This window comes from Pongo abelii, chromosome 22, assembly GCF_028885655.2.
Source record: "Pongo abelii isolate AG06213 chromosome 22, NHGRI_mPonAbe1-v2.0_pri, whole genome shotgun sequence".
NCBI lineage: Eukaryota > Metazoa > Chordata > Mammalia > Primates > Hominidae > Pongo > Pongo abelii.
This window is the reverse complement of record NC_072007.2, coordinates 24,601,708-24,673,796: the sequence shown is the minus strand read 5'-3', so window position 1 is coordinate 24,673,796 and position 72,089 is coordinate 24,601,708. Positions and strand designations below refer to the sequence as shown.

Here is a 72,089-nt window from a genome sequence, read left to right as displayed (position 1 = left end):
TACAAATATAAATATATAACACGTATTTATTTTATTTATAAAATATAAATATATAACACGTATTTATTTTATTTATAAAATATAAATATATAACACGTATTTTATTTATGAAAATAAAATGTACAACACGTATTTTATTTATAAAAATAAAATGTACAACACGTATTTATAAAAATAAAATGTACAACACGTATTTTATAAAAATAAAATGTACAACACGTATTTTATTTATAAAAATAAAATGTACAACACGTATTTTATTTATAAAAATAAAATGTATAATATGTATTTTATTTATATTTATTTATTTTATTTATAAAAATATAAATATATATTTATTTATCTTATTTATAAAAATATAAATATATTTATATATAATATAATAATAAAAGTATAATTATTATATATTTTATGTGTAAAATATATAAAAATATATTTGTATTTCTCCAAGTTCCCTCACTTGAAAATTATCAGGGTTCCAGCAGCAACACTAATTTACCCCCAAGGTAGTAAATGAATAGACTTTAATGTGCTGTGTAAACATGCTTTTGGTTAGTGATGGCCCGCTTATATGACAGTAGTTGCATAAGTTAAAATGGAGCTAAAAAATTCCTATTGTCTAGTGACATCTTGATAATCCTGACCCTGTGTAGACCTAGGCTAATGTGTATGTTTTTGTCTTAGTTTTTAACAAAAAAGTTTAAAAATTAAAAAAAAATTAAAAATAGAAAATGGCTCATAGAATAAGGATATAAAGAAAAAATTTTTGTACAATTGCACAATGTGTTTATGTTTTAAGCTAAGTATTCCTACAAAATAGCCAAAAAGTTAAAAACAAAGCTTATAAATAAAAAGGTTACAGTAAGTGAAGATTAATTTATTGTTGAAGAAAGAATTAAAAAAATAAATTGAGTGTAGCTTGGTGTACAGTGTTGATAAAGTCTACAGTAGTATACAGTAACATCCTCAGCCTTCACATTCAGTCAGTACTCACTCACTGAATCACCCAAAGTAACTTCTCATTCTGTAAGCTCCATTCATGGTAAATGCCCTTTACAGGCGTACAATTTTTTTTGTCTTTTAATATCACATTTTTACTGTAGCTTTTCTAGGCTTAGATACACAGATTCTTACCATCGTGTTACAATTGCCTACGGTATTCCATACAGTAACATGCTGTACGGGTCTGTAGCCTGGAAGCAATAAGCTATACCATATAGCCCAGGGGTGTAGCAGGCTATACCATTTATGTTTGTGTAAGTATACCGTATGATGTTCACACAATGATGAAATTGCCTTAGGATGCATTTCTCGGAATGTGTCTCTGTTAAGCAAGGTATGCCTATGGATGGAGAGAGACTTCTTTCAGTATGCAGTTGTGGAGGCTGGTAAGTCCAAAATCTATAGGATCGGGGCAGGCCAGCAGGCTGAAAATTCTTAGGCAGGAGCTGATGTTGCAATCTTGAGGCAGAATCTCTTCCTCAGGGAAACTTATTTTTGCCCTTAAACCTTTCAACTGATTGAATGAGGCTCATCTACATTGTTGAGGATAATGTCCTTTACTTAAAGTCAACAGATTATAGATTTTTTAAAAGGTTAGTCCATGATTATAGATACTAAACTCACCTACAAAATATCTCTATGGCCATACCTAGATTTGTGTTTGAATAACTAGTTACTACAGGTTAGCCAATTTGACACACAAAATTAACCATCACACCACATAGTAAGGACAGCTGTTGCTTAAAGAAACCGAGAGGAAAAGTAAGCTCTTTGAGGAGCAAGAGGCAGTTGTAGACTGGGAAGGAACCAGACTTGGGTGATGAGAAAGAGAGATCCTGTATAGCCAATGTTATAATACATAAAATGCAGAATGATTCTTTTCTAAATAACTATCTGTCCAGATATAATTTGGGTAGGACAAAACTTCATATTTTTCCCAGTGTGGCTTTGTGGCATTCAAGGCTGTGGTCAGTGCTTTACCAGGGAGGAAAGCTAACAGGAAAGCTCCCTTCCTGCAAGTTCCCTGGTGGCAGGAGGAGTGACGGGGACTGTAGGCACCCTGCTGTTGAAGCTGTATTGTACCCTACTCTCAAAAGGCTTTTAATTTTGCAAAGGTGACCCGTCATAGTTCACAAAAGATGAGAGAACAAGGTTACGGTGTGTGCACTCCATTTCTGTTCAGTACCTTTTGTTTCCTCTCTGGAGTTTTTCATGGGTCCAGCATCATCTGGCATCCCTCCAAGCCTGTGGTTTTATTTTTTTACTCGTTCTTGTCATAGGGGTTATATGTTGTAATTTGGACTTTGGTATGCAGTTCATAGTACAGCATGTGTTGTAAATACAGTCAACAAGCCTTTATTGAACAGAAAGTACTTTGAGCATTGTGTGAAGAGCCCTGAACTAAGTATTTTGGTTGGGAAAGATCATTGATTAATAGCATAGCTCTAATCTTTATGGGCTACAGATTGTCCTCCCTGTCAGCACCATGTTGGGTGGCAGGAGGTTGTGGACCAAAGCCTAGGAGAGTTTCAGACTACACTTAAGCCAAAGCTTTAGACCCACATGAGTCTAAAATCCCAGGTGGGTACCACAGATGAAGGCCCTAGGAACACAGATTGAACCACAGGAATCAGGAAACAAACAAACAAAAAGCAGTTATAATTAGCAAGGCACAGAAGCAAGGCAAGGAAGTGGGTTTAAGGACCAGGAAATAGGAAAAAGTGAGAAGAACTCTGTAGTCTCAGAGCTGGTGATTCTGACAGAGTCTGAAACCAATGTTAGCATGACTATTTTTAGGTTTAGGAGAAAATAAGTGTCCCTGGCTGGCTCAGGGATTGAGGGGCAGAGAATAGATTGTATCCTCAAGTTTCCTTTACAACTCTCTTGGCCCCCATTCAGTTTTAAATGGAAGCCACATTTTCGTCAGAATATTTTAGATAAGCTTTCTTTGGAACTCATCTGAACTGTGACCCTGGCTGATAATCTGCCCTACACCTTAGAGCATTTTCTTTCTGAAATAGCAGATGTTTCTGAAGTAGTTTATAGCATCACTCACAGACTGAGAATAATTGAGATAATGGATATCAAACACTAAACAGTGTGCCTGCCACGTAGTAAGCATTCAATAAATGCTAGTGATGATTATCATAGGATCAGGTGCTCACCATTTCTTTTTCACTGCTTGCTCCCACAGAGTGTCAATCATGTGAGAGTCAATTGCTTGTGACTCACACATACTCTCTAATTATTTTAAAAATGCAGGTGAAATTACATTTCATTCCAACACCAGATTCCAGGCATGCTATAGCTAATCTCTTCTCTTTGGCCTAAGCATACACTATACATGATTCTAATTTCTCTAGTTAGTTTCAGATCCAAGAAAGCATTTGTTTCTTCATTTTCAAACTTTTTAAAAGGGCAAGTGCATGGTGTATCTCTGTATTACTTATTATCAATTTTAAGCTTGGAGAGGCAAAAATCTCTATTCCTGCAGAGTTGATGGGGGCCTGTCAAGTTTCAATTCTCAGATTCTACTTGGCACCATCGTCGGACTTTTTTCCCCCAACCAGTATCCGAGCACCAAGACAAAGTTCATTTGTCTGAATTCTTGAGATTTCTCTTGGTTTCCTTTAAAAAAAACCAAACAAACAAACGAACAAAAACCATAGATGCTGTGTTAAAAATTGGACAATCCTCAGGAACAGCTGTTATTTTAATGGTCATAGTGTATGTCCTCATCAGTCTCTGCTGTTTCACACCTTATTTTCTCCAGAATACTTAGATAAATTCCATCTGGCCTGAGGGCTTTATTGCACTTTGCTTTCTTTGATTGCAGCAATATTTTCTTCACTGGAAGCTCTAATCTCTGTCATCCTTGTGAAAAACATTCTCAGAAATTAGAATTTCCCCATCACTTCCTAGAGTTAAGTGCTGCCAAAGAACTAAACAAAAACCCTCTCTGGGCTTTGGTTCCTTTAACCTTGTCGTTCTTTCCTTACCTCCTACACTAGCTTCCAGCAGTTTATATGCTAGTGAGTCTATTATCTGGCCAAGCTGGACTTCCACTTTAGAAGTCTGCCTTTTGTGGCCAGGCGCATGCTCACGCCTGTAATCCCAGCACTTTGGGAAGCTGAGGCGGGCGGATCACGAGGTCAGGAGTTTGAGACCAGCCTGACCAACATGGTGAAACCCCGTCTCTACTAAAAATACAAAAACTAGCCGGGCGTGGTGGGGGGTGCCTGTAATCCCAGCAGGAGAATCGCTTGAACCTGGGGGACGGAGTTGTAGTGAGCCAATATGGCAACTCCTTCTAAAGAAGTCTGCCCTTTATTCATAAATGCCTTAACGTTCTCTCTCCTCCTTCTAAAAGTGGCTCTGTTCAGAGTTTGTTTGTCCATTTGGACTATTTGTTTTGAAATACTCAGTTCTCCTTTTTCCTGGCTGTCTACTTTTAATAAGTAACCAGTTAATTTCTTGGATTGATATTTTGGGCAAGAAAAACTAGAGGATATTGAAGTTCCTTTTGGCCTTAGGAGTCTGTGATTCTGTAACTGTGTTCAGTTCATATCCTTTTATTACTTCTTTCCAAATAGTCTCTGTTAAGTGAGAATAGCACCACTGGTATATTTTGCATCATAATGCTGGATCATCTCTGGATTTCGATGTTGGACCTGCTAGTGGCATGCCGCTGGCGGAGTTGTTTAATTTCAGTTTCCTTGTTCATAGAATGGAAATAAAGAAATTGTCTATTCCTTGATGTTATGAAAATTAACATATATTATACACTGAATTATAAAACAAAACAGGCTTAGAAGGTGCCTGGCACATTATAAGTGTATAATAACTGTTAATATTGTATTATTACCCTTTGTACAGTAGATGTTAGGTTAGTCACAATATCAAATGCCACCTATCACAAAGCTGATGTCTTCAAAGCGGGTAGAACAATGTCATGGAGAGATAGGAAAGGCACTTTATACAAATGTTAATAGGAGATTAGATGTATCTCACAATATTACCAAACATAAGCCATGATCTAAGGAAATGTGGGAGAAGCTTTTAGACTTAGAAGACATGAGAGCAAAAATAATGCTTGGGAAAGCCATTAATAGGCAGCAAATTTTTCTAAGACAGCTCACTTCATACAACGTCTTAATAATTTCATCATTAAAACCCTCAGTGAAAATGTATAGACTTATATAATTATTTGGATAATATGAGAACAATTCTCTCCTCCTGGGGTATATCACCTTACTGAGTAATTTTTTCTAATAAGACAAATAGAACATTTTGGCACCAAATCAAGAATTTTGTCCCTTGGAGGCCTGGAAGCGCATGGAAAGAAGTCATACATATCCACCTGTGTCTATTTTTGCCTACTCTCCCTTGGCATGGGATCTCTGATTACATGGAGCCATGTGTCCTGAATCTTGAAGTTGGTCTTATTCCAGCATGGGTAGAGTGAAAGAATAGGGTGTTGAGAGTTTTTAGCTGCCCCAAATGGATTAATCTGAATCTTAAAACTTATTCCCTGGAGGGACAATCATTATGGGGAGAATCCATGGATTCTGATTTCATAAAATGTACGTAGTCAAATATACATAATTAAGTTCTATAATATAATATAAGAAAATATACTTAATTATGTATATTTGACTGTCTATATCATCAAAAATATAAAATTGAGGCTATCAGTCTGGACTACAGGTCTAGGCTAATCCCAAAATTGGCTTGGATGTGTGACTAGGTTCTTAGCATACTGTGAGCTTTCTTAGGAAATCAGATTGGAGGTGACCTGAACTGAGGTGGGGCTGTCTAATCTTGCCCCAAAGCTGAGCTAATAATTTATCTTCCCTGTGGTTGGGACTACGAGACCAATAAGTTTTGGGGCACTTTCTCTACCTCTTTCCATATAGAGCTTCTTTATCTGATATGAAGACCCATAATTTGCTCAGAGAGTGAATTAGAATACATCTATTTGCAATTAAAATGTAACTTAAACAATTGCTCTTTCAAATTGCCATCTATATAAAGCATAAAGTTTCCCTGCCTTGAGTTGGTTTTTCTTTCTTCAGTTAATAGAAGGTTTAGATGCTAAGGATGACTATATTAGTCAGCTCACACTGCTATAACAAAATACATAGACTGTTTGGCTTTAACAATGGACATTAATTTCTCATAGTTCTGGAGGCTATGAAGTGCTAGGTCAAGGTGCCAACAGATTTGGTTCTTGATGAGGGCCCTCTTCCTGGTTTGCAGAAGGCTGTCTTCTTGTTGCATTTTTATATGGCATAGAGAGGAAACTCTGACGTCTCCTTCTCTTCTTATAAGGTCATTCTTCCCATCATAGTAGCTCTGCCCTCACCTCCTAATGCCATGAAATTGGGAGTTACGGTTTCAACCTATGAATTTTGGAGGGATACAAGCATTCAGTTCATAACAGTGACCATGAATGTTTAATATTTGTCTGTGTTAGAAACTTTGAAGTTTTTTCCAATACCAACTTTGAGGCTTCTGTATTGGGGATGAAAGGGTGTTTGCTTTCCCAGCTGCTTTGTGTGCATATGACCAGTATTAATATTTTAATTAAATATTGTCTTTGGGGGTTGCATTGATGTCTAAACAAAACTTTCTCTTTGCAGTGTTTAGAAACGACACCACCTGGTATTTAGGCTATAGGGTGAACACAGATGTCTAAATATAGTTGCTGAAACAGTCCAGACCTATCAGAGTTGCTGGGTGGATAATTACAAAGTTATTTTGGCTTGGGGTTCTTTTCATCATCTTGCTCTGCTCAGTTCTGGGGTATTGCTCTCATCTGCATGGTTGAAGGTGGGAAGGATTGTCTTCGGCCGACCATGTGTCTAGCTAGAACTCTATTACTGGAAAGGCAAGAGCTCCTTTGGGGGAAATCAAGCTACCAAAACGTGTATTTGTTTTTTTCCTGTAATGAAAAGTGGCAATTACATCTGCCATTATTTCAGAAGGACAGATGGACTTTGCTAGTAAAGCAGCTGGGATGTGCTAGCTGACCCTCTAATGGAGTTAAAAATGGCTTTGTAAGGAACTGTTTGTACCAATTTGTACCCAAACTGTCTTGTGAAGAAATGGAGAAAAAAAGAAGTTTTATATACAGGTATCTGGAAATGGGGGTAGGAAACAAAGAGGTTGGGGAGGCATTGATTTCTTCCAGCTGGCCTGAGTTACTCCCATTGAGAACAATTGAGAGCAGGGTTAGGAGCAGAAGCTGGAGGAGCTATGTCAATGAACAATTAAACTGGTAGTGATGAGAACAATGGAGACGAAAATAATAATATCCATATCATTTGTTGAGTGCTTACTAACTTCTGGCACTCTGCTCAGTCACTGGTATAACAATACAGTATTCCACTTAATTCTAACAATAATTTTATGAGGACAGAATTATCATTTCCATTATATTAAAGAAAGGAAAAAGTAAAAATTCAAGTTCAGAAAGGTTTTCTATATTGCTAAAAATCAAAAAGATGCTAAGTAGCAGGGACAAATTTGAAATCTGGACCTAATTTTAGAGCCAAATTTGAAAACACCAAGTTATGTCTGGCCCACCAATAACAAAGTGCTGCTTGAAAGCTAGAGGAAGATTGTTTTCTTCCTATGCTTTTCAATACCTTTCCTTCTCCACCTCCCTTCCCTTCCTCCCACTCCCTTATCTCTTCCACCTCCTGTAGGAGGACTAGTGTCCTCAGCCTTGGAGCTCTAGAGCTGACCACAGAGGATAGTGGTACTCAGGGTGGACTATTCTCAGAGAGGGACCCAGACCAGGGACTTGGTGAGGGGGTCTTTGAGGAAGAGGCCAGGGACAAAGAGGCCAGGGCTTATTTCTGAGCACACATGAGCTTTCCTCTTGAGACTTCCTGGAAGTACAGAAGACCTTAAGAAGGGCCAAATTCCTGGAAGATTTGGGTGCTAAGGTTGATGTGATTTCATTGGCCTTCCCATGCTGATGTGGCCCAGAACCATCTAGCTACACTGGTAATTGCCATAGACTATGCATTTGCCAAACTTTTCCCAAGTGCTTCTAGATCTCTAAGACATAGGGATGGGATGAGATGGTGCCTAAAATTCCTTTTAGCACGAACAAACCTATGAACCCATAATTTTTTTTCAAATTCCAGCTGGAACTCACATGGAGAGAGGAGGAGCAAATTGCAAATTCTTCTTCTTTTCTTTTCTTTGAGATGGAGTTTTGATCTTGTTGCCAGTCTGGAGTATAATGGTCTGGTCTTGGCTCACTGCAACCTCTGCCTCCCAGGTTCAAGTGATTCTCCTGCCTCAGCCTCCCTAGTAGCTGGGATTACAGGTGCCCACCACCACGCCCAGCTAATTTTTGTACTTTTTTTAGTAGAGATGAGGTTTCACCATGTCAGTCAGGCTGGTCTTGAACTCCTGACCTCAGGCAATCTGCCCACCTCGGACTCCCAAAGTGCTGGGATTACAGGCGTAAGCCACCGCGCCCAGCCGGAGTAAATTCTTTTATGCTGATTATGATTCTCTGAAGAAGACCTCAAGGCCAATATGACGAAGGGGAGGGAAGAGCAAAAGGAGATTTGGCTCAGGGCTAAGCAATCATCTAGAAAGTTAGCATTTTGAGACACAACTTGACTAGAGTGTTTTGCTTCTATTTATTTATCTAGAAAATCTTAACACGACCAAGGAAATCATGATTGTCACTGTTTTTCCTGGGCACCCTCCCTCCCCTGGCCTGGAGTCCCTAATTATGTGTCATTGGCTCAGGCTCCTGGGCCTTATAACTTCTTAAAGATGCATAAGAGGAAGTCATTCTTTTTCCTCAATGATGAGTATAGTGAGAATCCCCGTAAGTGATAAATAGATGAAGGAATTAATTTACATAATCCTCTTTCTGTCCCTCTATCCATCCTTCCATCCATTTACTCAATAGTTGTTCATTTAGCACCTCCCATGTATCAAATACAGTATGCATACTAGAATTAGCATGTCCAGAAAAAGACATTTTCTGCCCTTGGGAATTTCAAAAAAATTCAAGGGAAGTGCTATGGCTTGAATATTTGTGTTTTCTCAAAATTCACTCACATGTTGAAATCCTAATACCCAAGGTGATGATATTAGGAGGTAGGGCCTTTGGGATGTGATTAAGTCATGAGGGTGGAGTCTTCATGAATGGAACTAGTGCCCTTATAAAAGAGCCCTGAGAAAGACCTCTTGGCCCTTCCACCATGTGAGTATACAGAGAGAAGGTACGATCCATGGATCAGGAAACCAGCCTTCTCTAGACATGGACTCTGCTGGCACCTTGATTTTGAACTTCCCAGACTCCAGAACTGTGAGAAATAAATTTCTGTTATTTATGAGCTACACAGTTTATGGTATTTTGTTACAGCAGCCTAAACAGAACAAGACAGTAAGTGGCAAAGAGATAGCAATGTGTTAACTGCTTTGATTGAAATTGAATGGTAAACCAAGTTGTATGCATCACAGAACAGGAGTAAAAAGACAAGCCTAAGTTGGGTCTTTGCTTTCTTCCTTTTTTTTTAAGAGTCAGAGTCTTGCTCTGTTGCCCAGGTTGGAGTGCAGTAATACCGTCATGGCTGACTTGCATCTCAAACTTCTGAGCTCAAGTGATCCTCCTGCCTCAGCTTCTCAAGTAGCTGGAACTACAACTGCAAGCCACTATGCTCAGTTGTTTTTTATTTTTTTATTTTTATATTTATTTATTTATTTATTTTTGAGACAGAGTTTTGCTCTGTTACCCAGGCTGGAGTGCAGTGGCACGATCTCGGCTCACTGCAAGCTCTGCCTCCCAGGTTCATGCCATTCTCCCGCCTCAGCCTCCCGAGTAGCTGAGACTACAGGTGCCCACCACCACGCCCAGCTAATGATTTTGTATTTTTAGTAGAGATAGGGTGTTTTTTATTTTTTAGAGACTGGATCTTGCTATGTTTATCAGGCTGGTCTCAAACTCCAAGCCTCAAGTGATCTTCCTGAGTCAGTGCCATTATCGGCATGAGCTACTATGTCTGGCTACAGGTCTTAAAGTGTGAGTATGAATTCCTGGAGGATTAAGAGGAAAGGAATTCCTGGAAGCAGATATATAGGATGGTATGGGGAAAGGTTTGCATGACACACTTAGGCAATAGGAAGCAGTTTTACATGATTCAGCACACAAGATATTAATGAGGATAAAGAAAAAGATGGGTTGATTTTACAGACACGTTGGTGTAATATGCTAAGAAATCTGATATTATCATGAGGATAATAGAACTGCTGAAACAGTTCAGGTGGAAGAAAACTTATTCCTCAAGAGAATGATGAAAAATAAGGTGTTCTTAAATTGGCAATCCATTTGTGACCCCTAGTGCCAATAGTGACTTCTAACATCTATTCCCATTTCACAGTGTCTTGCTGTGCATTGATTCTCATCCTTAAGTTCTCATCATCCCCAGTATCACCTGGGAACAGTTAAAAACGTTAGTGACCCAACTCTACTCCATTCCAGTGAATTCAAAATTTCTAGAACTGAGACCTAGACATCAAAAATATCTTGAAGCTTCCAGGTTATACCAAGTATAGCCAAAGTTGAGAACTGCTAACCTAGTGGTGTGCTGGCAAGAAGAGCACGAGACCACTCTAGCATATACCCTGCTAAGTCTCAGCTCTCCTATGCCATCCTTTAGGATATACACTGAATCCCTTTTCTGTCAGGTTTCAGTCTATATTTCTAAAGAAGGACTTCCTTGAGAATGGTATGGGAGTTCACTTCCTCAAATAGATCAGAATTTATTGTTGGAGGCAGGAAAATTAGCTAAGCATTACAATACTGTAAGATAGTTACTCTGGTGTTAGTCTTTGCACAGATTGCTGTGGAAGACACACTTACATTCAGAGAGGCAAGGGGAGGTGAAGTGTGTAGGAAGTGAAGCACTGAGGCAGAGCACAGGGTCCCAGGGATGAAGGACAAGAGGATTATTTTAGGTGGCAGGATCGGAATGTGTAAGGCACAAAGGCATCAAAGAACATAGCAAAGACTCAGGGTTCTCCTGGCGCTTTGTTCATAGTATTTGTAGTATAGTCCCCACATTGTTGTGTACAGTTCATTGTATACAGATTTGGTACTATTTCCATCCTATGAGGACTTTGAGGGTATATATGCCCAGAACACAGCATGGTCCTTGCTATATAATAGCCTCTCATGAGTTAATGTGTTTTGCAGGGGGGAAACAAAGAAAGATTTAATGGAGAATTCAGTCAGACAGAAGGTTGGAAATAACTAGCTTGAATATCATGAAGTGACTTAAAGATTAAAAAAAAGGAACATAAATATTCATGGGGAAAAGATGAATTGAAACCAGAAGTTTCTCATGAATGTCATACCAGGTTAAATGTCTGAGTAGTGTCCAAATGAAATGCAGTGACTTCCTTTTGGTCAACATCCTAGTCAATAAGATCAGGTCTCTCAAATTGTATCCCATACTTTGAAGTCACACTTTGATTCATAGGGAATTTCCATTCTTCCTTACAGCTGTTGAGAGGGGAGTTCTAACAAGAGGAAGTAGCTCTGTGCACCTTCCTCACGTCCTTCCTGGCTGTGTCATTCCTGGGTCTGGGTCATCAGCTGCATCCAGGAGTCCCAGAGGGTATTGTGAATGTTACTCACAGTGTAAATGGATCTAGAACACAACTTACTTAGAGCCGTATCTTCTAGTTTTGATTTGTGTTAGAAGTGATCACAAAGTCATTTAAACTTCATTTAAACTTAAATGACACTGTCGAAACTGACAGGAGTGAAAAGTATTTATTATAAACATGTTCATTGTATATCTTAATTTCAAGGCTCTTACCGTTTTCTGTGCTTAAATATTCTCTAATGAGAATCTTTACAAAAATTATTAAGGTGGGAAGCAAGTGATATTATTCTCATTTAGATAGATAAATGGTGACAAAGATGCTTTCTTAAAAAGTTTTTAAACAAATATTGAGTCACAGGTAGGACTTGTTTAAACAAGTGAAAGCATTTCCAATAAGTACACATTGAAAAAAATGGACACATGTCATTTGTTTTTTTTAGAAGAGGACATTTTGGGGTTGCATGAAATAACAGCTTCATGTGATCATCTCAGGGAGTTTTCCTAAGCATGCTGATTGGATTGGGTTAGTATTCGGTCAATGGCTCTTCCATACTTTTAAAGTTTGCCATCATTACTTCAAGAAAGTGAGTCTTGTGACTATTATTAAATACTTATTTGGAGCTCTGTAGTTATTTATTTCACTTCTTGTTTGAGCTTTAACACTATGAAGATCTCAGATATTTTCCATTCATTATTCATATGAGGTTCATTGGATACATTCATCCATTTCTTTATTTTCTCTGCATCTGATATGGTTTGGTTGTGTCCCCACCCAAATCTCATCTTAAATTCCCACGTGTTGTGGTGGGTCAGGGGGACCTGGTGGGAGGTAACTGAATTATGGGGGTAGGTCTTTCCCATGCTGTTCTCATGATAGTAAGTAAGTCTCACGAGATCTGATGGTTTTATAAGAGGAAGTTTCCCTGCCCAAGCATTTTTTTTTTTTTTTGCCTGTGCCATCCATATGAGACATGCCTATCACCTTCCACCATGATTGTGAGGCTTCCCCAGCCAAGTGGAACTGTAAGTCCACTAAACCTCTTTCTTTTGTAAATTGCCCAGTCTCAGATATGTCTTTATCAGCAGCAAAACGGACTAATACAGCATCCTCTACCATTTTCAGCAAACTCCTCTTAATTCTGTAGTACTTTACATCTCTGATTTAAATCACGTTTGCTGTTCTTGAATTCCTGTTTGAGCAAAACAAATAAACAAACATAAATGGCGTAGAATTAGTTGAAGAAATTGCCTTAAGGTAAGGCTCCAAATCTGACTATTTTAAAATATCTTAGGTTTATCTCTTTTAGGTATGCCAATCTCAGGGCAGAGGTAGGTGAGGAAAGAGCTTATATGACTGCCCCTTCTCTGAGATTCAAAAAACGAGAAAATAAATTCTGTTGTTCAATTCTAAGACAAGTGGAAAAGATCAAAGACTTTATTACAGTTTTTTTATTTTTATTGAGCAGATTCACTTGGAACTTTGGCTTGCATGTGGAATGTTTACCTTTTAATAAGTGATCTGTTTAAATGTGGATCAGAGAACAAGGGTTTCTGTTTTACAGTTCAACTTTTGACCTTGGGGGATGAATGGGTGGAGGCTAAGAGGAAAAGTCCACTGTGTTTCTGCTGAACTTTTTACCCTTAAGAAAAAAATGAGCAAGTTTAAAGTTCACACAGTGCACAAGAGGTCTCCGCTGGGGATTTCTGGTATTATTAACTTCCTGACCTCAGATAATTAAAAAGGAAGAGCAGAGCCACCTCAGACTGTGACTCAACTTTGAACTTTTAACCTCCCAAGTAAAGTATTTAAATTGTAAATGGTAGACCCTGGAAGCTTTCTTATTGCTATTAACTTCCTTCATCCTTGGTCACAAAGTTATAATCTAGGCCAAAAGCATAGCCTGATCTTTCCTTTTTATTTACTTAACCTCTTTTAACAGAAAGGACTGAGAACACTATTTACCTAGAAATGACAGGTATTCTGGTGAAAGAAGTTAAGCTTAAAGGGTCATTGAATTTTGGAGCTAGAAGCAACCATAGATTATCTGTCCAGTTCCCTCAGTGTGGAAAGAGAATACTGAGAACCAATTGGTTGAGTGACTTCCTTAAGGTCAGATAGTTAACAGGAGAACAAAAGAGCATCTCTAATTCATTAGCTGTATTTGTTTCAGTAGAAGAAGGATTAAAGCATGATTGGGGTTAAGGAATATTTCCCTATATTGCGTAAGGGTCTAGAGGATCTGTGGCTTCTTTTTTTTTTTTTTTACATTAAAATTTATAAAGTAAAAAAAAAAATCACTAGATAGGGATCAGGAGATGTGGGTCCTAAGTGGCCCCTTCGCCCTTATTTATCGTGGAACCTTAGCAACTCATTTAACTTTTCCAAGCTGTGATTTGCTTTGTTGTAAAATGAAATACAGTTGGGAGGAGGTAATAAGCATCTGAGACCCCTTTCTGTTATAACGTGTTTTGGTTCAATGGTATTCTTGCCTTAAGAATTCTCACTGCAATTTATGTTTAAACCTGAGCAGATATACAATTATAGGCAACATCTGTTTTTTTTCTCTTTTCTTTTTTTTAATGCAAGATAAGGCTAGATGGCTGTGGTTTTAGGGTAATTGGTTATATCATGCTGAGCTTGACATCCATGGTAAGGTTCTCCCTATGTTAAAACAAAAATCCCAAAAGAAGCTGGGAATATAATGTAAGGAGGAGTGAGGGACAGAAAAAGGAAGAACAAAAGAAGCCAGACAAAGACGAAGGAAGAAGAAGGGATGATCAGGAGAAAAGGCATCAGAAAGGAGGGTGACGGGGATGGTGGCTCCCTCAGTTGGATAGGGACTCAGTCAAAGCTTGTCATACTGACAAAGCCAATGAGGACATTGTGAATCTGCCAGAGTCACATGCTGTTAATACCAGGGTTTGGATAGGCAGCTCCCACTGGCACTGGTACAACACACAGCATGCGGGACAGCCAGTGATCGGTGGGGCCCACTCTTCCCTCCTGCTATTTGCTAACACCTTTATTGCCTCCAGTTAGTTACTCACACCACTCTCATTCCCATCTGTTGAGGAGCGTTCCCTTCCAACATTCTGTCCTCCTTCTCATATACGAGAAAAGACCCTCCCAGTGTGACTGCAAACTGCGGAATGATACTGAGCTCTGAAATCAGGCAAGTTTGGAGTGGGGTTAGCAGTGATTTTCTTGTTTCCTAGTCCTAAGGAGTAAGCAGGTTGGAACTACAGGATGCTACTCAGGACCCTTCTGCAGACACAGCTGGAGAAGGAGAGCGAGATGGCTGTCTGGCTGGAGGCCTGTTTGCACTGCCCTGGAGGCAGGACATCCCATTCATGGTCACTGCCTTTTGAAAGTGCCAAACAGCTGTATTCAGCTTCCAACACATCACAGATGTGAACCCACCCATGTGCTCAACCACTCTCAGTGATTTTCAACTACTTTGCTTCTGCTTTACAATCTCCTCTGCCTGCTCTTCCTTGTCTGAGAGTCAGTCAAGACAAAGGATTACTATTTGAGCAAGGGACTTCACTGATATGAATGTCTGATTAGGCAACTGAAGTTGCAGACCAGTGGGCTGTAAATAACTGGTAATTGGGGTTTTTGGTGGACAAAATTACCTAGTTATTTTCTCTGCCCGCTAAGTTCTATTCATTCACTAAATTCCTCCCACATTCTCTACTCTTGAGTACATTCTTTCCGGTGTAGATGTACAAAAATGTTAATCTCCAGAGCCCCTGAAGAGGGAGGTCAGAGGTCACCAAGCAAAGCATGACCGTCATCACGAAACAAGTCATACTGTCCCAATGCCACTTACGTGCATCAACATCTACGAAGGAAATAAAGCGCTCAGTTTTGTCTGCCAGTGAGCCCTGCAATGAAAAACATCACAATGCAAATATGTTGCACTTATGAAATTAAAAAAAATCATAAGGTTTATGTTGCTCTTCTCAGTGATGAACTAAAACAAATTCCAGGTGGCTCAATTCAGGGCAATGATGATGAATCTATTTTTTTTATTTACTTATTTTTCTTTTTAAAAATAATTTGTACCTCAAGGCAATGAAAGAACAGAAAGTTAAGCACAACTCAGAGAGCCAGTGCCAAATAATTCAGTATGTGAATTGTCTGCAGTGAGGGCTTTCATTAAGTCAGGGCCAATAATCCCCACGAAGGTGGGAGGATCAGAGTGCTGGGAAGGGACAGCCTAGTACCTCGCCCTGTTTCTGAACTGGCCCAGCCCCACCCAAGATAAGTGGAGGAGCAGTGTGCAGTAAGTAGCCTTTGCTGACTCTAACTAACTATACCCCCAAAGTGGGATAAGGCCATAACCCCAACTCCGCTGTGAAGCCAAGACCTCGCCTCCAGAAGCAGCCAACGCTGATGAATTCTCTGCAGTTGACTGTTTTCCCTGGCAATATTACCTCTTGTGGCATGAACATTTGAATTGATGGTAAAACTGAAAAAAAAATTAGCAAAAATTACACCAGCAAAAAGCCCGTTTTCTCTGTTTCCATCTTCTATATATTTATAAAGTAGATCTCTATATATTTGTCTGGTATTGTTCCTTTGGTTTGATGCACCCAGCTGGCAAGAATAAGTCATCTTTGGGGCTTAAATTTAGTAGAGTATCCCTGCAAATGCCAGGAGCTCTAGAGCTCTTAATGGAGCTTTGGCAGCCAAAATAGCAATAATTGTACAGTAGGTAGAATGGGAGTGGGAGGCCGGTTGTGCAAGGAGCTGTAGTCTTCTCCCTTCCTTGTCCCCAGCAGTCCTGAAAGTGAACTAGTGTCTCAAAGAGGTGTTATTTTAGGTTACAACTTGTCACACCTAATGGAAATGACACTAACCAGCAGGCAGATGCCAGTTGGAAATTTGTTGGTATCTAGGGATGGCAATTGTTGGCTCATTTATTCAATCAGTCATTCAAATAACATGTATCATGCCCATCAAAAAGATGTGCCAGTCTCTGGAAACAAGAAACTCTTGGTGATCCCTGAGATATAAAAAGATGAGTTAGGAATTATTGCTGCTAAATACCTGTTTATCCAGTACTGCTAGGCAGAAGGCATGCCCTTAAAAAGCTCTAATAATTTGTGAAATATTGCTTCATACTCTGAAGCTTTCATTTGAAAACCAGACTTGATTCTCCTTTGGGAGGTCCAAAGAGACTGGCCCACCTTATTCCTAAGGGGAAAATTTGTATACCCTATACATTTATAGTAGCTGTATATATGGGCCTCCCTTTTATTTCCCCTTCACCACATCAAGTTGAGGGAAGTACAGCTGGGCCCAAATTTTACTAACTTGTGTATGAATGTCTACCACATGCAAGATATCATACAGAATAAAAGATAAACACAGCCTTCCTTGACTGAAAGAGAGAAAAACCTTTTCATCTGTAATTGTAATATCAGGGTAATTCTGGTAAGGACTATAGGAGAAAACAGACAGTTTATGGTAAATTATAAGACTCTGAGAAAGAAAGATTATTCATGTACAAAAAAGATAGATATAAACCTACACTGAAAATTACATAGACAAAAAACACACATGTGCATTATAAATGCTGAAATCCAGCTGAAACAAGAATATTAAAAATTGAGCAAGGGAAATAGATTAAGCTAATGTGGTGAATAATAATTCATTAGGCTCTTGGAAATGGTACTGTTTGTATTTTTTTTCATTAAAGATTCCAGGAAGCCAAAGACTTCTGGGTAATGTTCAAATCACTGGGAATTGATCTGACATTTAATGGCAAAAAGTTGAATGTCTAATGCCAAAACAAGGTCAGTGGGTCAGGAGCCCTTCATTACCTAACCTAGCTGACCTCTTTACATGACATATCAGAGTATCGACCAGGGTTGTGAGGCAGGATTGGGCAGAGAGTTCTATACCCCTCTTTTACTGTTCTTAAAAAATTGGGTCTAGACAGCTTATTGTAGCCTGCTATGATCTGTATTTCTGTCTGATCTCAGTGAAAGGATCTTGCTCTGTCTCTTGTCTTCCTACTTTTATTTGTCTGTACTCCTTAGACAAAAGTCTTCCTAGCATTCTGTATCAAGAGTTTAGTCATTGAAGGTCTAAACATACTCTAGGCTTTCCTCCTAGGTTTTGCCTTCAAACTTCATTGATCTTCAAACTTAAGTGATGCTACCAGAATGGTAGTCAGTTTTGATGTTTTTGAGCCATGGCTCTGAATGGTCAAATGAAATTTTCTGTCTATATTGCTAAATCTGCCTTTATTTTAGAGACCCATTATTAACAAAGGGGTGCCAGCTTAAGTAGGACATATGTTCTATTTTTACTTATGAATATTGCCTGTTTGCACTCTATCTGAGGGCTGATTGCCTTCTCAGTTTCCCCGTTAGTCATTATCTTTTATTTGATTATGGAAATGTGGGCACTGGCTTCATAGGCCTAAACTAAATCCTTCTTAGATTTAGCAGTGAAGGACTCCTTCAATTTGGTTTCTAACACTATGCAACTACATAATGGTTTAGCCTTTCCAAATGATGTGTGTGTATATAATATATATTTAATATATTTCCATATAAAAACAAAAATTATATTTAATATATATTTCTATTTTCTTTTTCTTTTTCTTTTTCTTTTTTTTTTTTTGAGATGGAGTCTAGCTCTGTCACCAGGCTGGAGTGCAGTGGCACAGTCTCAGCTCACTGCAGCCTCTACCTCCTGGGTTCAAGCGATTCTCCTGCCTCAGCCTCCCAAGTAGCTGGGATTACAGGCGCCCATGATCACATCCAGCTAATTTTTGTATTTTTGGTAGAGACAGGGTTTCACCATTTTGGCCAAGATGGTCTTGATCTCCTGACCTCGTGATCCTCCCACCTCAGCATCCCAAAGTGCTGGGATTACAGGCGTGAGCCACCGTGCCCGGCCTATTTAATATATATTTCTATATCTATTATATATATCTACATCACAGATATATAATGTATGAAATTTCTATATCATCAACATAAAACATATATTAAATTATAGATATATTAAATGTATTCTGATATATTATAGATATATATTATGTAGAAATATATATTATGTTTATATATAAGAAATATATTTAATATATTTTAAAATATTATATATAGAAATATAATTTATATAGTATATAAATATATATAATATATAATAATTAGATATATTTAATATGTATTTATAGATACATTAAAGATATATCAAGAAATATATATTAAATATATATATTTCTGATATATTTATATAATATATATAGTATATATTTCTTATCCTACTTCTGTGAAATAGAAATATATAATAGGTCATAGGAGTACCCTAATACTTCATTAGGGTTTTATAATGCATTCCCATTGGAAATGACTAATGTAAGCTCTTGGAATAGTTCGTTCTGCAAAGAACCCAGGACAACTGATTATCGGACCTATATTTTATCTTTATGTTCTTACTAAGACTATAACAATGCTTAGAGGGTGTGATAGTGATCTGTGCCCTACTTCTTCCACAGTAAGGTAGAATCACAACTGGGACACAGCTGCCTAGCCGCAGACTGTTTTCCTGCTCCCTCTGCAGTTAGGTGTGGCCATGAGACTGAACAAGCTCCAGTGAAATGTGAGCCAAAGTGATGGCCATCATTCACACCTTGCTTTGAAAGTTCACATGCTCTCTCCTATAGCTCTTTTTTCCTTCCCGTGGACTGAAATAGTGATGACAAGAGAGACCTTAGAAGCCACATATCGAAGATGGCAGCACTAGCCTCATTCTAAGTTGGGTTCCTGAGTAGAGCAGAGCCTCCCCCAAATCCCAACTCCCCAGCATCCCAAAACACACACACACACACACACACACACACACACACTGACCTGAACCTCCAGCTTAGACTGTTACTTTAGAGACAAATCTGCTTCTATTTTATCTGAGCCATTACATTTTGGGGAATATTTACTTTAGTAGTTTAGCCTACCTAATTAATATAAATGGCTACTTGATTTTAGTAGAAAAAACTGCAAGAGCATTCAAGCCAGCGTTGGTGATGAGACTGAAAATTAGCCTTGTTTATCAGATATTTGAAAGGGAGAGGAATTGTTAGAATGGGAAAATAATGAAAGAGAAGTAGGTCAAGGGTGGAGAAAACAGTATGGAGACAGGACTTGTACTACAGAGATGTTCACACTTCTCATACATAAAAGTGAAATGAAAGCATTAAAAAATAGAACCAGACATTTGCACCCACCTTTTTTTCAAATGTACAGACTTTATGGAGTATTCTGAACTGATAGGATATTGCCAGGTAATGAATTCTACATTCTTTGTGTTTGATTCAAGGTAAAGAACAGTTTTGTTCACTATAGTGAATCAAACACTAAATTAATAAGAGTTCAAAGATAAGCACTGGAGAACAGTTACCCTCTACACGTATTGCAGAAAGTAACCTCCTTATTTTCTTAAGCCTTTTCCAATCAAATTGTGTCTTTTCTCTTTAATGCTTGTCACTTAGATCTTTATCTCAGTAGGTCATCTCAAAAGTCTTGCATGCTAGAATCCAGAGAAATAGAGAGATAAGCATCACCAACATTTATTGATGAAACAACTACTTAATAACCTCCAGAGGTGCTCACGCATACACAGCACATGAAAATAGTCCAGAGAGAAAGTTTAAAGGGATTTCACAGTAGAAACCATGGAGATAGTGTGTGCAGTAACCCATAGTCATTGCTGCCCTCATAGTATCTGATCTGAACCTGGCATAGCTTCAGAAAAAGCCCGGTGTTCAGGCTAAAATGAGAATGAGAAAAAAGGAGAAAGTTGCTTTCTTCTTATGTGAAAAATAGGGCATGAACATTTTATAGTTTGGTAGTAGAACCAGTTGTACAAGTTCTGCACTCGCCCATAGGGCTTAGCCTGAAGGGAGAAAAATATTTGTATTCAAAAATTACTTTAAGACTTATGGGAAGATATCTAAATTTGGTGTATAGAATAAAGAACTGAGATTACAGTTGTATATCTGATTTGTTGGGACCACGTTTGAAACTTGAACTACTATATTTTGAAAGTTTTTTTTTTTGAGTGACAATTTCCAGTTCTGTTTTTGGCATGAGGAAGTGATACAAGAAAACTTCCTACTTTTGCACTTCTTTGTGTATTCCCTTATTATTAAGTTTTGCTATTAAGTATTCATTTACAGTGTTCTGCCAGATTATTTATTTTAGATGTCGAGACAAGATCATTTGTTTATTGGATCCAGGTATTCTACTATCCTTGGTTTGAAGAGGAAGTAGCTTTAAGTAAGAAATTCCCACACATTATTAATATGTATGCCCCTCTAGGTGAGCATGTGTGAGAGAGAGACAGACCCACAGCTAGAGGCAGAGAATGGGACACAAAAAAAGAAGACAAAGAAACCATGGTGTCTCAGGTAATAAAATTATTTGCAAAGTTATAGAATAATGATATTGCATTTGCACGTTGTACATTCCCTTTTCTTTCAAGTTTCAGTATCTCTCAACAGTCTAGGTGCTGTATGGCTGCTATTGCAGACAGAACTGGGGGAAACAGAGCAAGAGACAGATGAGGAAAAAAGAAATTACATGTATGTTTGCATGTAGAATTCATCTCCTTTATTCCTCTCTCCTAGTTCAGTTAGTTGGAAGGATTCTGGTACTGTTTCTTTCATTTAACAACTTATCTGCTTTGACAAAGACAAATCAAGTTCGACTTTTTGTGGCCCTTAGGGAAATATTCTATATATCTAGTGGTGAAATGGATTGATTTGATTAAAGCCACTGTGCAATCTCTGCTGAAGAAAGAAAATTATATTTTCATTCACTGAAGATTGAAGAAGAGAAAACTTCTGAATAAATATTTTATATTTGATTTTAAAGAATGCATATGGAGAGGGTATAGAGATTGCCTTTAAACTTCAAGTTTGGAAATAAATACAGATACATATACATACATGTTACATATTCATGGTGGGAAATATGAGTAAAGTTAAAAAGACTTAATAACTGAGTGCTTTTATCAACAAATTCAAATTTTCATTACACTTAATCAAATTTTTGTGAACTGCAGCAAAGTGGTTTTTTTCACCCCTACCCTCCCTCCCTCTCTGTCCCTCCCTCCCTTCCTTCATTTCTTCCTTTCTTTTCCTTCCTTCTTTTGAGGAACTAAAATAAGTTTTTTTTTCTTAGCATTTTATCTTAAAAGTCTGGCTATGTAGTGACAGCTGGCTTAAAAAGATACCCTCACATCCTCTTCCACAAGAACCTCTCTGATATTTCAAGTCAATCCTGTGCAGAAGTTTTGAAGTTCTAAAACAATCACAAAGTTTTATTGTTTCTCAAGATTCTCCAGGACTATGAGAACTTAGGTATTCAAGAAAGGCATTTGAAAGGAACAAGAAGTACAAGCATTAGCTTTGTTCCATTCAAGTTAGGGTAGCTGCATTGCTACTATTTTCTTCCCAGTAAAACCTGCTTCTCTACGTTTTTTCCTATCCCCTAGTCCCCAGCATTGTGGACTGCAAAAGTATGTGACCAACCTATCCACAAGCAGTGCAGATTTTTGTTAAGAAAACAGAGGAACATGTCATTGACTTCTTATTAACGAAAAGAGGCCGTTGTCAAAATAAGAGACAATCTGAGAAAGAAGGGGAAATTCAGCCTGTTGCCACATCACTCAAGGCACGGCTGTACTTGGCATAAAAATTAAAGGGAAATGAGTTGAAAATGAAGACTTGTTACATTCTCTTTTGTAGTCAATTCTTCTTTCAGCCTCTCCCAGGAAGGAGAATGTGTTTTTTCCAAACAAGGAGCAGCAGGGGTTATCTTTTTTTGGACGAGCTAAAATCTGTCTCCTTGTCAAAGGAGACAGATCAGGTCAAAGAGGACTCTGCCTCCCAGAAACAGAGTGCAGAAGCTTAGATTCTGGTTCATGACAAGAACAAAGGGTTCTTGAGGAGGAAGCAAAATGCCGTCTCACTTGCTGGGCCACAAATTGCAGCACTGATTTAAAAATTATACACATGGCTTTTTTGAGCCACGCCAAAACCCTTTTCTCATTTTAATGTCACTACTGGTTAGTTTGTTTGTTATGTGTGACATCTTTTTTTTTCCTCTAAGAACCATGAAACTATGCAAAGAATAGAACGACCACAATATGGTCTTATGGATGTCACTGCTTGAAAAGCAAAAATGCTAGTGAATTAACCATGGTTAGCAGGAATTAAGAAGAGTAAACAGTCTGAAGCAGAATGAATGTGATTGCAACTGTTTTCAAAGGCCTTTCCTCTCCCAACTCTTTTTTTTTTTTTGAGAAGCAGTCTCGGTTTTGTCACCCAGGCTGGAGTGCAATGGCGTGATCTCAGCTCACTGCAACCTCTGCCTCCCGGATTCAAGTGATTCTCCTGCCTCAGCCTCCCGAGTAGCTGGGATTACAGGCACCTGCCACCACGCCTGGCTAATTTTTTTGTATTTTTAGTAGAGACGGGGTTTCACCATGTTGGCCAGGCTGGTCTCGAACTCCTGATCTCAGGTAATCAGCCCACCTCGGCCTCCAAAAGTGTTCCGATTACAGGCATAAGCCACTGTGCCTGGCCAATATTTTATTTAAAAAAAATTCAAACCTACAGAAATTTCAAGTATAGTAAAATAAGCAGTCATATGCCCTTTGTGTAGCTCTATGCTGATAGGATAGCCACTATCCACATGTGGTTACCGGCCACTTGAAAAGTGGCTAGTCCAAATTGAAATGTGCTATTCTACATGTCTTTCTAAAATATAACTAATTCCTAATGTTTTCTGAAAAGTGAACATTTTATATGCTTCTAAACCAAGCATATAAAAATTGAATAAATATAAACCACATAAAATATCTAAAAAAATAAATATACAAAACATATATATTTGCATATAAAGACTAGACTCAGAGATATGTATCTGTGTTTAAAAGTTTAAAAGTTTAAAAGCCAACAGTCAGTGACTGAGCCTTTACGATTATGGATCTGTGGGTGTAGTCCTTATATGCAAATATGTGCTTTGTATATGTATCCATATATAAATCTTTGGTGCAGTTCTGATTATTTTCTTGGGATAATTCCTAAGGAGTAAAATTACTAGGTCAAAAGGAATTAACAATTCTTAAATACTTGATTCACATTGCTAAATAACTCTCCAGTAAAATTGTATCAAACCAAAGTCTCACATGATATTTGAGAGGGACAAGTTCATTTGCCAACACTAGTCATTATGCTTAAGAAACATCTTTCTCAATTTGTAAAGAAAGCTGCATCTGGTTTTATTTTGCAAGTGAGTATCAACTGTTTTGTTTTCTTTTTCATTTGCTTTTTTGTCTTTTCATTCTTCTATTTGTGAATTGGCTGTCCTCATTCTTTGCCCACTTTTCTTTGAGGAAAGTCATATTTTTTCTTACTGATTTTTTTTTATTATTATTAAATATTTTATTTTATTATACAGTAATGCTTCTAAACAGGTTTTCTTTTGACTTTTGATTTTGTGTATTTATTTATTTATTTATTTATTTTTTTGAGACAAGGTCTTGCTCCATCACCCAAACTGGAGTGCAGTGGCGCCATCCCGGCACACCGCAACCTCCACCTCATGGATTCAAGTGATTCTCGTATCTCAGCCTCCCAAGAAGCTGGAACTACAGGCACCCACCACCACGCTCGGCTAATTTTTGTATTTTTTTAGTAGGGTTTCACCATGTTAGCCAGGCTGGTCTCTAACTCCTGGTGTCATCCGCCTGCCTCAGCCTCCCAAAGTGCTGGGATTACAGGCTTAAGCTACCGTGCCCAGCCTGATTTTGTGTATTTATTTTATAGAAATTTTCACAAACTGTGTAGTAAATCTATCAGCCTTATTCTGCTTGGTAGTGGTTCTCAAATGTAATGTGCATCAGAATTTTTTGGTGTGCCCATTAAGACAGATTCTCAGGACCTACCCTCAGGGTATGATAAACCTGGGTCAATATCCTTTAATAATCAGAGTAACTGTTGCTCTGGCAACTGTTTACTAGCAAGTACCTAGTTACTTCTAGATGAAATAGTTAACAAACCACACTGTGAAAACACTGTTTTGGATCAATACTTAAAAAGAGCTTCTCATAGTAATATCACATAAATAGCTATCTATATTTTCATGTATTAAATTCTCCCCTATGTAATGTAAAAAATTCAGTTTGTCAAATTAAAATAACTTGTAAAAATTTTTTTTACTGGAGTTGTATTTAATCTGTAAAACAATTAGAGGAGACTTCACATGTGTGCAATATTGTGGCTTCCTATACTAAAACATTATATATTTAGACTTCTATTTATTTATAGATTCTTATGCTGGTTTTCTTTAGACTTTCTCAGTTGTCTTTATATAGGACATACATATTTTCCAAGCTTATTTTGATACTATATATTTTTAAAATTTCTATTATAAATCATAAATGGAATATTTCCCTATACTCTTTATAAATGACAATCGCTAGTGTATGTGAAGGCTAGCTATGTCTTACTCAGGTAGAACTCAGACAACTATTCAACTCTTGTAGTCTCAGAGTTTCTAAGTTGGTTCTCAGCATCTGGTGAAAGACAGTCACATATCATCTGTACATAATGTTAAATTATCTCCTTTCCAAAGTTGTATCTTTCTTTTCTTGCCTTCTTGGCAAAAACTTCCATAGTAACAAAATATATGATGTTAGCAGGCATATTTATCTTGTTTCTTGCTTTAATTTTACTGCCTAAAACATTTTAACATATAACAATCATAGTTAATTATGATTCTAGCTATTGATTTAAGATAAATAGTCTTCACATTAAGGAAGAATCCTACTTCTTGGTTTTTACAAGTTTTACTAGATAAAAATGTTAAATCATTTTTAACAATAAGCCTTACCTTGTCATGACATTTTCTTCAGTTATTATTTTGGAATTTATCAAAGTGGTCATATGGTTTTCCTTCTCTAATCCATTGATGTGATAAAAAATTCTAGCGACCAATTTCAAAATTGCTTTTAAAAATGAAATCAAAAGTCTTGCTATGGTTTGTTATTTATTAATATAGTAGTTTACTCACTTGTTAGGATATATTGTGAATAATTTTTAAATGCTATTTAAATTATTTATCTTTTCCAATTGTTTACTATTTTTGAAAAATAACTCAAAGTCACCATTTGCTGTTCTGATTTGCTTTTTGAGTGGAAGAGAAAGGAATGGTACTACAGCTAGATCTAGGAGTCCTGGATAATCTTATGTGAGTCAAGTGAAAGTTCTCAGTCACATGTAGAAAAACAGTTGAGATATTCCCTGGGTTATAATTTTCTAGTATTGTATCATGAATTAAATAAGTCTAGGGGCTGGGTGCAGTGGCTTATGCCTGTAATCCCAACACTTTGAGAGGCTGAGGTGGGAAGATCACCTGAGGTCAGGAGTTCCAGACCAGCCTGGCCAACATGGTGAAACCTCATCTCTACTAAAAAATTTGCCGGGTGTGGTGGTGCATGCCCGTAATCCCAGTTACTCAGGAGGCTGAGGCAGGAGAATCACTTGAACCCAGGAAGCAGAGGTTGCAGTGAGCCAAGATCATGCCATTGCACTCCAGCCTGGGTAACAAGAGCAAAATGCTGTCTCAAAAAAAATAATAAAAATAAATAAATAAATAAATAAATAAATCTAGGGTTTTATTTTGTGGACTTTATTAGGTTTTAGGATCATGGTTACATAAATATATATATTATATATATATATATAGTTCTGAAATACATGTTAAATTATAGCTTTCACCATAGTATATACAGGTGATATGCAGATGTTTATCAGATGGATAAAGATGGTCCTGACTACTTTAATGTGGTACCATTTTGATACTTTTGCAGTGAGAAGTATCCGTAAGTAAAAAGAGTTTCAATAGTAGTCTGGGAGTCTGCTTTTTTAGTTTGTAAAGTTTGTATTTAGTCTTTTTTTAAACTGCATTTTATATTAGACCCTCAACTAACCAATTCCCCCGAATTGCAGGGCTCAAATACAGCTTTTCTGTTTTTATATAAATGCCATTTTTCTGGATGCCAAAATGCAGAAAAAAAAATTTTCTTTTTGAAGTTATAGTTCGTTTTTGGATGCCTTTATAATAGCAGGCTGGATTCCATCCCAATGTTGTAGTTTTTAAACATTGTCAAGATCGTCACTTTCAAATCAAAATTTATCATTGCTTTTTCTCTATCCATTCGTGAAACAAGTTTCATATGAAAAATTATAAGTAAATAAATAAATATTTTTTCCTGATAATTCAGAACTTTATTATACTGTTAAATTGTTCCAAAGCAGGATAAAATTTAGTTTAAACCTGCAAAAGAAAGATCTTTGAATGGTGAGCAGAGGTGGATACCTTCCTGGTGGCCCCAAAGGAAGACACTCCCTACTTCACTATGGTCTCCTCATCTTACTCTGATCTGTAGTTTCCCATAGGCGTCTCTGTCCAGCTGGTTTCCTTCTCTTCACCTGGGGTGAGAGAGGGAGAGGGAAAGGCTTGTTCTCATACTGTTTCCATTTGGAAGCAGTCCTGGGATGTAGAAGATATCAGATTTCACTGCCAGCCAATGAGAAAGGAAAGGGAAAACATGCCAATTTTGTCAGAGTTTTCAAGACTTTTCCAACTCACTTTAAGACAGGAATTCACAAAGATGTATTTCTTGCTTTTAAGAATATTATAAAGTTACAGGAGGTGACAAGTCTCACTGCAGAACGCCTACAGGAAGATTAGCCTTAGGGATATAGAAAAAAGAATGTTTACTGATACGGTTTGGCTCTGTGTCCCCACAAATCTCGTCTTGAATTGTAATCATCATAATTCCCACATGTTGAGGGTGGGACGTGGTGGGAGGTGATTGGAACATGGGGGTGATTTTCCTCATGCTGTTCTCATGATAGTGAGTAAATTCTCACGAGATCTGATGGTTTTATAAGGGACTTTTCCCTCTTCACTCATTTACTATTCTCTCTCCTGCCGCCACGTGAAGAAGGTCCTTGCCGCCTGCTTCCCTTTCTGCCATGATTGTTGTTTCCTGAGCCCTCCCCAGCAATGCAAAACTGTGAGTCAATTAAACCTCTTTTCTTTATAAATTACCCAGTCTCAGGTATTTCTTTATGTCAATGTGAAAATGAGCTAATACAGTTACTAACTTTGAAAGAGAGAATGAGCCTTTTGAATATTATTCACTTTGGTGTGCTGCAGGAAAACATAGGAGGTTGGCCCATGGAGACTTAGAGAGGTTCAAGATGTAGATATGAACTGGAGCAGCCCTAACATATTTGCGGTAATTGATACTGTAGGATTGTTTGAGGTCTTTCAAGGAATATCAGGCTGGGCATGCTGGCGCATGCCTGTAACTCCAATGCTTTGGTAGGCTGAGGCAGGAGGATCCCTTGAGGCCAGGAGTTAGGGACCAGACTGGGCAACAAAGCGAGACCTTATCTGTACGAAAAAATAAAAATTAGCTGGGTGTGGTGATGCATGCCTGTAGTTCTAGCTTCTTGGGCACCTGAGGGAAAATGATCACTTGAGCCCAGGAGTTGGAGAGGCTGCAGTGAACCTGTAACTGTGCCACTGCACTCCAGCCTGGGTAACACAGAGTTAAATCCTGTTGGAAAAAAAAAAAGGAAACAGGAGATGAGAGGCAGTAAAGAATCCTGTGATCCTATGAAATCTGTAGCCAGGCTTCTGGAAAAATATGGTGCATGGAACCCTGTGGACAAGAGCAATTAAAAAATTGTGGTAAGTGCAGAATAAAGCTTTGGTCAGTAGTAACTATCAGTTTCCTAGGGCTGCCATAATGAAGCACCATAAACTGCCTAAAATCAAAGAAATTGATCACATGACAATTCTGGAGGCTAGAAGTCTGAAATCAAGGCATCAACAGGGCCACAGTCTCTCTTACATTTGTGAGAGATTCTTCCTCGCCCCCTTCTTAACCTCTGGTGGTTTCCTGGCAATCTTCAGTGTTCCTTGGCTTGCAACTGCCTAATTCCAGTCTCTGCCTTCATTGTCACAGTGTGTCCTCTCTGTGTATATGTTTTCAGATGGCCATCTTCTTAGAAGGATGCCAGTAATATTGGATCACGGGCTAACTCTGCTCCAGTATGACCTCATTTCATCACTAATTACATCTGCCACAACTCTGTGTCCAAATAAGGTCACATTCTGAGATACTGAAGGTTAGGATTTCAACTTGTCTTTTTCGAGAGGGACTCAATTCAACTCATTACAATATCAAATGTTATACAAAGTATGATGGACACAGGGAAAAGGTCATTATATTTTGCATTTAGGAAATGATTGCTGACTTTTGGAAGAGCTGAGATCAAGGTGAAAGCCAAGTTCACAGCAGTTGATTAGTGGTGTGAAGTGGAGAAGTGGACAGTTAACTGTGAAAGGCAGAGGGAAATAACTGAGGGTGGCACAAGAGTGAGAATATAAGACTTCCTGAGAATCAATAGGTGGTCATCAGTACATAAGGAAAGGGTCTTGAGTCAGCAAGGATGCCAATCTAATAAAGCAATATTGGAGTAAATGCCCTTATCACACAAAATGACATTTTAGTCAATAGACCGCATATATGATGATGGTCCCATAAGATTATAATACCATATTTTTACTGTATCTTCTTTTCTATGTTGAGATTCATAAATACTTTCCATTGTGTTGCAATCATCTACATACAGTAACATGCTGTACAGGTGTGTAGTTTAGAAGCAGTAGGCTATACCATCTAGGTTTGTGTAAGTACACCATGATACTGATATTCACATGACGAAATTGCCTACTGATGCATTTATCAGAACATATTCCCATCGTTAAGCAATACATGATTGTAGTTATTAAAATCTTACTAAATCAGGATGTATTTCCTATTAATATAAACTTATAAGCAATTTTAATCAATATTAAACACTAATACAGATATAGGTTTATTAGTCAATATATATGTAAATATAAAATTTTGTGATGCTTTGCACTGTTTCCCAAGGTTCATAATATTATACAATTACTAAAGCTAGCAAGGTTATCATAAGACAAAAGCATTTACAGTTTATAATCTATTTGTTTTTCTTTCAGAATCTAGAAAATAATTTTATTTGATTTTTCTGTGATAAAGTAAAATGTTGTTTTACTAAAATTTAATTCCCCCCCAAAAACTTTCTAAAATCTGCAGATCTCTGAAAAGTTAATAATTTCTCTGCCAAGCATACCTCCTGTATTTAAGTATTTATGAGCATGTGATAAATGTGTACTCTAAAACACAAATAGAATGTGTTTTCTTATATATTAATGAATATTTTGATTAATTAAGCAGATATTAGAATTGCACATCACTTCAGGGTTGTTTGATTCAGAATAGCATCTGGTTTCATTGATAACATGAATCATGAAAACTATTTATAAATGTGCTTTTGTGTTCTTCTCATAATCTCCTATGGAAAGTAAACAGTACTTTCCATAGTAAGTAAAAACAGTAAAAAATGTACCTAGCACTTCTCAGGGGCTCCTGTTCTGTCTTGGTCCAACTCTGGTCATGCAGGCATTTTTCCTTTTAAGGACAATGAAGTCCCATCTGTGCAGGCCATAGTGTTACTCATGCTCGGGGAGGCCACGGAGCCGGGAAGAGGAGCCCTGAGCCCTGAGCAGGTTCAATGTCGCCCCCGTCAGGAGCACCACCGCAATGGAAAGCTTCAGTTACCATCAAAGGGATGCAGTCAGGCCTGAGAGAGAACTGCTATTTTCAAATACAAATGAATAAAACTACAAAAATGACAGAGAAGTCTTTGTTCTCTGTCTAAATGTGAGCCCCAAACAAATCCTCCCTGATTTAATGTGAAATTTCTGGCCTGACCTCGACACTCTCCCTGATGTGCCTTCTACACGTCTATGAGGCAGCACTGTCTGTAACAGTGTGTGTCAGGCGCAGGGAATTTTCCACCTGTCTTATGACTGTTAGGCAACACTGCCTTTTCCTGGGACTTTGAGCTGGGCTGGCTATGGTCTTTTTAGATTTAGCTTTGGGAAGCTGCACCCTGCTGGGCTTCGGTTGGTGGGAATGGCCTGGACTTAGGAAGGGGCACTGCTGTAGTTGGCCCTGAATGGACCCGGGACTTTGGAGCCTCCCAGATGACACAGTTGCTTACCCTCGTGTTATCAATCTGAAAAACCTCATCAAGTGATACATTTCCAATCTCCTGACTGTCCTGTGACCTACTTGATGGTATTAAGCAAAGCTCAGGTCAGAAGGATTGTCATAAAATTGTTGACTGGACTCTTTCTCAGGAAAAGTTTAGCATGTCCTGGCAACTTTTAGGCTCACACCACTAACTCTGAGTTGTCAAGGGTTTTATGTAGAAAGGTAACCCTCTTAAAATGGAGGTTTTAATAAACAGAGCTACGCATAGCAGACTCATCCCTGGTCTTACAGAGAGGATGTCAAATGGCTGAACCATGTGCTTTCTCGAAGTCAGTGACAGCAGGGATGAGGAAGGGGTTGATGATGTAAGAGAGAGCTGGGACAAAGGCCAAGTCAATACCAAATGAGTTGTCATTCTCCCTACGCTTTTCATACACACCCAAGTGTTTCACTTGGGAGATACCAGAGCAAAAGGAAGATAAATGTTACATGTAGTTCGTTCTCATATAACTGTCACTAGCACATGGTGCACACGTTCCATGAACACTTCTGTTTCATTAATCATGCTCTTTTGAAAATGTGACTAAATGTAAGTGATGTCAATTTCCAGTGCTGCTTTTACTTTATAAGTAGACTTTGAGGATTTAACCATATTTGGTAGATGCTAATATTTCTGTGTTGGCCATGAGAAAGATTATTATAGTACGCAATGTAGTAAAATATTTGTCTTATGTAAAGAGAGAAATAATCATTTTTATTTACATTCCTGTGCAACTCGGGTCAGTCTGCCCTAAGGAGTTTTATTTTCTAAAGAATAAGCCTGTGAAATGACTTCATCATAGATTCAAGTAACAGTGTGAAACAAACACAGCCTCAGGATTTTTGCTATGTGTAGTCCCCTTAATTTTCTAGAATAAGACAAAAGACTGTTGTTGTAAATAATTTTGAATAAAACTCTGATTTGTTATTTAATTTTAAAGACCTCCCAGAGTTTGAGATAATCAAAACAAACTTATTTTGTGCTCAGATTAAGAGCAAAATAACAAAACTAATCTACCAGTGAGACTTTTAAATGCAAATTTAAAATAAGATACATACCTTTCAAAGACTAATTTTCTTCTTGTCATAAAAGACAAATTACTGAAATGCCTTTAGGGATTTATATTTGTATATTGCATTTATAACAATGATAAATCTCAGTTAACAATAGAAGGTTAAATTATGTCTTAAATGTAGGGATATTTTTATTTTTTATTTTTTTTAAGGAACAAATAGGGCAGAAATTAGAGTGGCCAGTAGGGGGCTTCTTTTAGGTTTCTTTCCCTTTCCCATAAATTAAAAGCTAACCTAAAAATATAGTTTACTCTTTAGTTTTATAACTAAGGAATAAAGAGAAAAACAATGGCTGCTAAATTTTCATTGCTTCCACTAGTTTAAATAAGACATGAAGACATGTTTTACTTCTCTTTGGTTAATTCCTCTCTCCTACTTACTTCCCTTCCTACCACTATTTTTTCTCAAGACCTGTGAAGTGACCCCTGCAGTCTGGATTGGTCAGTGCTACCTCTGCCTCCATCCTCAACCAAAGTTCTATCTTTGCAAACTTTCCAGGGAGGATTTTAGTGATGAACTCCCCACCAAATAGAAATGAAAAGTAAATTAAGAGCAAAGAGGCATATTCTATTTTGATGATCTAAATGGTAGTTATAAAAATCTAGTTGCACTCTGAACCTCCTTTTGAGAGGGACTTTCTGAAATCATGGGCTTGAGTATAGTAGTAGAATAGGCAGTGAATGGCCGTGTAACATGACATTTTAAAAGAGTGCTGTGTTTTCCCAAGAATTTGAGAGTTTGTGAAAGACCTCCAGGACTAGTAAGCAGATTCTGACTCATTTTGTAATATAGTTCCAAATCATCTTTCCATCCTTTCTTACATGCATAAGAAGTGAATGTAAGAACCATAATTTTTACTTCCTTTTTGTGCCCATTTTATAAAGGTAGGCTCAAAACCTTAATGATAGAGCAGAGCAATTCACCAGAGAGTGAATTAAAGGCAAAATTGTGATAGTCTGTGTTACCCAAGTGAAATCTCAAGAGAAATTGAAACTGACATCATGTAACTTTTTAAAATAAGAATTAGGTCCTGACAGAAAAAAAAGTGATATATCTGTAACAATTTTTGAAGTTCCAAGTAAATAAAAAGTCAGGAATTCCAAGTTCAATATGTAAGACAAAAAATTATGTTAGGATTTTGTTTTAACATTGATATGGTTTGGCTGTGTCCCCATTCAAATCTCAAATTGAATTGTATCTCCCAGAATTCCCACATGTTGTGGGAGGGACCCAGGGGAAGGTAATTGAATCATGGGGTCTGGTCTTTCCCATGCTATCCATGATAGTGAATAAGTCTCATGACATCTGATGGGTTTATCAGGCGTTTCCACTTTTGCTTCTTCCTCATTTTCTCTTGCTGCTGCCGTGTAAGAAATGCATTTCACCTCCTGCCATGATTCTGAGGCCTCCCCAGCCACATGGAGTTGTAAGTTCAATTAAACTTCCTTTTCTTCCCAGTCTTGGGTATGTCTTTATCAACAGTGTGAAAATGGACTAATACAGTAAATTGGTACTGAGAGTGGGGTACCGCTGAAAAGATACCCAAAAATGTGGAAGCAACTTTGGAACTGGGTAACAGGCAGAGGTTGGAACAGTTTGGAGAGCTCAGAAGAAGATAGGAAAATGTGGGAAAGTTTGGAACTTCCTAGAGACTTGTTGAAGGGCTTTGACCAAAAGCTTGATAGAGGTATGGACAATAAGGTCCAGGCTGAGGCTGTCTCAGAGGAGGAGATGAGGAAGTTGTTGGGAACTGAAGCAAAGGTGACTCTTGTTATGTTTTACCAAACAGACTGGTGGCATTTTGCCCCTCCGCTAGGGATTTGTGGAACTTTAAACTCAAGAGTGATGATTTAGGGTATCTGATGGAAGAAATTTCTGAGCAGCAAAACATTCAAGAGGTGACTTGGGTATTGTTAAAGGGATTCAGTTTTATAAGGGAAGTAGAGTATAAATGTTTGGAAAATTTGCAGCCTGACAATGTGATAGAAAAGAAAAACCCATTTTCTGGGAAGAAATTCAATCCAGCTGCAGAAATGTGCATAAGTAGCCAGGAGCCTAATGTTAATCCCCACGATAATGAGGAAAATATCTCCAGGTCATGTCAGAGACCTTCATGGCAGCCCCTCTCATCACAGGCCCAGAGGCCCAGGAGGAAAAAGTGATTTTGTGGGCCAGGCCAGGCCTAGGGTGCCCATGAGGTGTGCAACCTAGGGACTTGGTGTCCTGTTTTCCTGCTGCTCCAGCCGTGGTTGAAAAGGGGTCAATGTAGAGCTTGGGCCGTGGCTTCAGAGGGTGGAAGCCTCAAGCCTTGGCAGCTTCCGTGTGGTGTTGAGCCTGCACATGCACAGAAGTTAAGAATTGAGGTTTAGGAACCCTCACCTAGATTTCAGAAGATATATGGAAATGCCTGGATGCCCAGGCAAAAGTTTGCTGCAGGAGTGGGGCCCTCATGGAGAACCTCTGCTGGAGCAGTGTGGAAGGGAAATTTGGGATTGGAGCCCCCACACCAAGTCCCTACTAGGGCACAGCCCAGTGGAGCTGTGGGAAAAGGACCACCATCTTTCAGACCCCAGAATGGTAGATCTACTGATGGCTTGTACCATGTGCCTGGAAGAGCAACAAACTCTCAACACCAGCCCATGGAAGCAGCTGGGATGGGGGGCTGTACCCTGCAAAGACACAGGAGCAGAGCTGCCCAACACCATGGGAATCCACCCCTTGCATCAGCATGACCTGGATATGAGATCAGGAGTCAAAAAAAGTCATTTTTAAGCTTTAAAATTTGACTACCCTGCTGGATTTTGGACTAGCATGGGCGCTGTAACCCCTTTGTTCTGGCCAATTTCTCTCACTTGGAATTGCTGTATTTACCCAATACCTGTACCCCCATTGTGTCTAGGAAGTAACTAGCTTGCTTCTAATTTTACAGGCTCATAAGTGGAAGGGATTTGCTTGTCTCAGATTAGACTTTGGACTGTGGACTTCTGGGTTAATGCTGAAATGAGTTAAGACTTTGGGGGACTGTTGGGAAGGCGTGATTGGTTTTGAGATGTGAAGACATGAGATTTGGAGGGGCCAGGGGCAGAATGATATGGTCTGGCTGTGTCCCCACCCAAATTTCAACTTGAATTATGTCTCCCAGAATTCCCACGTGTTGTGGGAGGGACCCAGGGGGAGGTAATTGAATCATGGGGGCTGGTCTTTCCTGTGCTATTCTTGTGATAGTAAGTTTCACAAGATCTGACAGGTTTATCAGGGGTTTCCACTTTTGCTTCCTCCACATTGTCTCTTGCCACCACCATGTAAGAGGTGCCTTTCACCTTCCACTGTGATTCTGAGGCCTTCCCAGCCATGTGGAACTGTAAGTCCAATTAAACCTCTTTTTCTTCCCGGTCTCTGGTATGTCCTTATCAGCAGTGTGAAAACGGACTGATAGAAAAAATGAAACTTTGATTGTTGGAATAATACAAACAGTGCAGCACAGATTGGCTTAGGGTCATGTTTCCTGAACTGGAACAAATGGCAGTGGGATATGGGTTATTGAAACCACAGGATGAGCCTACAGCTTATTCCTCTTGTGCCAGTTTACGTGTGGACTGGGAATAAAAGAAGATTAGAAATTCCAAATGCCTTTATGCTATCTTAAGAGGGTCATGTTATGACATAGAATATAAAATGATTTTTGTTATGGTCTGACATTTATGTCCAAATATGTTGAAATCCTCACCCCCAAGGTGATTGTATTAGAAGGTGGGGCCTTTGGGAAATGATTAGGTCTTGGGGGAGGAGCCCTCACAAATGGGATTAGAGTTCTTCCAGAAGATGCCAGAGAGAGACTTCTTACCCCATCCACCATGTGAGTGCATAGCAAGATGTCATTGATGAGCCAGAAAGTGGGCCTACACTAGACAACAAATCTGTCAGTGCCTTGATCTTGGATTTCCCAGCCGTCAGAACTATGAGAAATAAATTTATTTATTTATTTTTATTTCTTTTGCTTATAAGCTACCCTATTTATGATATTTTGTTATAGCAGCCCATACAGACTAAGACAACTTTTAAAAGATGAGCCTTCAAGACATTTTGAATATGTAAAGGTCTGCTATAGCTTGACTCCTCCAGGGATATTAGTTAAATAAATGCTTCAACAGCCAAACTATGAGATTTCTCGTCTTGGCAGAGTGGTTGATTGATGTGACCTCTGATAAGTCAGTTAATTTTTCATGCATTAGTCAAATTGGTCATAACTTTTAACTCAATTGAGGAATTATTAGAAAATTAGAATTATAGAGTTGAATACTGTATTACTTTAAATGATTTGTAAAGTATAAAGGTATAAACATCACTGTAAATGTGTTAATTCAAAGTTTTAGAATCTACCTCAGAGGAAAAGAAGAGAGGGGTTGGAGGCAGAAATATCATGACCTACTGCAAAAACCTAACTGTGATTTATATGTGCTTACATAGCTTTGTCCTTTACCATACCTTAGTTCTCAGGGTTATCCTACAAAACAGGGAAGAAATGCATTTTTATTACTGGGTGATTTAACCAGTGGCCAAGATTATGACTTATAACCTTGAATTTTAAGACTGTCTATGGGCATAATTTGAAGATGAAATTTAATAGGGTTCCTCTAGAGTCCTAAAAGAAGAAGTCAATAAGGGAAGAGTTCTTTTATCTCGTAGTGGTTTATAAAACAGTTCCTGGGCATGACATCACAGTGCAATGTACTTGGTTCAGATTACTCCTCACTATCTATCAGTACAACTACACCAAACAAAAGATGCCCTTCGATATTATAATGGGTCTCTGATTGGCATTAAAGGAAATGTGTAAAAATAAAACCCCCAATATTCTTTCTTTTTAAAAATACTATATTACTCCCCTTTTCTCCCCATTCATGTTTCTTTTGCTCTTACTTGAATGAGAATGAGAAGTGAAAATGAATGTATGTAATCAGGCATTCATCAAACATAGTTATCTGTTGTATTTTCCTTGCTTGGTTATTATATTTTGAAAAATTTGACAGAAAAATGTTAAGAGAAAAATGCATAAAAGGTAGATCAGTCAGTTGTAAGGTACTCACTTTTAATTAAAATATATCTGATCTTTTTTCAAGTGCGGGCCTTTCATATCTAATTACACAAAGACTTATTGGCAGAGAAGAGGTAGTTGATTTTCTTTCTCTTATATTCCCTCCGCACTCACAGTATATTTTCCAGTATTTTGTGTTGGATGCCTCTTTTAAAAAACCTATACTCAAACAATTATCTGCTGAAAAGCAACTTTAAGATTATTGTAAGGTGATTATACTAATGGATCTAATTTTCCATGCCTCATGCCTTTCTATTTCATGCCCTTTGGTAGTGACCTCCCCATTCTTATTCTAAGTTGGCTACGTGACGAGAACAATGGAATTTTAGTGGAACTGATGCAAGCAGATGCCTGAAATGTGTTTCTGCATTTCTGCTTTCTTTTGTAGACTCCTGCCCCTGCCATGAGAACACGCCCTTTCCAGTTTGCTGGAGAAATATAAGAGAAGTCCAGTGAAAGAGAGCTGAGTTTCCCCAATGATGCCATCAAGATGAACTAACTACAGTTAACCAGCCAGCTGATAGCAGATGCATGAGTGAGCCCAGCTGAGAGCAGGTGAGCATGGCCCAGAGCAGCAGAGCTGCTGAGCCAGTCCCTGAGTTGAAACAAAATAATAAGTGGTTGTCTTCAGCAATTAAGCTTAATCTGTTGTACAGCAATAGTGTATTGATACAGGATCATTTGTTCCAGAATTCCCATATTAGAGATGAGAATACTGAGGCTGGGGATCTACATTTTCCCCAACTTAACAGAGCTACCAAACTCCCTAGATTTTAGAGTTGACAACTCTACTTGTAAGTTATATAAAAGCCAGAGCACCTAATTATTGACAAACTTCTCAATCCTTATCAGCTAGTTCCAGATGATAATGTGTAAACAATATTTCCTGGAATTCTTTTGATTAGTATTACACTTAAGGTTAAAGATTTTGTCAAGCCTAAGCATTACAGAAATTGTCATTCATGTGAAGTTATTCTCTTGTGCAACAAGAAAGCTTCATTTAGTGTGCTGAGTTTGTAACTGCATTTGATGCTTAATGGGGTTAGCCCCGTGAAGCATATTGCAAGTGTCCTCTAGAGACTGGACTGGTTTCCAATTGATTTCAAGTAGCAGTTCAAATTGTTGTCTTTCACAAATAGCCACTACATTGTGTCAATTGATGACCTCGCAAAAACTATGGTAAATAAAATCTTAAACTTTGAAACTACAGTAAAGGTTACTCTGTAATGTATGTGAGACCAGCAATCATGAATTAGAAGGGTTTCCTTTCAATTATGAGTCAAGCTTCAGGATCCAAAATATAGAGCTTTTTACTGAATTATAGCTCATGGGATTTTATTTGGATTGAGAAGTGTAGAGATTCAGAATGATTTTCTCTTCTAATAGTTTGCTGTTTAATGGGAATTTTTTTATTAAGCATAAATCTCATTTTCTTTAAAATACTTTAATATCCTAGTATAGTAGATTTTTAACAGTCTAAAAGTTTTAAGCTTTTTTTATTTTGGTCTTGGAGATAGACAATAATTAACACTCCTTAAATGCATTTTTCTTTCTTCTGATGATGACTTGCCTTTGAGGACCTGGTTCAAAACATACAGCACTGAACTGATCCACTGTGATTTTCATTTATTTATTAAGTGTTTGCCTTTGTGCCAGTTTTGCAGTGTCATCAATTGGCTACAATAAATCTATATGTGCTCTGAAGAAAGTTGATTTCTTTAGTCTTCCTCTCCCAGACTGTTATTTTTTCTGTGTGATAAGCTTTAAAGGACTTAAAGGGATAAAATGTAAAGAAATTGTGTTGAGCAGAAAAGATATGCCTAATAGTTTAAAGACCTATGTTCTTCTGATACCCAAATTCAAAACAACCAATATGGCTATCATTGTGATTATTATATTATTCTTAGGCATAAGTTATTGAGTCTTTCCATGAGAGAGCAATTCATCTTAACATAGTATAAATCTAATAACAATATTCAAGTCTTTATTTCAGATCACTTTTCCCTCCTGCTTGTATATCTTTCCCCTCAAATGTTGATATTCATTAGGAAGAAGAGACCAAAGACATAGAGTTCTTTAATAAGAAAGTGATAAACTTCCATTAGGTATAACTCACCTTACACAAAGGGTGGATTTCTGTAAACTAAGGTAGAAATTAGATTTTGTGTGTGTGAATGGAGAAATCTGTAAACACATTTTGGGGACATATTAATGTCTAGATTCTAGAGCAACTCCCTTTAAAAATAAATATCTCTTACAGAATTTTATTCTTAAAAATTAAAAAAATTGAATCTACATTTTATTATTGCTAAAACCATTTACTCCAACATTTTAATTTTCCTTTTTCTCACTATTCTTGAACCTATTAAAAGAGGAAAAAGCAAACACGTTGGAACAACATAAAAAATAAAGAAAAACAAAAACAAAAATCCCGAAGAAACAAAATGTCTAGTGTCTTAATTATATGCTGCTATGTAATAAATTACCCCAAACTAAATGACTTAAAACAGCATACTGAGTATCTCACAGTTTCTGTGGGCTGGGAATGTAGGTAAAACTTAATTGGATTTTCTGCTTAGGATCTTCCACAGGCTACAATCATAGTGACATCTGGGGCTGAGGTCTAATTTCAAGGATCAACTGTGGAAAGATCCACTTGCAAGCTCACTCACTTTGTTGTTGGCATAATTCAATTCCTTGCAGGCTCTTGGTTAGAGGGCCTTAGTTTCCTGCTGACTGTAGGCCAGAGGCTAACCTCAGTTTCTTGCCACCTGGCCACTTCTACATAGCGGCCTGCTTCATCAAAAACAGCAAGAGAGAGAGAATCTGCAAGGAAGATTCTTTTGCAACTTTGCAACTTAAGGACTGAAATGACATCCCATCACTTTTGTTATATTCAATTCATTAGAAACAAGTCATTAAGTCCAGGGCATACTCAAGGGAAAGATATCACACAAGGGTATGAGATTATATAGGAGGCAGGGATCAATGGGGCCTGTCTTAGGAGTCCATGTATCATAGAGTGGTCAGTTGTTATTATTTTAATATTGTCTCCCTTTTATGGAAACATTTAAAAATATTTTGCTTATCTATCACATTTAATTACATATACTATACCATTACAGCCAAATGTGAATATTGTAAGGTACATATGCAAAAAAAATACAAAAAATTTGCATGACATGGTTAAGCATCCACTCTAGAGTACTCTAGCAGGGTTGGTGTCCAACTGTGTTGGGAGCTGTTTTCAGATTTTGCCCTACCTGTGCTTTGCTGTCATCTATGAAAAGAAAAAGTGGGTTATATCTTTCCACTGTTCTGAAGCATGGATCAAATATGATACAGAAAGCAATAAAGCTGACAAATAAGGAGATGCAAGGCTCAGCATGATTTGTACTTGCAACTTTGGAGAAACAAATTTTTTAAAATCGTTGATTGTGTACAGCATTGCAATAACTAGAGCTGTAGAAAGAGTTAATATTCTTTGCATGACATCTAAATGTGAAGAATTTCAGATATTGAGAATTCTCTGTAGTTAACAATATAGGCTCTGGTAACATAAGGAGCATGTCATTTCAACACACACTGGCACAGAAGAGCAGATCTGGAACTATGAAAGAGAGGAACCTAGACCCATCAGGTAAGAAACATTTCTTTCCTCCTTTTCTCAATATTTTCATGGTGTCCCTAGTATGAGGCTAAGGTAGACATTAAAATGTCAAATTCAGTGCTGATTAAAATCCAGTTCTTCTTTCCCTTCAGGCTCTTAGGAGGTTACACTTGTCAACTCTCTGTAGTTTGCCAGATTATTTGACTTCCTGGCCAATGGATAATGAACAGAAGTGACATGTGTTACCATCTAGACCAAAGTATAGAAGAATGGGTCTGAGCTCTCCGTATACTTTCTTCTTCCTGCTATGGTGACCAGTGATTTTGCAAATAGTAGAATCTATGTCTACCGGAGTTCTTAAGTGACTATATAAGGAAAAGCCCCTGCCACTGACCAGTGATAGACATGTGGCATGTCTAAAGTGGTAACTCTTTTTTATGTTAAGGACCTTTATCTTAGTTTCCTATCGTTACTATAACAAATTACCATGAACTAAGTGGCTTAAAACAAAGCAAATTTATTATCTTATAGTTGTGGGATTGAGAAGTTCTAAAATCAAGATGTTGTCAAAGCTGTATAGTGCTACTAGATGCTCTTGGGGAGAATCTATTTCCTTGCTTTTTGCAGCTTCTACAGGATACCAGTATTCCTTGGCTTGTGGCTCCTTCCTTCATCTTCAAAGCTAACAGCATAACATCTTCAAATCTGTGTTTTCCTCTCCTTGTCTCCCTGATTGCTGCTTCTAATTTCACATTTTCTTCTCTCGCTCTGACCTTGCCTCCATCTTATGAGGATCTGTGTGATTACTTGGACCCACCCAAATAATCCAGCATAGTTCCCCATTCCAACATCCTTAACTTAATCTGCAAAGTCCCTCTTGCTAAATAAGGTAACATAGTTACAGGTTCTTGAGATTAGGATATGGACACCATTGGAGACTATATTAGGCCATTCTGCATTGCTATAAAGGAATACTTGAGACTGGGTAATTTATAAAGAAAAGGGGTTTATTTGGTTCATGGGTCTGTAGGCTGTGCAAGCATGGCACCTGCATCTGTTTGGCTTCTGGTGAGGCCTCAGGAAGCTTACAGTCATGGTTGAAGGCAAAGAGGGAGCCAGCACATCACCTGAACTCATAGAGTGAGAACTCATTCACTACCATGAAGACAACACCAAGCCATTCTTGAGGTATCAGCTCCCATGACCTGAACATCTCCCACTAGGCCCACCTGCAACATTGGGGGTCAAACTTCAACATGAAATTTGGAGGGGACAAACATCCACGTCATATCAGATATCATTATTTAACCTACCATATCCTTGGAATTAGGGGGTTTATGTGTTACTGCAGCATAGTTTAATGTATGCTGAGGAATATGGAAGCCATAGTAAGTTAATACTAAAATCTCACTGGACATTAACTATAGCAGTATACCCAAAGTAGTTATTTAGTAGACATAATCAGCCTCAACTTTTCTTTGTCTTCATGAGGTTGCAAATTATAGAACTTGCTTATGAAAGTTATATACAAAATGCACAAAACTGAGAATTTTCTGTCACCCTCTGATTTCTGGTTTCTAGGATTTCCAGGCAAGATAAACACCAAATGACACCAAAATATGATTTATTCCTATTTGGGTATTTATATATCACACATTACATGTGATGAAGTTACAACATAACTTAGGATATTAGGTATAAGATCTGAAACAAGTGAAAATATCTTTCTAAAGTATATCTAATGACAGCAATAATCACATTTTGTTTATCAGATTGTTTTCTATGTGGACAAAAAAACTTTTTAATCTATTGATAATCCTTATGTGGCATTACATAGCATAATTATGTAATGTAATTATGTGTGTTCAGCTGCAGTATTTTATGTTCTACTAGGTGGACTCTTATGATATGGAAGTTTTCATTTAAAAAAGCAATTATTTTTGTGTATATGTCTATATAAGACATAAGCAGATCAAGACAGATGATTAGGATATATGCAGCAAGACTACAATAAAATTTTGTGGGTTTGAGTATTATCTCACATATGAGAAGAAGCTAATGGGTATGGAGCTTGTGCTAATATTTTATTAGTTCAACTCTAGAAGATCATGTACTCAACCACTGATTTATTCATGAATCCATCTATTTATCCTTTCAACATTCCTTCACTATCGACTAGGATGATATTGTAGTTCATCAATAAGAATATATAGGTTTTGGAGAGAGACTGACACCTAAATTTCAAACTCAGCTTCACCACTTACTAACTGTATTGAGCTAGGTAAACACAGCCTCTCTGCCCCTTAGTCAGATATAAGCATGATAATAATGTTTACAGTTAAGGATTATTGTGAAAATTAGAGATAATGTACATCAAACACTTGGTGTGCTGTAACCATTCAACAGATGATAATGGAAACTCTGGTTGTTATTTGCCAGAAATCAGGATGTGAAGATGGAAAACACATAACTCCTCCCTCTAAATAACTGAAGTGGAAGCAAATGACTACAGTGTAGATTAGAGTTACCAATAAGCTATGGATCAGAGAGAAGAGAATGATTTAGTTTTGGGGAGAGTCATAAAAGGTCTGCATGATAGATGACTTTTGAGATGGCTTAGAAGGGGTGAATTGGGTGTCTGAAAGAGGAGACATTTTAATTAGGATCAATATGTGTAGTTATACGACATAAGAAAGGAGAGAGGGAATAAAAGAAATCTTAAGTAATTTGGTTTATCTAGAGCACAAGGCTTTTCAAAACTCACTTTTCAGGTTTCTCAAAGAACTTAACACAGATCTACCATCCATCTGGCAATCCGATTTCCGGTATATACCCAAAGGAATATAACTCGTTCTAACAGAAAGACACATGCACCCATATGTTCGTGCCAGCACTATTCACAATTGCAAAGACATGGGATTAACCTAGATGCCCATCAATAGTGGATTATGAAGAAAATGTGGTACACATACACAATGGAATACTACGCAGCCAGAAAAGAAAATGAAATAATGTCCTTTGCTGCAACGTGGATGAAGCTGGAGGCCATTATCCTAAGCAAATTAATGCAGAACAGCAGACCACATACCCCATGTTCTCACTTACAAGAGGGAACTAAACATTGAGCACACATGGATACAAAGATGAGAACAATAGACACTAGGGCCTACTTGAGGGTGGGAGGATGGTGAGGGTAAAAAAACTACCTATCAGGTACTATGCTCACTACCTGGGTGATGAAATCATTTGTATACCAAACTCCAATGACACACATTATACCCATGTAACAAACCTGCACATGTACCCTCTGAACCTAAAATACAAGATGAGAAAAAAAAAATTTCCCTTCCTCATCATTCTGTTCTTTCAAGAGTCCAGTGTGGCATCAGTGGGCCTAAGAATCAGAAAAGTCATCCACTCATTCTCTAATGCCTCTGCTGTACTGAATATATATATCCTAAATACATAACATCTACCACTTTTGTAACCTTTTTTGTTTGCTTTTCCTCTCTACTAGATTGTAAATTTCACAAGTTTAGTGACCATCATTTATTCATCATTATATCTCTGCCATTTACAAGAACACATATTAAGTAATTATAATAAAGATTTCTCGAATGAATGAATAAATCGTGCGGCCATGATAGAAGATTACAAGAAGTCTGAGTGAATTAGCCAAGCAAAAGATTTTATTTTGTTCTTATGTTAGTAACAGAGAGACATATTCAAGGAGAAGATTGAGGAACCAAGAGAATAAAATTTACAGTATCATAACTGTCAAAGACATGAGCTCAGGGAGAGTGGTGGGGATTGAGGGGAAGAGACAGATTCCAGACATATTTATGACTTAGAATGAACAAATCTTGGGAATTGTTTGGTAATGAGCATAATTTAAATTACTGCTGGATGACAATATTTAAAGAAACATTCCATTTTGAACATGTGGAGTTTGAAGTTCCTGTGGAGTACCTAGCAAGGAACAGCTGCAAATATTTTATAGGAAGACTGAAGAGTAACTAGTGTTAGAGAGAAATTTAGGGACATAGGTGAGATTAAAACTGTGAAGAAGGTTGAGATCACTCAAGGAAAGTATATGCAGACTGAGAAAAGGAAGGAATCAAGGAAAGAATTATGAAGAAGAGGAGAAAAATGAACTAGAAGAACAGATTAAGAAAGAAAAACCAGAAAGAGGAAAACTTGGAGGATTTTGTGTAATTGAAGCTAAGTGAGTTCCAGGAAGACAAGTATCACTAAACAAAAATAAAAATAAAGTTATATGAATTTTGAACCACATTTATTGAAAGGAGCAGCTAAGAAGCTTGTGGTAGCCTTAGTTGCCACATTTTTTGTAGTTGTAAAGGAGAAGCCAGTTTAAAATGAGTTCAGCGGCTGGGTGCGGTGGCTCATGCCTGTAATCTCAGCACTTTAGGAGGCAAAGGTAGGTGGATCACCTGAAGTTGGGAGTTCGAGACCAGCCCAACCAACATGGAGAAACCCTGTCTCTACTAAAAATACAAAATTAGCCGGGCATGGTGGTGCCTGCCTGTAATTCCAGCTACTCTGGAGGCTGAGGCAGGAGAATCGCTTGAACTGGGGAGGCAGAGGTTGCAGTGAGCCAAGATCGTGCCACTGGACTCCAGCCTGGGCAACAAGAGTGAAACTCCATCTCAAAAAAAAAAAAAAAAAAGAAAAAAGAAAAAAAAAGAGTTCATAGACAGTTGTTCAGAAAGGGAGTGAATACAGAATCTTCTTTCTAGAATATTCTGACCTGAAAGATGACAATAGGACAGTTATCAAAAGGTCAGGCAGGGTAAATGGGGATCATTTAAGTATGTGAGAGCCCCAACCATAATTATGGCCTGAGAGAGAAAGACACTGGAGAATAAGTGATTGAAAATACCAGACTAATATAGGATTATTAATGGAGCAAGGTTTATGAGGCAATTAGGCAGGATAAGTGGAGAGAATGGTGACAAAGCTCTGTACTTCTCCATATGCTTGAAGAAGTAGAAAAGATAATTGTACAATCAACAGTGGTTATCAAGTGGTCGTAATATGGTAGCTCTGTCTGTAATTGTTTAGAGCATCTATTTGGAGGCATGGCTCACTTTTTCAGCAAATATTTATTGAAGTTGTTCTATGTAGCTAGCACTGAGACAGGTTCTTTCACATTTACAGCATCATTCAATCTGAGGATAGGTTTTTTTTTATTATACTTTAAGTTCTGGGGTACGTGTGCAGAACATGCAGGTTTTTTACATAGGTATACATGAGCCATGGTGGTTCGCTGTATCCCAACCCGTCATCTACATTAGTTATTTCTCCTAATGCTACCCCTCCCCTAGGCCCCCACCCCCTGACAGGCCCCAGTGTGTGATGTTACCCTCCCTGTGTCCATGTGTTCTCATTGCTCAACTCCCACTTATGAGTGAGAACATGCCGTGTTTGGCTTTCTGTTCCTGTGTTAGTTTGCTGAGGATGATGGTTTCCAGTTTCATCCATGTTTCTTCAAAGGACATGAACTCATCCTTTTTTATGGCTGCATGGTATTCCATGGTATATATGTGCCACATTTTCTTTATCCAGTGTATCATTGATTGGCATTTGGGTTGGTTCCAAGTCTTTGCTATTGTGAATAGTGCTGCAATAAACATACATGTGCATGTGTCTTTATAGTAGAATGTTTTATAATCCTTTGGGTATATACCCAGTAATGGGATTGCTGGGTCAAATTGTATTTCTGGCTCTAGATCCTTGAGGAATTGTCATACTGTCTTCCACAATGGTTGAACTAATTTACGCTTCCACCAACAGTGTAAAAGCATTCCTATTTCTCCACATCCTCTCCAGCATCTGTTGTTTCCTGACTTTTTAATGATCACCATTCTAACTGGTGTGGGATGGTATCTTATTGTGGTTTTGATTTGCATTTCTTTAATGACCAGTGAAAATGAGCTTTTTTTCATATGTTTGTTGGCTGCATAAATGTCTTCTTTTGAGAAGTGTCTGTTCATATCCTTCACCCGCTTTTTGATGGGTTTTTTTTCCTTGTAAATTTGTATAAGCTCTTCGTAGATTCTGGATATTAGCCCTTTTTCAGATGGATAGATTGCAAAAAATTTCTCTCATTCTGTAGGTTGCCTGTTCACTCTGATGATAGTTTCTTTTGCTGTGCAGAAGCTCCTTAGTTTAATTAGATCCCATTTGTCAATTTTGGCTTTTGTTGCCATTGCTTTTGGTGTTTTAGTTATGAAGGCTTTGCCCATGCCTCATTTTATCCCAAAGAGAAGTTTAACTGTGAGTCAGGAAGGCCAATGTGGGCATAAACTTTGGGAGGAAAACACCTCAGCATTTATTCAAATTAATTAATCTTGGGGTGCTTCTTGTCCTGTGGGTAGGCTGGCCTATAATTCAACCTTAGGAAATGATATATCCACGGTAATTTGTGCATTTGTAGGTGTTGTGGTGGTGGAGGGTTATGTGGAATGTTTATGTTTGTAGCCATAGGTCACAATAATTGCCTCTGCATTCCATATTTAGATCTATCAGCTTCGGAAGGCTGAGGTGTCAGTTTTATCAGCCTAGTACTAGAAACCCAATTCATACTGGCAAGGTATATTATAAAACATAGATATCTATAATGAATGATGTATGTACCATAAAGATGAAGGCCAAGCCTTCTCATTGTTGGATCATAATTCTTCCCAAGGGGCCACAGTCATCTTCATATCAGATTTAGTTCGAGCATGAAATTTGAAAGTTCCAGTTTATATAGAAAATTTTGTAATGATCATGTTGGAACAGCAAGAAACATTAATAAATTTTATCATTCTATCCTTTTGAAAGGAATTAAATACAGCCATTAGAGAAGTATTCCATTTCCTAAATAGTTTTGGGTAACACAAGTTCTTCTGATTCCAACTCTTACTTTTTCAGTGGTCTATGTAGATAAAGAGTTGACTTTAGTTTACTGAGCTTTATTGTGCCATATTTATTTATGTAATGTCCAGTCTATAGGCTTGTTTTAATACCCATTAAAGAATGCTATGTTTCTCTTGACCTTCTGCTCTTTCTACATTTTTCCTTTGTTCCACTTCTTTTTTGTCTTCAGCAGGCATCATTATCTATTTGCTCTCTTTAATTCTGCTTGTCCCCTGCCTTTTTTTTGAGAACTAAATGCTCAACCATTGTCTGGGAAGAAAAAATTTCCTCTCCCTATTTAAGTTCAGTGGTTGGGACCCCCGGATTAACCTGACAAAAGACAGACTGGCAAGAGAAAACAAAATCACAAAGTTGATTCACATGCATGTGGGAGCACACAAAAGAAGTGGCTCACTAAATGGCAAAAGGTAGATGTTTATGTACCTCATTTAAAAAGAGAAGGAAGAGAAAAGACTTCTATGAGAAGAAATCATGAATTTCTTTAGGAAAGACAAACGGATTTTGGAGGAACATATGGGAAATACAGTTTATGATAATGTGTATGCAGGTGTGTAACAGTAGTTCATTTTCACACTGCTATAAAGAAATGTCCTAGACTAGGTAATTTATACAGGAAACAGTTTTAATTGACTCACAGTTCCACATGTCTGGGGAGGCCTTAGAGAACTTAAAATCATGGTGGGAGGCAAAGGGGAAGCAAGAACTTTCTTCAGTGCTTCACATGGTGGCAGGAAAGAGAATGAAGAAGGAACTTCAAACACTTATGAAATCATCAGATCTTGTGAGAACTCACTCATTATTATGAGAATAGCATATCTCATGCTCCCATGATCCAATCACCCATGATCCAATCACCTCCCTTCCCTGTTTAAAAGAGGAGCAGAGCATAAAAGATTGAAACATTTGCAGTCTGATGATGTGAGAAAAAAGAAAAACTCATTTTCTGAGGAGAAAGTCAAGCCAGCTGCAGAAATTTGCATAAATAACAAGGGACCCAATGTGAATTGCCAAGGCAATGGGGAAAATGTCTCTGGGGCATGTCAGAAGACTTCATGGCAGCCCCTCCCATCACAGGCCCAGAGGCCTAGGAAGAATAAATGGTTTCCTGGGCCAGACCCAGGGCCTTGCTTCTTTGTGCAGTCTTAGAACTTGGTGCTCTGTGTCCTAGCCCTGGCTAAAAGGGACAAACATAGAGCTCAGGTCATTGCTTCAGAGGGTGCAAGCCCCAAGCCTTGGTGGCTTCCATGCAGAGTTGGGCCTGGGGGTGCACAGAAGTCAACTCTGCATGGAAGCCACCATTTGGAGGTTTGGGAACCCCCACCTATATTTTTCTGAGGATGCATGGAAATGTCTGGATGTTCAGGCAGAGGTGTGCTGCAGGGGTGGAGACCTTGTGGAGAACCTCTGCTAGGACAGTGCAGAAGGGAAATGTGGGATGGGAGCTCCCACACAGAGTCCCCATGGGGGCACTGCCTAGTGGAACTGTGAGAAGACAGCCACCATCCTCCAGACCCCAGAATGGTAGATCCACTGACAGCTTGCATCATGCGCCTGGAGAAGCTGCAGACACTCAATGTCAGCCTGTACTAGCAGCTGGGAGGGGGGCTGTAACCTGTAAAGCCACAGGGACAGAGCTGCCCAAGATCATGGGAGCCCACCTCTTGTATCAGCATGACTTGGATGTGAGACATGGAGTCAAAGGAGATCATTTTAGAGCTTTAAACTTTAATTACTGTGTTGCTGGATTTTGGACTTGCATGGGGCCTGTAGCCCTTTCATTTTGGCCTATTTCTCCCATTTGGAATGGGTGTATTTACCCAATGCCTTTACTCCCATTGTATCTAGGAAGCAACAAACTTGCTTTGATTTTACAGTCTCATAGGTGGAAGAGACTTGCCTTTTCTCAGATGAGACTTTAAACTTGGACTTTTGGGTTAATGCTGGAATGAATTAAGACTGGGGGACTGTTGGGAAGGCATAATTGCTTTTGAAATGTGAAAGAAACATGAGATTTGGGAAGGGTCAGGAGTGGAATGATATGGTTAGGCTTTGTGTCCCCACTCAAATCTCATCTTGAATTGTAATTCCCATAATCTCTAAGTGTCAAGGGAGAGACCAGGTGTAGGTAACTGAATCATGAGTGTGGTTTCTTTCATGCTGTTCTTGTGATACTGAGTGAGTTCTCTCCTTATCTGATGGTTTTTTGAGGGACTTTTCCTCCTTTGCTCAGCACTTCTTCCTGCTGCCTTATGAAGAGGATGCCTTCCTTCGCCTTTGCCTTCCACCATGATTGTAAGTTTCCTGAGGCCTCATCAGCCATGATAAACTGTGATTCAATTAAATCTCTTTCCTTTACAAATTACCCAATCTTGGGTATTTCCTTACAGTAATGTGAGACCAAACTAATACATAGACCCTTGATCTTGGACTTCACAGCCTCCTGAAATGTGAGGAAATAAATTTTTGCTGTTACTCAGTCTCAGATATTCTATTATAGCAGCACAAAACAAAGACATTCTATTACAAGGAGAACAGATTACTATTAAATTTATGCAAATAACTATATTTACAGAAAAATAAAAATACTCAAAAATATTCTCCAATTTCTGACAGGATTAGGTAGAGAGAAAAAGATAAATGCTTTATTTTTGTTGACAAAGTTTAATCTACTAAATTAAAAAAATAAATTTAAATTCAGGAGGTACATGTGAAGGTTTGTTACATAGATATATTATGTAGTGGTGGGGTTTGGGCTTCTAGTGTACCCAGAACCTGAATAATGAATATTGTACCCAATAGGTAATTTTCCATTTCTCACGCCTTCTCCCAACATCCTCACTTTTGGAGTTCCTAGTGTCTATTATTTCCTTCTGTGCATTCATGTGTACCCATTGTTTAGTTCCCACTGATACGTGAGAATGTACAATATTTGATTTTCTGTTTCTGAGTTATTTCACTCAGGATAATGGCCTACATCTCCATCCATGTTGCTGCAATAGACATGATTTCATTCTTTTATATGGCTGCATACTATTTCATAGTGTATATATAACATATTTTCTTTATTCAATCATCCACTTAGGGTAGACACCTAGGTTGATTCTGTGACTTTGCTATTGTGAATATAATCTACTAAATTGTTTTGATTTCTAGATAGCTGAAGAGAAAAGGAAAGGGATTCCTTATATCCAGAAAACAGAATACTAAACAGCTAGCAATATTTTGAGCAAGAGTCATAAGCAAGATCATAATCATTATTCATCAGTTCATTCAATTTCATGTAATTCTTGTTTGCTTAATCTTGGGTTAGTGGTTTTATGACCTATTAGCATCTCCATAAGTTCTAAATTTTTTTTTTTACTTAGGTCAGTGGTATAATCTTAAAGTTATTTAAGTGATGTCATCAGAAGCCTGTACCCCACAGTATCTGTCACAGTCCTGTCTAAGGTTCTCGGAGGCAGTCTCTTTTGTTAAAGACACAACACTTTATGGCTTCTACCTGATTGTTTTTTTAAATTGTTTCTTTACATCTAAGGAAGAAGATTTCTAACTAAGGTAGAAATCAAAGGATTTCTATGTTCTAGGGCTTCTGGATTTAGAGCTATGTGCCAATTGTTTGACACAGGTTTTGGGATGAGTCCCTCCTTATGAATACATAGTTCCATGTTAGTCCAAGCAGACTTCAGAGGGAAGGCTTCTAAAATAACTCCCATCAAGCCCTGTATTAGTCCTTTTTTATGCTGCTGATAAAGACATACCCAAGACTGGGAAGAAAAAGAGGATTAAATGGACTTACAGTTCCACATGGTTGGGGAGGCCTCAGAATCATGGCTGGAGGTAAAAGGTACTTCTTACATGGGGGTGGCAAGAGAAAATGAGGAAGAAGCAAAAGCAGAAACCCCTGATAAACTATCAGATCTTGTGAGACTTATTCACTATCACAAGAATGGCATGGGAAAAACTGGCCCCATGATTCAGTTACCTCCCTCTGGGTCCCTACCAAAACACATGGGAATTCTGGGATATTCAATTCAACTTGAGATTTGAGTGGGGACCAAACCGTATCAGGCCCTGAATATCAGCCTCCAAATCAGCCAACTTCTGATTATTTACAGGAAGGCCTAGAAAAGGGTCTGGCCATTTGTTATGTTGGTGAGGAGAATTTTTTTCAGGGGGCCATCTGGCTTGTGGCACAACTACAGAATAACTGTCAGTGGAAGGGTTTATGGTCTGTGTGGATTTCGATTTTTGTTGTAAATGTGATTTCTGCTATTTAATTTTGCCAAGGGATCCTTTTAGGCTCGCCGTGATACTTTTCTTCTTCTTTTAATTTGATTTTTCCATAGCTACAAACAGGTCATTTGTTTAGGGGGGAAGCTCTCTAAAAATCCTTTTAAATATAAAAGCTTTTTCAGATCAAAGGATCTGTCATCTGGCCATTCATAATTTAGGATCTCCAAAGGTATACCTGTTCCAAAATGTGACTCAAAAGTAGTAAGACTTTTTGTGGCTTAACAATAGACACAAGAGGCATTCTCAGAAAGGGTGCAGAACATACAGTCCCTGTAATCTAAGGTCATTTCTGAATTCACTTCTATAAACATCACTTCTAAGTCTCTGTCTTTCTCTGATGAAGCTGCTGAAAATTAGCAATGGTGGATAGAATGCCAGCAACAAATGGAATGCCCGGGCTGCCCAGATTTTTATCCAACTAAGTACAAATTCTTGGGATCCCAGTCTGATGTTTGGCCATCTCTTAGCACAGACTTGGCAACCTGTACTCCTGGCAGGCAGAAAACCAGAGAGAGAGAACTCTCTTACTAAATCCAAGCCAAGCTTTCAAGACACAAAACAAGAAAAACAGGGCACAATGACTATCCCTGTGAGCAAAAGGATCTGTAACAAGAGTATGCAAACTAAAAGTCACATTACCCAAATAACTATTTCCCATAAGTGTTTTCTCCAGCTAATTTAAATATTGTAAAGAAAAGACAATGATATGGTAGTACTGGGAAGGGAAGACCATGGTCCCTTTGAATGATACTGAAGGGGAGAGGGAAGTGCAGTGTGGTCCCTGGCGAGGGCGCTACTCCGACGGACCTGGGTGAGGACAGGCACCCCTGCTTTTGTGCCCAAATGTTGCATTTTCCGAGACCACCCTGGCCTGCCATGCCCCCATCCTAAGCCTATAAAAACCTGAGACCCTAGCGGGCAGACACACAGGCGGCTGGATGTGGAGAGGCGCACATCAGCGGAAGAAGACACAAGCAGCTGGACAGGGACAAGAGGTCGAGGGGAGCACCTAGCGGAGGAGCACCTGGCGGAGGAGCACACTGGCGGAGGAGCACCTGGCGGAGGAGCACACTGGCTAAGGAGCAGTGGAGGAGCACCTGGCAGAGGAGCATGCTGGCGAAGGAGCACCTAGCGGAGGAGCAGTGGAGGAGCATGCTGGTGGAGGAGCACCTCGCGGAGGAGCAGTGGAGGAGCACGCTGGTGGAGGAGCACCTGGCGGAGGAGCATGCTGGCGGGGGAGCACGCTGGCAGAGGAGCACGCTGGCAGAGGAGCACACTGGTGGAGGAGCACCTGGCGAGGGAGCACGCTGGCGGGGGAACACCTGGTGGAGGAGCACCTGGGGGAGGAGCATGCTGATGGAGGAGAACCTGCTGGAGGAGCACCTGGCGGGGGAGCATGCTGGCGGGGGAGCACCTGGCGGGCGAGCATGCTGGCGGGGGAGCACGCTGGTGGAGGAGCATCTGGCGGAGGAGCACCTGGCGGAGGAGCACACTGGTGGGGGAGCATGCTGGCGGAGGAGCACCTGGCCGAGGACCACGCTGGCAGAGGAGCACCTGGCGGAGGAGCACCTGGCAGAGGAGCATGCTGATGGAGGAGAACCTGCTGGAGGAGCACCTGGCGGGGGAGCACCTGGCGGGCGAGCATGCTGGCGGGGGAGCACGCTGGTGGAGGAGCACCTGGCGGAGGAGTACGCTGGTGGGGGAGCCTGCTGGCGGAGGAGCACCTGGCCGAGGACCACACTGGCGGAGGAGCATCTGCTGGAGGAGCACCTGGCGGAGGAGCACCTGGCGGAGGACCACGCTGGCAGAGGAGCACACCAACAGATGCCGGCAGGCCATGGACCAACCAGATGAGGCGGAGTTTGGCCAGGGCAGTCGGAGGAGAGCCCGGGCTGCTAAGTGGCCCAACTCCCGTGGAAGACTATCTCATTTCTGGCTGCCCCATCAGCTGAACGCTACTTCCACTCAATAAAACTTTACACTCATTCTCCAAGCCCACGTGTGGTCCAATTCTTCCACTACACCAAGGCAAGAACTCAGGAAACAGAAAGCCCTCTGTCCTTGTGACAAGGTAGAGGGTCTAATTGAGCTGGTTAACATAAGCCACCCGTAGACGGATAGACGGCAAACCTCTAAGCACCCTCTGACACACGCCCACTGGGGCTTCAGGAGCTGTAAACATCCACCCCTACACACTGCCGAGGAGTCAGAGCCCCATAGCCTGCCCGTCTGTAAGTTCCCCTAGAGGTTTGAGCAGTGGGGAAGGAAGAAGCAAGCCACACCCCCATGACATGCCCTGTGAGGGGACAAGGGAATTTTTCCTGTTTCAGCAAAGACAAGTTCTTACTGCCCGCTCTCAACTGGACACTGAGCAGAGATCAGCAAGGAAATTTACTTTTGCTGGCTTGGTCAAGAGATCCTGAGATCTCAGCTGCAGCCTTCAGAGTGAGTGGGGAGTCCCAACCATGCCATCTTCATTGCCGAAGTGTTGCGGAGGGAAAACTATTCTTGTACTCACTTTGGTTCCTGGCTTGGAGGCCTGCAGATTAAACTGACAAAAGACAGATTAGCAGGAGAAATAAAAACTGAAGTTTATTGATATATGCATACGGGAGCACACAAAAGAAGTGGCCTCACTAAATAGCTAAAGTTAGGAGCTTATAGGCCTAATTTAAAAGAAAAAGTGAAGGAGAGAGAAAAAGCTTTGATGAGAAGAACATACATGTTTAGGAAAGACATATAGATTCTTAGGGGAACAAGTGGGAGAAATTGTGGTGTTATTTATGCAGGTGCAAGTGGTCTTTTTTTAACCTTTTCATAGCGTCAAACTCCTTCAGAGGGGTATTCATGATAGTTGAATTCTTTTGAAAGTTTCTACTTCTAGGTAGATAAGGAGAATTCAGAAAAAGACTTCACAGTTTTATATCCTGGGTCTCTCCACCACAATCCTATTACAGCTATTACCCATTTTCACTTCCAGGTTTGCTATATACATAATACATTTGTATACATAATATAAGACATAATTCCTGAAAGTCTCATAACTAATGACAGTGATGCTTTATGTGTTAAGTATAGCATATATTATGTATATTTTAAGCCATGGGGTAGTTGAACTAATTAGGTGTTTTAGTTATATTTATTTCTTTTTAATGCATTACATGCCATAGGGAATGTGTGAAAGAAATCAGAAACCATGGCTTACGTTTCAGTTTCTCATGAAGCTGTGTAATCTCGAGTCTGCTCTTTGAAAGTTGTTTTTGTATTTGTTGGTGAAATGAGAATAATAATAATCTCCTTGCAGGGTTGATAAGATATAATGAGATAAAAAAGATGAAAGAGCTTGGCAGACTGCTTGGCGCATAGTAGGCATCCATACATTTCAGTTGAACCTAAATCTACTTGAATCCAACTTCCCACGATGGCAACAAACTAACCTGCCTATATTTTCTCTGGTTTCCATTCGATCCTTGTCTTACTTGTAACATAGTTTAATCATAGCAGGGATGCACTAATGTATGCTACTTTTTTTTTTTAACCAAACATTTGATATATCATTATTGTACATTAGCACCATGTTATCCCTTTTAAGGTCACTGTGCCATGCTGTCACTAAAAATCAGTCAAGTGGAAACACATAGTCATTTACAAGCACTAGATAGTAGTTTGGCAAGGTGGAAGCTTATACTTTTAGGTCATAAATTAATAGCTAAGTTAATCTTCCTTTTTTAATTAAAAAGTCAACCAAGCATAAATGTTGATTAAACAGATGATGGTACCAAAAGCAGCATATAGGTAATATATGTTACACAAATTACTCAGCCTGTATCTCTCCATGAAGAGCAAAGAAGAAATCAAGGTGATTATCTAAAATATATAGGCATAAAATCTAATAAACAATTTTTTACCTCAACCACATCTGTGAATTTTTTGCATGAATTATCTCTTTAATTCCTTCTACAATCCACTTAGCTCTTGGAAGTTTTATCTAAACCCAGTTACTGTCAGTCATTAAAAATGATAGTTTTTCTCTTCACTATTTTATACATGTGAATATTGAGACAATAAATGTCAAAGTGACGACTAAGCTCCTTATAGGAGATACTGAGAATAAAGGCAAAATATGAAAACAAAATTTCAAACTTCTCACATTATTTTGGTTAGGAATTTTCCTGTTGCTCTTGATCAGTATTTCTTAGTCTTGGATAAAACCTAAGGGAACGAGCATCCTAAATTATTTCTATAGGGTTTAAATTCATCTGCTGTTCCTCAAAATAAGTTATTTATTTTTAGAGAAAAATCAGTGTTGAATTTGCAACTTTATCAGGTTTAGAGGCAGGTTAAATTCAGTGACAAAAGTGTTGTTTCTCATTTATATTCTCTATCTATTTGAATTCAGGTATCTGTGAACCTCGGGAAATCTTTGCTTTTTTTCTCCTACCTTCCTTCTGGTCTTACAGTCAGAGAGGAAAGGGATATAATGTTTATTGTCTAAGTGCTAAACATAAATTGAATCATTTAATGGGCTGAGACCTAAAGAAAAGAAATAGACTTCCCGAAAGAAAGGAGTCATATTGTTTCTCTCCAAGAACAAAATAGCTTGTACTCTATTCATTGGGTATCCTACTCCATTTGGTAAGTGCTCTTTTCCTCTTGCTTTCAGTTTATATTCAAACATCTACATGCATTTATCAGATTGCCTTTAGAGACTGCCTGTGAGGACAGGCATTTGCATTCACTTTGAACGATCACAGCATCTTGGTATAGCAAACATTCACACTGCTATGAAAAGCAGCAGTCTATACTTAAAGTATACAAGTGTCACTTGAAATCTAAGCTCTTAAATAAGAGGGAGAACATCTGGCCTTACTCCTTGTGCTCCTTATACTCCCACAGTCTGAAAACTTGCACAAAATTTCCTTAGCAAGTAACCAAACAACTAGGAAGTATAATAAAATGTACTCACTAATGGTGGATACTCACTAATGTACCCACCATTGATTAAAAAAATGTAAAGTAAACTTAGAGTACTATAGTTTAGTTTAAAGTTATCAATTGTGTAATGCAAAGTTGGAAGAATTTAGCAAAGTATGAGTAAGGGTTAAGTGAAGAATATTTTCAGAGGACTTTTGCAGAGTTTCTAAAAGTATACAGTGGTTTAAAGGATGTATAATTCTGACTTATTCTTTACTTGAAAATGGAATGAACTTGGCTCCCCTCAAGCCAGTCCCAATCAGATCATATTAATGAAGGCTTTTATTGTAAATTCAGTTTTCCATCAAGGATACTACTTTCCCAGATACTTATGTGACTTTCTTCTTTATTTTCCTTTCAAGTTCCCACCCAAATAACACTTAGATATAATAGAATCCTCACTGTCCAGGAGCACAGTTTCGTTCTCACCCTCCCTTGTTATTATTTTCTCCTTAGATCTTACTACCTGTATGACATATTGTGAATTTATTTGTTTGTCTGTGGTCTTCCTCTAGAATGCAAATGTTATGAAAGCAGGAAATCTACTGATTTTGTTCATTCTTTTTCCCAGTGCCTACAATAGTTCCTGGTATGTAGAAGGTATACAATAAATATTGACGGAGTGAAGGAACAAATGGGATTTGCTTGATTCTGCTGCAAAAGACTAAGGAAAAGACATAAATGAATAAACAACTAGGAGAATGTTAACTCAATCATAAAAAGGACAATTTCTTTTCATTTGGATGTCTCAAATCTATTTGTTGTTGTTGTTGTTGTTGTTTTTCTGGCTGGGCTTGAAATGTAGGCATACAGCCAGGAGGCTGCATGCTGACTAATGAGATAGAGATACCCATTTAGCCCAGCAATATTCATAATTCTATATGCGTTCATTTTTCTCTAGTGACATTTTAATATATTTTGGTGAAGATATTCCCAAGATAATGAAGATATGTTGAGTGAGCATTAAAAGTGATGAGTCTTTTTTTCCATTATCAAAGACAAATACGGGTGTGTAATGTATGCAGAGAATTAAAAGTAGGGAAAAAAATGAGGGAATCCAAAATAATGAAAAGAAATTAAAGCTCTCCAATAATTGAAAGAAAGGCCAAACTGTAAACATAAATCTCCAGACTCTGCAAGGATTTATACTGATGTGGGGCACGTGGACCAATGGCTTTCATGATGTGATTCATTTTGAAAAAAGTGTCATTTCCATTGCCAAGTAGAGTTCATGGTTTAGGGAAATTTCATCTTCAGTCTAATCACATGAGCCAAATTCTGGCCCTATATATTCTGATGTGAGGAATGAAGTATTTCTAGTTTATTTGTCAGATTCCAAGCATAATATCCAGGAGGGTTAGTGACATTACAGCTAAGGTAAGATTTTGTTATATTTGTGTTAGTCCTTATTCTAGGCACTGAAATTTCCTTGTAACATTACTTGAAAAAGCATAAGAACTATTTAATAAAAGAATGCTTTGGCTCTGCCCAAATGACCAAGAAAGACATCAACTCACGTATAACACAGTCTGGATGGTCAGACCAAAAGGTACGTGATTGTCAGTTATTTTCAGTAGAGACTCATAGAACAACAATGCAGGAAATAATCTGAACAGGGATTGGACTTTAAAGAACAAGTATCATTGATCAATTAAAAAAAAAAGATCATGGGCTGGGCACGGTGGCTCACACCTATAATCCCAGCACTTTGGGAGGCTGAGGTGAGAGGATTGCTTGAGTCCAGGAGAGACCAGCCTGGGCAATATAGTGAGACCCCCATCTCTACAAAATTTTTTAAAATTAGCTGAGCATGGTGACAGATGCCTATAGTTCCAGCTAATTGGGAGAATGAGATAGGAGAATCACTTGAGCTCGGGTGGTGGAGGTTGCACTAAGCTGAGATCACTCCACTGCCTGGGAGACAGAGCAAGACCTTGTCTCAAAAAAAAAAAAAAAATCATGATTCAGTAAATTGAAATAGAACATGTCTTCTAATACTAGCTATATAGTAACAATCAGAGCAAGTAGTTTACAGTTTCTACTCAAGGGTATTGACAATTAAAATGAGTCCAGCTATTTTATTGGAGGATGGGGAATCTAGATAGTAAGTTAAGCAGTAATAGCTAATGCAACAAATACATAGTGTAGGTCATTCTACATTTGTAGGCTGCTATACATTGTGTTCTATGTATTATACAGTAAAATTTTACTTCAGTCTTTTTCCAAAATTCAGGGATTGGTCTGTTTAATTCAGTAACTAATGAGTTGATGGCCAATTCTTCTGAGTAAGTGAATATTCATAGAAGTAGAGGTGAAACAATGGAGGCTACAGAATAGGTGTAAAGCAGATACACAAATCTGCATTGTGGCGGTTCTTGTTGAGCTGATATTTAGATGAGCAGTGAGACTGCTTGGTACCATTCCAGAAGACAACGGCCACTTAGCTGGTCTTCTGTTGAAAAACTATCTACTTGATCATCTGGAGGAAGAGACTAGAAGCTGCGAAGTTGAGTCAGCAGGCCTTTCAAAACTCAGCAGGTGAAGTTGTCATACTCGAGAGGAATGTATTTTTTAAGTTTAACAAGATGGATATAAATCATAATATCACTCTCTTGAGAGATCATCTACATGTGTGTCTGCCTACAAGTCTCTCAATTATTGTTTTAGATTTAACCAGGCTTTGTTTGTTTATTTACAGGAAGTGATACATATACAAATTGACATAGGAAAATGCCACTTGTATAATGTTCTAGCCAGTATTTTCATCTGCTGTTGTCTGAATTCCCCCAAAGTGGTTAACTTCAAAATGCAAACTTAAAGCATGAAAAAAATAAATAGTAATCTGAAATAAAATACACATTTGAAAAGCTTATTCTTTTACCCTATCAGATGGTAAAACGTTTGCCCAGATATGTAGAATAAGTTTTCTAATATGATATTTAATCAGTGTACTATCTTATTTTGGGTAAAATTAATATAATTATACTATTTATTTGGAATGAGATAGACGGAATTCAGAATTCAGAATAGAAGACCAAATATAATTAGGTCCCAGTGAACTCCCAACATAATTTTCTCTAACAGTCGCACATGAAAAGAAAAACCAAAGCAATATAATGCTTGTTTTCCTGAAACACCATCTGTTATTTTGTTTGAATTAAGCTCAGTGCTCTAAAGGTTATGGATACTGTGCAGTAATTAGTACCATTATGGGGAATGTTCTTACTTCTATGTATTGGATTTCCCCAGTTTTACAATGATATAATTCCAAATTGGTCCTTCATCAGAAGTGTAACTAAATTTCTTTCTTGTTCTAAAATACAGGCAACACATATTGTGTTATCAATTTGCTTGTTCTGGAATGCAAATAAAATAGAAGCTTGTTTTGTATATTTTCTAGATAATTGTTGTTTTCTATATACCACATATATAGAGACTTTGAAGAAAGTGGTTATAAAAATGTTATTAAATATCTATAAATTCTATTAATTTCTCTAGCTGAGAGACATGTTTTCTATTTAATTATAAGAGAATTAGATTCCCTTCCTCAAAGAGAGGCCAACAAATTTCAAGTATTTTTATATACTGTATAAATATAAATGAATCTTTGTACATCATTTCCCTCCCTGTAGAGCAAGGCTAAAATACTCTTTTGGAACAGTTGTGCAGAAATATTTAATTGCATGGCATGTGGTTATGGATATTTTATATACAGGCTATCTCTATCTCTTAACTTACAATTAAAATGACAAATTTAAGATTCATATGTCTCAAGTATTGTTCTTATAATATTAAAAACATTACAGTTGAAGTAATAAAGAAAGAAACTAAATGGTGTTTATATTAGACCAAAGCAAGTCAGAATTAGGGCTTTTATCCTGACTATGAATTCCAATAAAGTAGAGAGTATTTGCAAATTCACAAGACTCTGTAGGGTAAAGCAGTGATCTGGCCATGAACTTCATCAGAGTCAGTGCTATGTCACTGGGCTCTCTGGTCAGTGTCAGAGATTGCCACCTGGTCAATTCATCTGTTGGCAATAATGATAATAACATTAAGTGTATACACAGTATGTACTGAGTACTTTACATAAATTAACTCATTTAATTATGACAACAAATTCCTTATGGTAGTTACCATTATTATCTCCATTTCACAGGTGAGGAAATTGAAGAAAGATACTCAGTGGTGCTGAGGAACTCAGTGGCATATCCAAATGCAGGCAAGATAAGGCCTTAAGATGAGTCTGTGCTACTAGGCCCTACCCAGAAAAGGCAGTCAGCAGTTGAGATTTGCCTTGTGATTGTCTTAAAGGGCAAACTTCATAAAGAAAGACCAATGCACAAGTAAAGGCTTGGGCTCTATAATAATAATAGCAAGCCCTCAGATGGAACTTGCTGTCTGTCAGGCACTTTACATATAGCAATTTATTTAATCTTCATAACACCCCTAAGAGATAAATATTCTTTCTATTTCATTTTACTGTTATGGAAATTGACACATAAAGAGATTGAGTAACTTGCCTATGAATGCTATAATGACAAAGGCAGGCTTTAAACTCAGGCAGTCTCGTGCTAGAGTCCATATTCTTTGCCATTATGGGATATTGTGTCATATTTGGGGAACTTAAGATCTTAAGTAATTTATTAAAGTTTAGGAGAAAGAAGAGGAAATATAGAAAATGCCTTTTAAAATTAAAATTCAAAAAATGAGAAAAATGTATCAAAAAAGTATTAATGACAATAATAAATGAGCATGCTATAATTGAATCTATGTTTGTGCTTCTGTTTTAGTTAGTACTTTTTTCGGGTTAGATCATCTCCACACTTCTCCACTAATTTATATTTGAAGTCCTGTCCTCTGTTGCTTTAGATTATGACCTCATTTGGAGAAAAGGGCTTTACAGAGGTAATTATGCTAAAGTGAGGTCATGTGGGTAGGCCCTAATCCACTGACTGGTGTGCTTACAAAACCAGGAAATTTGGTCACTGGCAAGTATAGAAGGAAGACAACGTGAAGAGACATAGGTAGAAGAAGGCCGCCTATAAGCCAAAGACAGTGGCCTGGAGCAGATCTTTCCTTCACAGCCCTCAGAAGGAACCAAACTTACTGACGTTATTTCAGACTTCCAGCCTCCAGAACTGGAAGACAACACATTTCTGTTCTTTAAGCCACCTGGTTTATGATACTTTATTGTGGCAACCCTAGCAAACGAATACAGTATTCTTGGATGAAAATTAGCAGAAAATAATCTCAAACAGCTTAGCCAAAAATTCTGATTGAATGGAAGGATACTGAGACATCTCATAGATTTTTAAAAGTTTGAATAACCAACATTTAGTATACAGAGACTGGAGAACATCAGGATCTCAGGCTACAGCCTCAAGTCTCTCTTATTCTCTCTCTGTCTCACAGGTTCTCTCATTCTTCTCTTTCTCTTGCAGATGGTCTGATATGGTTTGGCTCTCTGTCCCCACCCAAACCTCACGTTGAATTGTAATCCCCAGTGTTGGGGGAGGGACCTGGTGAGAGGTGATTGGAGCATAGGGGCAGATTTTCCCCTTTCTTTTCTTTCGATAGTGAGTGCTCATGAGATCTTGTTGTTTAATGGTGTGCAGCACTTCTGCCTTAGCTCTCTCTCTCTCGTTGCCATGTGAAGATGTGCTTGCTTCTCCTTCACCTTCTGCCATGATTGCAAATTTCCTGAGGCCTCCCCATCCATGCTTCCTATACAGCATGTGGAACTGTAAGTCAATTAAACCTCTTTTCTTTAGAAACTATCCAGTCTCAGGTAGTTCTTTATAGCAATGTAAGAATGGACTAATACACGATCTTTCTTCACTTTTTTACTCATGACTACTTCAAAGGCTATAGGTCCTCACACACTATCTAGCACTACCAAGCAAGTTTAAATCTCAAGTCTAAACTCATAGGAGGCAGAATTTGATAGGCTTGACTTAGGTCAAGGTCTATCCCTATTCTAGCCAGCTATGGCCAGAGAAATAAGGCCATATAAGACAAACATGAATCTAGGAACAGGACCATATTATGACTTTTATGGGCCCTAGGCACTTTTGTCTTCATAGGTCCTAACCTCATACCCACACACAAAAAGAACCTAAAAATTATGTTTTATCATTACATTAATATAACAATATGTTACTATATAGTGAAATATTTTCTTTAACATGAAAGTTTTTTTTATGTAAAAGAAATTAAGACATTTTCATGAGCATCTTAAGTATTGTGGACCCTAGGCACTGCACCATCTGTGCCTAATGTGGCTTTTTTGGTGAAGTGGACTTTTTAAAGAAAGAGGGGATTTATATGGATAGCGATGTGTTCCTATTTACTTATACTTTTGTAAAGCCTTTTCCTCCCACTCTCTTTCTATGAAACATTTGTAACTTGTCTCATTGATGATGATACAAGTAATACCAATGCCAGAGAGGATTTTTTCCTTTTCTGTTCCTCCGTCTCAATGCCTTTCATATTTATAACTTAAAGTTGTTGACTTCCACTTCCTGATTACCATATGGTGTCAAGGGTATAGAATTCCTTAAATATTTACTAGGGAAAAGGCTTGGGGTAACCTATTTAAGCTCCCGGACTAAGTATTTTTACTATATTGGAGTATTTTTTCAAATCTTTCTCCAATACACAATGTTATATTTTACCACCTATATCGATGATAACTTGTCACTGAAGCATATGTTACATTAGTCTATTTCCATAAGTAAAATAAATCAAGAAGCCTGCTATCTTCACTGGGAAATACATATATCTTGCTTTTAAGATGATATTTAATTGTGGGTCAAATTGAACAATGGTAAGGTTTATTTTCTGTCCTATGGACGTGTAAGGGACTTCTAAGACATATTCAGCTTCCCTATTATGTGCCATTTTTGAGTCCTTTTATCTGTGCTAACAATAATGATATAAAGGAAATAAAGGCAGGATGACAAGTCTGAAATTATTTACCGAGTTTCAAGTCGAATAGATTGGACCAGTGAGTAGGCTGAGTATGAGCAATACACCTAAGTGACTGCTTTATGGAACTTTCAATGGGATTGCCATCATATGACTTGAAATACCAAGTGAAGCACACCTTTGGGGGAACAATCACAGTTTTTACAGAGTTGTGGGTTACAGAAGTAGCAATAGTTTTATAAGAAATTTGTTGGCTTATTTTGAGATATCAAATCAAACTAAGGCTCTCCAAAATGCCACTGCAGCTACACACTGGAGCCTTTGCCACTGATAGTGGCTATTGGTTTATTAGCGCCATTTGAAGCTGTGCACACAAATGTGTACTATATTCACCCTGAGAACTGCCATTTTTAAGAGCAAAGAATCACCTTCTATATCATTCAAATAGGTGTAATATGGAGCAGAATTATTACTGCTTAGGGCTCATTCAATCTGGAAACATGGTAGCTATGATGATTCATTTTATGTGTCAACTTGACTAGACCACAGAGTGTGTAGATTTTAGGTCAGACATTATTCTGGGTGTGTCTGTGAGGGTGTTTTTGGATGAGACTGACGTTTGAATTGGTGGACTGAGTAAAGCAGATTGCTTTCCACAATGTTGGTGGTCCCACCCCAATCAATTGAAGGCCTACATAGAACAAGGCCTGACCTTCCCAGGAGCAAGAGGGAACTCCTTATATCTGATTGTTTTGAGCTGGGATATTGATCTTTCCATTCTTCAGACTTGAATTGAAACATTGGCTCTTCTTGGGTTTAGAGCCTGTAACATATAATATCGGCTTTCCTGGTTCTCAGGCCTGTGGACTCAGACTGGAACTTAACCTTGGATCTCCTGGGTCTTTACTTATCCAACTGCAGATCTTGGGACTCTCCAGTTTCCATAATCCCTGGGCCAATTCCTTATAATAAATGTATCTATCTATACAAACATCTTGTTGGTTCTGTTTTTCTGTAGATCCCTGACTAATATAATAGGTACACTGGAAGCAAAGCTTAGTCTAAGTTTTTTCTTTGTAACACACCAAATATTTACCTTTCATAATTTGGCCCAAGTGAACATAACACATTGTAGGCTCTCGAAAGGATTTATTACCTGGACGAAAGGTGAAATAGTAGAGTTAAAACTTCCATGATCAGGAACCATTTCAGAACAGAAGTCTTTGTTGCAGCTTGGCCATCCTACTTTGAAACTGGACTTGTTTAGATCTTTCAAACTTGTGAGCAGTAGCATAATTCTGTGTGGTGACTGGACTACCATGAAAACTTGAACATTAAATGGCAGAGGAAGGCATGTGGGGAGGGTGGGGAAGAGACTGTGGATGTGCCTTGAGGGCCTCCACCACTGGTATCCTCCCTTGTCTGTTCTCTAGAAGTGGGCATGGTTCAGCCACCCGGGCACCATTGTGTGGCACTCCACCCCACGAAGATGAACTCGTTAATCAATGTGAAGCTAGCCCTGAAGCTGAATAAAAGGCAGGCTGATAATGCAGTGGCTCCTAAAGCATCCCATCCACTGTGTACAAGGACAGCTCCTGGATCTTCCTGGGAGGGCTTTGTTATGAACTGACTGAAGGTGATGTCATCTGTGTAGCCTCTCAATAAGGGGAGATATATTAACATTAATCTTGTACAGGACAGGAAGTCAGGAACGTGTCCAAAGGATTCTGTTTTACCTGCTATGAAGACCAGAGGAGTACCATTTTGGCCATTGACAATTTTAATGGAATCAAGATCAAGGGAAGAACTATTCAAGTTGATCAAGAATGAAATTACCGACTTCCTGCCTCCCTCCCTTGCCTGACCCGGAGGACTCGAATGATGCCACAAGACAGCTCTGGGAGAAGGGTTTTGGGGCCCAGAGTCCCTCACCTAGTTCATCTGAAGGCTTCAGTGATGAAGCACTCTCACAACAGCACAGCTGAGAAAAACAGGAAAAAAAAAAAAAAAAAAAAAACACCAAAGAGAAGATCATCATTTGAGTTAAAGACAAGGAGGGACAGAGAAGTCATCATCCACTCTGCCTGCCAGAGACCAGATGAAAAAAGATAAGGACACACGAAGCTGCAATAAACACACCAAGGTGGAATTAGAGTCCAGATAGGGGCTGAAGCCCTAACCAAGTTGTCCTGTGTCCAGGACAGCAGCTGCAGACCACAGCTTCCTGTGAACACAGGAGGACCTAGAGAAGGGGGTGAGAGGAAGGAGAGTCAGGGTTCTGAGCCCAGTGATTTGGCGGTGGCAGGATAAGAGGAGAAGAGCAAGGATAGGGACACATTTCAGTTGATTTGAAAGCACAGCCACACAAATTCTCCAACCCCAGGGACCATAGGCCAGACCAGGCTTCAGCCTGCTCAGATCCTCAGATTTTGAAACAAAGTGTGGTATTTAAAATGCAGTGGGATGGAACTTGTGATTTTGTAATTTCTGTAAATAAAATATCTGGGGCAGAATTTCCTTAAATTGAAATCTGTTTTTTTATGACTACTTAAGAATTTACAATAGTTGAAATTCCATTAAAGAGTTTATATGGCATCTTTTATAAACTCTCTGAAATTCTGATGCCTAAGATTTTCTTTCTTTTTTTTTTTTGAGATGGAGTCTCACTCTGTCGCCTAGGCTGGAGTTCAGCAGTGCAATCTTGGCTCACTACAACCTCTGCCTCTTGGGTTCAAGCGATTCTCGTGCCTCAGCCTCCCTCAGTAGCTGGGATTACAGGCGTCTGCCACCACGCCCAGCTAATTTTTGTATTTTTATTAGAGAGGGGGTTCCACCATGATGGCCAGGCTAGGCTCGAACTCCTGGCCTCAGATGATCCATCTGCCTTGGCCTCCCAAAATGCTGGGATTACAGGTCTGAGCCATCGTGCCTGGCCTAAGATTTTAAGAGCAGTGACCTATAGTAGTTCACATGTAGTCACTCCTCTCCCACAGTATTCTGCTTAAATATGACTATTTTCAATGTAACAGGGCATACAAAAGGTGGGAAGTACTGGACTAGATAATCTCTACAGTTTTTAATTTAGTTCTAAGCTTCTTAGGCCATGAGGGGAGGATGTCATCCAGCATAGTGGGAAAATACTGCTATCTGGTTTAAGTAAGGACTAAAAAATATTTAGGCTCCTTCTCTTGTATTATTTTATAGATCGATAATAATACAAGATTTATTGTTTTTGTTTTTTCCACTGTAACTTTAGCTAATGATCAAATCAAAGGCAAAGTATATTTCTGTGGAAAGTAGTATCAGTTGAGATACATGACAAATCATGGCAGATTAAAAAGATAATATCTCTGGCTGGGTGCAGTGGCTCACTCCTGTAATCCCAGCACTTTGGGAGGCTGAGGCGGGTGGATCACTTGAGGCCAGGAGTTCGAGACCAGCTTGGCCAACATGGTGAAACCCTGTCTCTACTAAAAATACAAAAATTAGCTGGATGTGCTGGCAGGCACCTGTAATCCCAGCTACTCAGGAGTTTGAGGCAGGAGAATTGCCTGAATCTGGGAGGTTGAGATTGCAGTGAGGCGAGATCGTACCATTGCACTCCAGCCTGGGCAACAGAGCGAGACTCCATCTCAAAAATAAAAAATAAAAAGAGAGTATCTCTGATAACACATTCCTTCTATTCTTCTCTTTATATATCTTTAACTATATATAGAGATATATATACAGATATATATAAAATAAAATCTAAGAAATAAAATCTAAGAAAGTGCAATATTTTATTCTCTCTCACAGGGTGTTTTATGTGCCAGTGATCTTGGGATATGTAAAGTGATATAGAATAGTTGGAAATGCAAAGTGTTTCCTGGATTCTGTTGGTATTTGATGTTTGATTGATGAGCGTTTCATTCCCATTTGCAATTTCACATTCTGCATATAGACAGAACTGCATATATGAGCTTGCAAGGGTTGCTACTTAGGATAGAAACCTTAAACTAACCTTTTGGAAATTGCCTGTTCACTTTAAATAAGAAGAAAACCACCAAATTATAATATCTTAAATGATTTGAATATATTGTGACTTTGGGCCAATCATTCTTTACACAGGAAATCTATTTGGCCTAAAAATTGTTTTAAAAAATCTAATTTTGCTCTAGTCTATACAAAAGTTACTGGTGATATAAGCAATGAGAGTATTGCTAATCAGCATTTACTGATCAATGAAAGTAAAGTAGGCATTTACTATAGATTTTAAAGATATTTTATTTTGAATTGTAGTTTGCTCAAAAATTAACTAAAAACAGAAAAAAGTTTTCATTTACTTATTAGAACTTAACTGTTTTTACTTTCCCACATTTACTTTTAATCTATGCATATTTTGCATAGTTGCAGGTTCTTTATTTATTTGCTTGTTCATTCATTCAAGAAATATTAAGTTTCTACTCAGTACCAGGTGCTATAATATAGTTGGCATTACAAAATAAATATGCCTGACCACAGGTTATAGGCAGTGAAAAAGATCCACACATAAACCATTAACTTAGAATAATATAAAGAGTGCTTTCAAATTTATAAAAGGGAACACAGGAGAGTCAATGGGGCAAATGAGGTGAAAAACAGACCAGACACGGCTTCTGATAGGTCGTGGAATCTAGGGAAGATGCAAATAGTTCCATGTGAGAAAGAGTACGGGGTATGGTGCATAACAATGAGAAATGAGGCTATTGAGAAAAGGAGGGGTGCGAGAAAGTTCTTGCATGCTATACGAACTATTTGAGCATCTCTTACTTTGAAGGAGTCAATAATTTTAAAGAGAAAGTGACATGATCAGAAATAGATTTTTGAAAAGCACATGGTAAGAAGGTGGAGGATGAATTAGGCTGGGGAGGAACTGGAAGCAGATGAGGAGGGTGGCAATTGCAATACTTTAAGGAAGAGATTATGAGGTCCTGAACTAAGACAACCTGGTGCAGGAGATAGAGAAGAACTCAGGATTTAAACAGATATTTAGGAGATAATTTTAGGGGGTAGGAGAAGATCTCCAAATTTCTGACTCAAGAACACAAATAAAGGAGCAAAGTATATGTGATTTTGGGGTGGGAGGGGGAGAGGGAGGGAGCGGTAGGAAGTGAGGGAAGGGAGGGTGGTGGCAGAAATGATGGAGTTTATTTTGTCTTTTGTTGAAGTCACCCAAAATAACAATTTGACAGTGGCACCGAATTGAACAATTAAGAGATTATTGGTGGTGATCAGAGTATTAGCAATTCACAAGAAGAATGAGAGAGAACAGATAGCACTGAGAAGTGAGCAAACAAAAACAGCAACTTCAAATATTGTCTTTTGCTTATTTCATATAACAATATACACCTTTCCATAGTTTTAACAGTTATGTAATATGGCACATAATGAATATAACATAATTTAGCAAACATGTAGAATTATTTTTCTCTTAAAATTATTAGTAATGTATGGAGCATGTTTATATATATGTCTATTTTGATGCTGTTGTTTATTAGTTTCTTCAGACATTTTCTCAGGAACTGTACACCATTGGGTGAAAGAATATGAGTGTTGCCACTTTTTGTTTTTTTCTAAGCCATTTACCATCATTTATGCATATGATACTATGGAATATATTCAGTCTTAAGGAATTTGGTGAGTGAAATAAAATGACAGAATTCTGAACTGAAATTCATAGCCGTGGTGAATATGACTAAATATACAATTTATTTGGTCTGAGGCTAATCATTTTTCTCTAATGTCATACATTTGAAACAAAGATGGTTCTAGAGTTAGGCTCCCAGCAAAAGTCATTTCTTGATTTCATAACGCGATTGCTTGGGTGGCACACTTATATTACCAGTTATGTAGAATTCTAATAGAAGGAAGCAAAATACTCATTTAATCAAACGCTGGGAAAGTTAAATTTTATTCTTGCTTCTGTTAGGTGAAACCGAAATTGACTATATCGTTTGAAACTTCATCTGTGAAGTCCCTGGTGGTTTCCTAGATGACTTCACAGTTGAGTTGCCTCTGATTGGAAAAGCAGGCAGGTTTTATTTCTGATGCTTTTTATTTACATGGGGGACTCCATTTATTATCTAAAATGTGGGACATTAAAAAACTGCAGTTTCTAAATTGAATATAAGGCATAAGTTAAATAGCAGTATCTATTATCAAAGATGCTTACTTTATAAGAATACATAATTTTGAGTGAGTCCATGACATAAAATTCAATAATTTGTGGCGAAATAATTAAGTTGCCTTGACAAGCCTAACGTTGATTTTACTGTCTTCTCTTTCCCCTAGTGTTTTTGTTTTTCAGTTTGTACAAGAGGAAGAAGACGCATGATATGTGTTTGGCTCATGTGCCTGAATATGGCTCCACAGGGAAGACTTGATACAGCTGAAGCTATTGCTTTTTGGAGACCTTTTATTTTGAGCAGCTGCCTTAACAGCCTTCGCCTTGTTACATCACATGAGATATATCTCTGGAATAGGAAGAGAAGAAAGACATGATTGAGCAATAATTTTTGACTAAAACTTAAAATTACAAAACCAAAACCAGAGATAGATGTCCCTGAAGTTGTATTTTTATAGTATGTGAGAACACAATGTTCTTATCCTAGTTTTAAGGCATTCCTCTGGACCCAGGATTTTTGTTTAGTTTCATTCACATAATCAAACTCTTTTTTTTTTTTTTTGCCATAGACTAATGCATTTTGGTGTAATGATCTGAGCCCTTATCCAGAAGGCATCTACAAGGACTCATGTACGAAAATAGATTCCAGGGCTAAAGATTCTAAAAGACAATTGAGTGCTTCCTTTTTTCTCCCGCCCCTAGATGTAAATGAATAGCCTCTGTTCACTAACTCTTAATGTAATATAAGGGATAAATTATGCTTGTTTATTTAATTGTGCTTAACCAGAGTACTAGTTTGGAGTCAAACCACAGATATATTTGTGAGATGTGACAAGATGTTGCTTTTAGCCTGTAATACCCAAGTCATCTGGGAACATAACTGATGACAGTGTCAACACCTTTCAGGAGTTCTGGAGGTGCCTTTGAGTTTAGAAATTCATAGGTTCTCTAGAAGCAACAGTAGCATACTAAATTAACACATAACATTTCAAGCTACATTTACATAATTGCAGTGGTTATGATTAATACAAATTATATTAACTGCCTGTTTTACTCCTTATAGCTGATTGGCTGAATTTACCACTGGGTTTGGTATGTTCAACAAATGATCCAAATTACCTTTTCATTTCAGTTAAGAAACTAGTCAAAGCAAATACACTTTGATTTGTTGAGAGGCAGAGATTCTCCCTAAGTAACAATGTCCTTGGCCTTCTAAGCTAAAACCTAAGTGGAACTATAATATATATTTTGATGCTTTATCTCACTTGAGTTTTTTATTCTTTAACTGAAGGGCAGCCTTGGACCATAAATACATAGAAGATAAAAATATATTAAGCTTAGGAGTTTGGTCTGCTCAATGGATGAGAATTTTATATTTTCCCTTATAAACACAATTTTCAAAGAATAGCCTGTAATAGATGTGATAATGGAAACCAATACAGGGGAAATGTGGACTGCAACTCTGAAAAAGTATCAAAATGCCCGATAGTTCAACACAAGGGCTAAGCAATATTTCAGGGATGTGGCCTGTCTTTGGTGACTCGGTCACTCTAGTGAGATGAATTTGGAAAAGGATAGGCATACAGAATCCCCCTCTGACAGGGTTTGCCTTTGGGGTCTGCTTAAAGCCATGTTTGCTAGTAGAAATCTTGAGTAACCAGATATGTTTTATAATGCTCTGTCATATTTAAATTCTGATAAGACTGACATCTTTAAATAAGCTTGGACACAGATTGGATTCGTACAGGGAACTGGACTGAAGAATAATCATAGAGCAGTAATAGATTTAGATGTACTATTTTTATATTATAAGCAGTTACTTCTCAGGATTAGTGTTCTAATTCATTTGATTTAATATGTAATAGGTAATATTAAAAATAAAGATTTTATGCTTTGAAACTCCTTAACTGAATATTTTCATAGGAATAAGCATAGTTTTTGTCTTTAGTAATTTTAGTTAGTGAGTAATGATTGGCAGACAACATGGTAATTATATTGAAATATTACGTGAGTGCCAATAACAAAGCTTTCTGATCGAATGCTAAGAAATATGTTGTGTAAAGGGATCTCACCTTTTTTATTGTGGCTTTCTTTCTACAAATTTCTGGCATATTTCATTATCTTCTTTTTGAATTTTTTTCAAGCAA

The 72,089-nt window shown here is 38.2% G+C and overlaps 1 long non-coding RNA gene across 1 annotated transcript; it reads left to right on the top strand.

Annotated features, from left to right (window-relative positions):
• The first annotated feature begins 20,870 nt into the window (after nt 1-20,870).
• LOC129052417 (uncharacterized) lies at nt 20,871-39,279 on the top strand. The gene is made up of 3 exons (XR_008517420.2): nt 20,871-21,076; nt 27,688-27,759; nt 37,440-39,279. It is a non-coding gene; the product is annotated as an uncharacterized LOC129052417 (long non-coding RNA).
• The last annotated feature ends 32,810 nt before the right edge of the window (nt 39,280-72,089 follow it).